Source organism: Apus apus, chromosome 25 (assembly GCF_020740795.1).
Source record: "Apus apus isolate bApuApu2 chromosome 25, bApuApu2.pri.cur, whole genome shotgun sequence".
In the NCBI taxonomy this organism is placed as follows: Eukaryota; Metazoa; Chordata; class Aves; order Apodiformes; family Apodidae; genus Apus; species Apus apus.
This window is the reverse complement of record NC_067306.1, coordinates 5673353-5741595: the sequence shown is the minus strand read 5'-3', so window position 1 is coordinate 5741595 and position 68243 is coordinate 5673353. Positions and strand designations below refer to the sequence as shown.

The window sequence follows — 68243 nt, the reverse complement described above, 5'->3', positions numbered from 1 at the left end:
TCCTTATTTGGCCTCACTGCCTCTTTATTGAAGGCACCTTTTCAGTGCTGAGATGGGATGCCCAAGTTTTCCTCAGACAAGAGCTCATTTGTGCCAGCAGAAGATGAGTCCCAAGTGCCAGAGGGGTCGCGTGCAAGCATGGAGGCCCAGGGCACTCCCTTCTAGCATTGCTCTGGGCAAGCCTTTGCTTGTCAGTTGCATGTCCTCCACTCTCTGGCTTCTGAGTGGTGGTGCCCTACCAACAGCTGCTCCATCAGTGTGTCCTGCCCCAGGCTTCTCTAGCCCTGCCTTGCCAAAGCACTGAAAAAAAAGTCTACCCAGCCGTTCAGTCGGTACTTTTATTCACTGCGCCGAATGCACAGGCAATAGCTCCTCTAAAAATGTGCACCTCACAGGGTAAGGTGAGAGATATATATACAGCTGATTCCTAATTGTGTGTAGTATTTCTGAGAAACAGTTTACATATTCATCAGTTTCCTGATAAATCATTTACATAAGTGTCTGCCCATTATTGCATGCATGTTAAGTCCATTAGGGTCTTCTGGGGGTTGTTTTCTTCATCCTTGAGTCTTCCTCACAGGAACCTTTGGCCAATTCTTTCTCTTCTCCCATTTATCTCTGCTGACTCCGCACCAGCATTGGTTACAGCAGCATCCCTAATCGCAGTTGAATGGCTTCTTTCTTCTTCAAGGACCTTTGCATTTTTTTCTAATGTTGCAGATAAGCTCACAGAAAAGCCTTTTACAACTCACTAGCAGTAGGCCCAAATGAAAGACTTACAACTTACAAGCAGTTAAGTATGTGAAGTCAGAGTTATACTAAAGAAGTATGTCCTCTTGTTGCAGCGGAACTTCTAGCTTAAAGCTCTGTCAATCAACTCCACAATCTCTTGCGCAAAGACTCCTCCCTTTGAGAAAGGTGGCTCCCATGAGGTACCTGCAAGCCTGTTCCTGTAAGGTTTAGACTGCAGTCAGTGGCACCACTTGGAGAGCAAAGTCCACCCCAATAGAAAGGACAGCTCACAAGATAAAAGTGCTGTGGGCAAGTTGCTCAGCTGCACAATAGGAGGTGAAACCCAAGCTTCTCCACGCCACATTCCTTGCTCCAGAAAGGAATTTTCTGCAGCTGAAAATTCCCAGTTCTTTCAATTTGCTTACTCAACCAAAAGCCCCTTCCCCCTCCCCCTCCGCCTATTTCTTAAGCCTTCCCTCACATTCTGCTTCTTTGTGACGTAGACCAGTGGAATAAGAAAGAGCCAGGTCCAGCACACTGCTCCAGTATGCACAGTAGGGTAAGTAAGCATGCACCCCTGTCTACACAGGAGCAACTGTGGACTTTGCTGAGGACATATGTGGAAGCCACTTGGCAGAGCAGGGCTGGAGAAGCCCAGGGCAGGACGAGACGCCAGACACACTGATGGTGTAGGTGTTGGTAAGGGACTACCAGGCAGAGTCCAGAGAGTTGAGGAGACCCATCAACACACAAAGACCTGCCCAGAGCAGTGTAAGGAGGAAGAGAGTCAAAAGTAGCAGCACTGACCACTCTCCTTTGTAGACAGTGCCCAGTGAACATCAGAGGCAGCTTGGAATGTGGGAGAAAGGGAATGCAGCATATTGTCCCACTCTAAATAGGCAGCCCAGAGAAGTTGTGGATTCTCCTTCTCTGGAGACTGTCAAGACCCACCTGGATGTGTTTCTGTGTGATCTGCCCTAGGTGATCATGTTCTGGTAGGGGGGGTGTCGTGAGCTGGTATTGGGGGGCTACCGGCTGTCAGGATGTTTTCGTGACTCCCCCCCGCTATGTGGAGGGGTTTTTGAATAAGACCGAGGGTCACACGCGGCGCTGCCTCTCACGGAGAAACGGCCACTGTGGGACCGTATTTCTGGGTGGTAGTTAGAATGCACCCCCACCCCACCATGCTCAGAAATTGCCTCTAAAATCAAGGTTTACTCCACTAATTAATCGATTTATTAAGGGTCAACACAAACTGAGGGATCATGTTTAGGGAAAATGTAAATGTAAATGGCTACCAGGTATATATATATATATATATGTATATATATATAATCTATCTATCTATCTAGTAGTAAAGTGTCCTTTAGGGAGGTAATGCAAAAGGTCCTGTGCTTTTAAGGGAGAGCGTTAAGGACCAAAGAGAGGAGGGAAGGATGGAAGGAAGCCCGACATCAGTCCTCCTTAAGAGGTTGTGCTGTGTGTGTGAGTATGAGGAAAGGAGTGAGTGTGTGTGTGTGTGAGGTGATGTTCCCCTCTGGCTTGTCCCTGACGGCTCCGTTGGTGGCCCAGTCTTGGAAGGCAGGACGGCAGGTCCGTGGTGTCGGAGGGGCAGCCTCTCGGCAGCGGGTGCAGCGGCCGCTGGTTTCCCCTCCAGCAGCAGCAACACGGGGAGGGGGCTCCGGCCCTGACCCCAGGGCTCGGGACCCCGGGACACTCGGCGCTGAGGCTCAGGCTGGACCCGGGGCAGGCAGGCAGGCAGGGTCCCAGCACCAGTGTCCGCAGCAGGGGGGTGTCCCACGCAGAAAGCATCAGAACGGGCCTCAGGGTGGAGGGAAGGGCCCACCTGCTGCCCTCGCCCCTTTGATACCCCCTGACCCACCTGTCCAGTCAGTGTCACTGTCCAGAGCCAACGAGCGTCCGTGATCCCACGTTAGGGCGGTGACTGCCAGGGGCACAGGATGGCTTGTCGCCCATCCTTTCTGTCCCGGACCACAGCTGTTGTTTTGGGTTCAGTTGTCCTTGAGAAGCAAGTCTGTTTTAGTTTGTTAGCTGGGAATAATCAGGAGAGGCCTTTGCTGGGTTAAAAGGCATTTTGTTTAGACTTATGTGGGGAAGAAAAGAACAGTTTCCCACAGGGGGGTTGGACCTGAGGATCTCCAGAGGTCCCTTCCAACCCCCACCACTTGATGATCCTATGAGGTGCCCACAGAAACTCACCACCAAGAACCAAGCCCACAGAAGCACAAGCTGGGTTTAACTACCTAACACCTTAAGACTTGCCACCTCTTCACCACAGAAGGCATGTACACTGATGTCAAGGCAATCACACATACTTCCTGCGAATTATCTGTTTGTCACTAATTCCACATACGGCTGTTACACATGGGCCTTGTGTCAAGAAAAGCTAAGGGATTGCTGAGGATAATGAAAAACTCATGAAAGACACAAGTCAAGGGGAGCTCTATAACTGTGCTTCCACTGCATTAGTTTTGTTTTGCAGTCCTTGCCATGCCCTTGCCTTTTCCCCTTTGCAGGTTTCCCATCTACTGTGTGGATCCTTCTCCACTCTCCTTGCGACCCTTCTTTCTTTACCCCACCTCCTGTGATCACGAAAGACACTTGCCCCACTTTGATGCTCTCAGGCCTCCTACAAGCCTTGCACGTTCTGTTAAATAACAACTCCCTTTCCAACTACACTGGAGCTCAACAAAGCCAGACTGCACACCCAGGAATCAGTGGCACTGTTGGAGACAAGGAGCACACCAATCCAGCAGCTCTCAACACATGACGGCATGGGTGCTACCTCCCAGAAGTAGTCAATGACCTTGGGGCTGCAGTCAGGCAAACATTGTGTGAGTGCTACTGGAGTCAACAAGGGGAGAGCCTGGCCCCAGCCCTCAGGTTTGCCACCGCAAAGGCACAGACCTTCCCTCGCATGACACCAGAGACCCCTGGGGCTGACACAGGATCACAGGTGAATCCTAGGCCATGACAAGAGCTGCTCACACAGCTGCCAAAGAAGCTTGATCTCTCCAATAACAATAAGAATGAGCATCTTGAGTCACATGACCAGTGAGTGGATGAGCACTGAGGCACAAAATCAATGAATCATTGAGTTTGGAAAGTGTTTCTGGAGATGATCAAGTGCAATCATCCATCTCACATCAAGAGCTGTCTGGTCCTGAATATCTTGAGAGATGGTGGTAGATGGCAGAGCAACTGACATCATCTGCCTGGATTTCTGCAAAGCATTTCATACTGTTCCCATGACATCCTGGTCTCCAAACTGACAAGACATAGCTATGACAGATGGACCACTTGATGCATGAGTAATTGGCTGGATGGCCGCACTCAGAGAGTTGTGGTCAATGATTCAGTGCCCAGGTGGAGGCAAATGATGAGTGGCATTCCTCAGGGGTCAATATTGGGACCAGCACTGATTAACATCTCTTTTGGAGGCATGGACAGTGGGACTGAGTGTATCCTCAGCAAGTGTGCTGACAGTACCAAGCTGTGTGGAGTAGTGGACACCCTAGAGTGAAGTGAAACCATACACCAGGATCTTGAAAAGCTGGAGAGGTGGGCCCATGCCAACCTCATGAAGTTCAATGAGGCCAAGTGCAAGGTCCTGCACCTTGGTTGGCGCAGCTCCAGGCTGAGGGGAGAATGGCTGGAGACCAGTGCCAATGAAAAGGACTTGCTGGTGGTAGTAGATGAGAAGCTTCATGTGAGCTGCATGTGTGCACTCAGAGCCCAGAAGGCTAATTGTGTCCTGGGCTGCATCAAAAGTGTGGCCAGCAGGGTGAGGGAGGGGATTCTGCCCCTCTACTCTGTTGAGGCCACATCTGGAGTACTGCGTACATCTGGAGCCCTCATGACAGGAAGGACATGGAACTGTTGGAAAGGGTCCAGAGAAGGGCAGTGAAAATGATCACAGAATCACAGAATGATAGAATCGCCAAGGCTGGAAAAGACCTTTGAGATCAAGTCCTGTCTATGACCTAACACCATGACAGCTAGATCATTTACCCTCGACGCTTAACCTTAGATCTCTACAGTAGGCCCTTAACCCTGGATCCTTAACCCTAGACCATTTCATCTAAATGCTTATGCCTAGACCCTTCATAGGGCTTATTCTCCAGACCTTTCACCAGCTTGGTATCTCTTCTCTGAACTAGCTCCAGCAGCTTGACATCCTTCCTGAAGTGAGTGACTCAGAACTGGACACAGTACTCAAGGTGTGGCCTCACCAGTGCTGAGTACAGGGGCATGATTACCTCTCTACTCTGGCTGACCACACTATTACTAATGCAGGCCAGATGCTGTGGGCCTTCCTGACAACCTGGGCACACTGCAGCCTCATCTTGAGTCGACTGTCAACCAGCACCCCCAGGTCCTTCTCCACCATGGAGCTTTCCAACCACTCATCCCCATGCCTGTAGCTTTGCATGGAGCTCTTGTGACCGAACTGCAAGACTCAGCACTTGGTCTTGTTAAACCTCTTACCGCTGGCCTCGGCTCATCGATTCAGTCAGTTCAGGTCTCTCTGCAGAACATTCCTACCCTCAAGCAAGTTGACACTTCCTCCCAGCTTATTGTCTTCTGCAAACTTACTTAGGAAGCACTCAATCTCCTCATCTAGGTCATTAATAAAGATATTGACCCAAACCTGAGCCCTGGGGGACACCACTGGTGACCAGCCGCCAGTTGGATCCAATCCCATTCACTACAATTCTCTGGACTTGGCCAGCCAGCCAATTTTTAACCCAGCAGAAAGTGTACCTATCTATGCCATGTGCCATCAGTTTCTCCAGGAGAATGCTCTGGGAGACTGTGTTGAAGGCCTTCCCAAAGTCCAGACAGACAATGTCCATAACTCTTCCTTCATCCACCAGCTGGGTCACCTGATCATAGAAGGAGATCAGGTTGGTCAAGCAGGACCTGCCTTGCCTGAACCCATGCTGGCTGAGCTGGATCCTGTGTGTGGGGAACGGTCCATCTTCTCTCCCCCCACATAAGACTAAACAAAATGCCTTTCAAGCCAGCAAAGCCAGAGCGGCGTCATTTTGCTGATTTAGACAAGGACAGCCTGGAATAGGGCCCTTGCTCTACCAGATAAGTCCACAGCAAGAAAAGAGCATAATGGTTATGATAACTAGCTGAAGAATGGACAATAGGTTAAAGACTGCCTCTGACAGAGTATGTACCTGGCCAATGCTGACTGAGTAATTTGAACAGAGGTACTTTACTCAAACAGTGATTTCTGATCTATAAAAGAGGGCAAGACCTGTGGGCCCAGGGCTCTCTGCCTGCACAGGAGGAGACCCTGCTGCAGCACCAGAAGCCCCTGGAATGCCAGCACCACTGTCTGGAGGAGCTGAGAGGGAAGAGGGGGCTGCCCCATGACCACTGCAGGGAGAAGCCAAAGAGGGGGCCGCCTGTGCCCGCTCCACAGGGACCCAGCTCCTGAGGGACTGTTGCCCACCTGACCCTGCTTGTTTGGAGCCTGCCCGGCTTGCCTGCCTGAGCCTAACACCAGAGCCAAACTGGACCGGAGCCCGCAACTATGTGCCCTGGGATTGGAGCCTGCTGCAACTCACAGAGGAACTGTGTCTTCCTGCTGCCTGCTGGGGGGTCGCCCCTGGTACCAGGAAGCCGGCTCCCCTACAGACCTCCTGCCAAGCCCTGCCAGCCGCATTCCAGGAACCACGTACTATGGAAGGGTAAACACACGCACACACAGACACTTTCTAACTTTCCTACTCATTTACTCCATTGTTTCCACACCTCTCCCTCAGAGTGTACATTTAATAAGACCATAGTACCTTTGAATTATTTTCCTGGTATATACCTAGTCTACCTCTCCTGAACCTTGGTCCCTCAGTTTGTATTAACCATTAATAAACTGGTTGATTAGTAAACTAAATTTTGGTCTCAGTGACAATTTGTGAGTGTGGTGAGGAAGGGTATTCTAAAATACTCTAAAATATGATCCTGCAGTGGCCGTTCCTCTGTGAGAGGCAAACACCATGTGTGAGCCCTCGGTTTCATTCACAAAGCCCTCCACACTGGGGGCAGGGGAGTGGCAGAAGCATCCTGACAGCCGGTAGCCCCTGGCATGGGCTGACAAAATTCTGTTGTCAGAAGTGGGATGTTGAGGGTCTTTTAGAGTCCACCACACCACACTCTCAATTGCTAAATTGCTAAATTAAAAACAAACAAACAAACAAACAAACAAATCAAGCAATCGGTGTACCAATGCTGAAACTGCTTGCGCAGAAAATGCTAATCATGCAGAAAGTGCCATTAGTGTAGAAAATACTAAGGTTCAGGAAAGGTCATCTTCATCATCCACTCAGATTGAGAAGACACTGCATGATTGTAACTTTGTGCGCCCCTTCTGGGAACACCTTAAAAATCTTAAGTACATTCCAACCAGCGATCAATATGTGTGGATTTATGATGCCTATAGGAAAGGAAACTTCTATAGCATCGCAGACAACCTCATGGCCTTGCATAAAGGTACCTTTTCAGTTAAAGATATTAAGAGCTAGATTTAAAATTATGGAGTTGATCATATTAATGCCTGCTGTTTCTTTATCCTGGCCACTGTTGCATGACAGGATGGAGAAGAACTACAGCAAGAGAATACGAGGCTGCAGCGAAAGATTGAAGGCCTGCAGCAAGAAAATAAAGGGCTGCAGAAAGAGAATAAAAGGCTGCAGCAGGAGAATGAAAAGTTGAAAAAGCAGTTAAAACCGGAAAATACTCCTCCTTCGAGGGAGGAGGATTTTGAGGATTCCTGGGACTCCTCAAATTCCTCAGATTCCAGTAGCCCAGACAATGAGCTCCAGGACTACCCTACAACAACAAAAAAATGCAAGCCTGCAAGCTCGAAGTAGGTGCCCTTCCCCAAGCAGTCAGTTAAGAAGCGTGTGTCTTTTAATAACAAAACAGAAAAAACTCCATCCTTCCATTTCAAAATCAAAGCAGCAATCATCTGCCCCTGCACAGCCACTTTCTCCCTCCTCTCCAGCCGATAGTAAGCTGAAGAGCTCAGCAGCTGAGATAAGGGAGCTGTGTGAGTTAGATCACTTAATAATTATATAAAAACCCTGGAAAAGAAATTAAACTAGCTCTCTGCAAGTGTGGAAAGTACTTCAGCCATCTCATCTTCTTACTGTAATTCTGAGGATGGGGAGGAGGGGAGAATGGAACATAAAAGCCTGCGCCGGGTTGTGAAAACTGATTTTTTCCATGATAAAGATACTAGTAAAAGAACAGTGACATATAAAGAAACACCTTACACACCAATGGAATTGACAAAGCTTAGAAAGAAATTCAGCAGGCTTCTGTCTGAGATAGACACTGAATATGTTCTTAGAGTGTCCATCTCGGGGGGAGACAAAATCATGTTAAGTGAAGATGAAGCCACAGGGTACTGGGGACCCAGAATTATTTTAACAACTGAATATCCAACCTACCCATGGACACTAACTCAGCATGCAGCTTATAATATTGGCTCAGTTGACCACATTTCTAGGGGGGAACTGAGCGTCCTGCGAGGGGACCACTCTAATCTTTTGGAAAGTATCCACAAAGCTGCCTCAATTCAAATGATTTATGAACATGATTGGTGCTGAATCAGGATAGTCCTATGACTCTCTGAGTGAACCCAGATAGAATGAATGCTTTAATCAGGGGACTCCCTGAGTCACTGAGAAATGCGTCCTTCCAAATTAAAGATAAAATTCGAAAGGGAGATAGCAGAGGATACACCTGGTCTGATTTGGCCAGGGAATTGACAGATTACAGCAGGACTTATGGTCCACCTGAACCTGAATATTCTTGCAAGCCCCACATGGTCAGACAAGTCACTCAGCCCACATATGCTGATGTGGCTGCTATGCCACCCCAGAATTCTCCTCCTACTCAGCAGCAAAAGGAATCATGGGTGACTGGACAGTCATGAACTGAGGCAAATGGAACAGAAAGCCAAACAGCACATGTGAAAGCCAATACCCTGAAAACAGAAGTGCTTCATCTCGAGATGATGACATGGGGTCATACGCTAAGCTTAAGAGGAAGCCAAGTGTATAGGCATCCCACCTGAGATTTTGACTCAGAATTATTCCTACAATCTCCTAAAAACACTGGTAGAGAAATGTCTTAGAAGGCCCAATTCAAAATCTAATTCAAGAGAGAGCTCAAGAGAAAGATCCAGTAGTTCGGAAAACAAAATAACGCTCCTCCTGCTAAGAAAAGAAAGTAAAAAAGACAGCTGAGGATGGGAAAAGGACAGGATTCCAATACAGAAAATAAAAATGATTGGCAAACAAATAATAGCCAATCAGGCCCATTTCTAGTCCTCCAAAAGACTGGCAAAATGTGTTACGGTTAGTTCAAAATAAAGATGGAGGCTTGGAACTTATCTGTGCTGTTGGGCCAAGATGTTGTCCTGTAACATTTGTGGTAGACACAGGAGTAAAAATTTCCATGCTGAAAGCTGATGTAGCTGAACAATGTGGTATTAAACCAGCTCTAAAGCCAATATATGTAAGTGGAGCATTCGGTAACTCTGCTTTACAAAAAACAGCTAAAGTGACTTTAAAATTACCAGGAGAGGAAGAACCAATTTGGACATTCCTTACAATTTGTTCTCATGGGCCGAGCTTGGAGAGATGAAGAAGGCTATTGCTGGAATTTTGGTACACCCACACCAAAGATAAAATTATTACAGTGTGCTCTGTGCCTGCCACAAAGCAGGACAACAACTGTGAGACAATATTCCATCCCTATTGCTGCTAAAGAAGGCATTGCAGAAGTAAATTCTGAATTAAAACAAAAGGGCATTATTGTGCCCTGTCATTCACCATTTAACTCTCTGATCTGGCCTGTAAGAAAACCAAATGGTAAATGGAGAATGACAGTTGATTACAGAAAATTGAATGCTGACAGCTGGTAGCCCCCTGGCATCAGCTCATGACACCTTGTGTGTCACTTGCCATGTGAGTTCACTCAAGATGAGCCTCTCCATGATTTTCCCGGGTACTGAGGCCAGACTAACTAGCCTGTAGTTCCCAGGATCTTCCTTCGGGCCCTTCTTGTAGTTGGGTGTCACACTGGCAAGCCTCCAGTCATCTGGGACCTCCCCTGTTATCCAGGACTGTTGATATATGATAGAGATGGGTTTGGTGATCTCCTCTGCCAGCTCTCTCAGTGTTCTCAGGTGAATTGCATCTGGCCCCATAGACTTTTGAGTGTCTAGGTGCTGCAACAGCTCTCTGACTGCATCTTCATGGATTATGGGGGGTTTCTTCTGCTCTCCAATCTTATCTTCCTTCTCAGGAGGTTGAACACCCTGATGGCAGCTGATCTGACTAATAAAGATGGAGAAAAAGAAGACATTAAGTATTTCAGCCTTTTCTTCATCCTTGGTTGCCATGTTCCCCCTCTCATCCAATAAGGGATGGAGAATCACCTTGGTTCTCATTTTGCTGTTGATGTACTTGTAAAATGGAAAATAAAGAGCTGATTGGTGACAGCCAACATGGCTTCTCTAAGGGCAAGTCATACCTGACCAATTTGATGGCCTTTGACAACAAGGCTACAGAGATGGTGGATGGTGGCGGAGCAACTGATGCCATTTACCTGGATTTTTGCAAGGCATTTGACAATGTCCCACATGACATCCTGGTCTCCAAACTGACAAGGCATGGATTTGACAGATGGACCACTCAGTGGATAAAACATTGGCTGGATGTCTGCACCCAGAGAGTTGCGGTCAATGGTTCAATGTCCAAATGGAGGCAGGTGATAAGTGGTATCCCTCAGGGGTCAGTATTGAGACCAGTGCTGTTTGACATCTTTGTTGGAGATGTGGACAGTGAGATTGAGTGTATCCTCAGCAAATTTGCTGATGATACCAAGCTGTGTGGTGTGATTGACATCCAAGAGGGAAGGGACACCATTCAGAGGAACCTTAACAGGCTGGAGAGGTGGGACAATGCCAACCTCATGAAGTTCAACAAGGACAAGTGCAGGGTCCTGTACCTGGGTTGGCACAACCCCAGGCACAAATAAAGGCTGGGGGAAGAATGACTGGAGAGCAGTCCTGAGGAGAAGGACTTGGGGGTGGTAGTAGATGAGAAGCTCAATATGAGCCTGCAGTGTGCACTGGAGCACAGAAAGCCAATTGTGTCCTGGGCTGCATCAAAAGAAGTGTGGCCAGCAAGGCCAGGGAGATGATTCTCCCCCTCTACTCTGCTCTGGTGAGATCCCACCTGGAATACTGTGTACAGTTCTGGAGCCCTCAGCACAAAAAATATATAGACCTGTTGGAGAGGGTCCATAGAAGGGCCACCAAAATGATCAAAGGCCTGGAGCACCTCTGCTATGAAGACAGGCTAAGAAAATTGGGGCTGTTCAGCCTAGAGAAGAGAAGGCTCTGGGGAGACCTTATAGCGCCCTTCTAGTACTTGAAAGGGACCTACAGGAAAGCTGGAAAGGGGCTTTTCATCAGAGAAGATAGTGATAGGACAAGGGGTAATGGTTTTAAACTGAGAGAGGGGAGATTTAGGTTAGATATTATGAAGAAAGTCTTCACTCTAAGGGTGGTGAGGAACTGGAATGGGTTGCCCAGGGAGGTTGTTGATCCCTGGAGGTTTTTAAGGCCAGGTTGGATGAAGTTTTGTGCAGCCTGGTCTAGTGGGAAGGTGGCTCATGACAGGGGGATTGGAACTTGATGATCTTTGAGGTCCCTTCCAACCTTAATGATTCTATGATTCTAAAAATCTCTTTTTATTGTCCTTGATGGTAGTGGCTAGGTTGAGTTCCAGCTGGGCTTTTGGCTTTCTGATTTTTTCTCTGTATGTCCTCACAATCTCTCTGTACTCATCTTGGGTTGCCACCCTTCCTTCCAGAGGTGGTAAACTCTCTTTTTCTCCCTGAGTCCCAACAAAAATTCCCTGTTCAGCCAGGCTGGTCATCTTCCCTGACAGTTTATTTTACGACACATGGGGACAGCCCGCTCCTGCACTTTTAAAACTTCCTTCTTGAAGAGCATCCAGCCTTCATGGACCCGTTTGCCCCTCAGAAGTCACACTCTCTTAACCAGTGTTCTAAACAGGTTGAAGTCTGCCCTCCAGAAGTCCATAGTGGAGGTTTTGGTGACCTCTCTCCTAATTTCACTAAGTATTGAGAATTTAACTATTTCATGGTCAGTAAGCCCAAGACAGCCTCCGACATCCACATCCCCCACCACTCCCTCCCTGTCAGTGAACAGCAGATCCAGTAAGGTACCTCCCCTGGTAGGCTCGCTTACCAGCTTTGTCAGGAAGTTATCTTCCACACACTCGAGGAACCTCCTAGCCTGCCTGCTTGTGGCTGAGCTATTGTCTGGTAGGTTAAAGTCCCCCACCAGAACCAGGGCTGGTGATTTTGAGACTTCTGCCAACCACCTGAAAAAAGTCTCATCTGCCTCCTCATCCTGGTTGGGCAGCCTGTAGCAGATTTCCAACAGGATATCCACCTTATTTACCTTCCCCCTCACCTTTGCCCATAAACACTCCACATTGCCATCACTATCATTGAGCTCTATACAATCAAAGCACTCCTTGATGTATAGAGCCACCCCACCTCCTCTCTTTCCTTGCCTATCCCTTCTGAAGAGCTTGTAGCCATCTACTGAAGCATTCCAGTCCTGGGTTACATCCCACCATGTTTCTGTAATGTCAATTAGATCATAGTTATCTTGTTGGACAAGAGCTTCCAGCTCTTAATGTTTGTTTCCCATGCTGCATGCATTAGTGTAAATGTACTTGAACCGGATTATCAACTTACTCCTTGACATGGGCACACCACCCCTAAGCTCATTTCTAATAGGCCTAGCTTTATCCCCCACCCTCTTCCAACCTAGTTTAAAGCCCAATCAATGAGCCCTGCCAACTCCCGTGCAAGAATCTTTCTCCCTTTTGGAGACAATTGAACTCTGTCTGTTCTCAGTAGGTGTCACCGTTTGACTCAGGATCAACAACAATGCTCTCGATCCCCTCCCCCTCCCACTCAGGTAGGGAAGGAGAGAGAGAAAAAGAGACTTGGCTGGATTGAAAACTAAACTACACAGCTTGAATTAAACACTAATGATATGAGAAAATATATACAATTATATACAGATATGTTCAGGTATGTACAAGAGCCTCTTGCCTTCCCCCACCCCCAGCAACTCCCACAGCATCTCCTGAGCTGTGAACCAAAAAATCCTGGAGCTGCTGGAGAAAGCAGAGAGTGATGAGGGTCAGGAGAGCTGGACCCTGGGGGTCCACGGTGCTGGGTGGACGGAGTCCTCCCTGGACACCGGCCATGGACGGAAGAGAAGGAAGTTGTCTTCTGTGATCTCTGACCTTCCTCTGAGCTTACGTAGATATATGGAATGGAATATGTCTGGCCAGTTTTGCTGTCTCTCTAATTCAGCCTCCTACGGGGGGGGGGGGGGGGCATAGATCTCCCTGTAGTGTCTGAGCTGGCAGAGTGAAGATGCGACCTTGAAGACCCAGCAGTTAGAAAAACATTCCAGCGTTATCAGCATTAGTTAGAACACACTGTGACTAGCTAAAAGAAAGCTTGCTGAAGAAAAAAATATCAGTGCAAGGAAAACTGGCTTCACCTGGCTTAAACCAGGACAGTAGGCCTCATCACTTGCTTCCACTTGGACAATGAAGCATTGACCACAACTCTCTGGGTGCAGCCGTCCAGGCAATTACTTATCCAGCAGGTGGTTCATCTGTCAGATCTATGTCTTGTCAGTTTGGAGACCAGGATGTAATGTGGAACAGTGTGAAATGCTTTACACAAATCCAGGTAGATGATGTCAGTTGCTCTGTCATTTACCACCATCTCACTTCAGATATTCAGGACCACACAGCTCCTGATGTGAGCTGGATGATTGGAGATGACAGAAGGGCTGGAACACGTCTGCTATGAAAATGGGATGAGACAATTATGGCTATTCAGCCTGGAGAACAGAAAGGTGCCAGCCTCAGGAGGGTCAATAAGGCCAAGGGCAAGGTACTTTGCATGGGTCAGGACAACCCTATGCACAGTTGCAGACTGGGCAAGGAATGGATTGAGAACAGACCTGAGGAGAAGGACTTGGGTGTGTTGGCAGGTGACAAGCTCACTGTGAGCAAAAAAGGTGTGCTTGTAGCACAAAAAGCCAACTGTGTCATAGGCTGCATCAAAAAAACTGTGGCCAGCAGGTTCAGAGAGGTGATTCTCCCACTTAACTCGGCTCTTGTGAGACCCCACCAGGTGTACTGTGCCCAGTTCTGGAGCTCCCAACACAGAGAGGACACGAAGATGTTTGTGAAACTGCCAGAGCATGGTCACAAAGATGATGAGCACCTGAAGTGCCTCTGCTCTGGAGACAGGATGAGAGAGATGGAACTGTTCAGGCTGAAGAACTTAGGGCTCTGAGGAGCCTTTAGATCATCTTCAGATACCTGAAGGGGCTACAGGAATCTCGGAAGGAACATTTTACAGGGGAAGGGAGTGATTGACAAGGGGTAATAGTTTGAAACTGGAAAAAAGGAGATTTTGCTTAGTCATTAATAAGAAGTTCTTTAGTGTGAGGTTGGTTAGACACTGTAACAGGTAGCACAGGCAGGTTGTGGCTGCCCCATCCCTGGAAGTATTCAAGGCCATGTTGGATGAGGTGCTGAGCAACCTGATCTAGTGGGAGGTGTCATTAATGATGATCTTTAGGTCCCTTTCCACCCGGGCCATTCTCAAATGTCAGGTGTCAGGCTGGAGAAGAGCAGGGGAGAGAATGAGTGGGGCTGTGAGCGCTGGCTGGCAGAGAAAATGAGGAGTTGCAATCCTGTGGCTATGAATTTAGGAGAGAGGATACGGCATGTGGCAAAGATTAGGAGATGTGATCTGAGCACTGGATGTGAAAGGGGGATCAAGGCTCTCCACATCCCTGTGGGAGATCACAAAAAAACTCAAATGTGCCCAAGTACATAGAGAGGGACAGAAGGAGAAAGTGAGCAGTCTGGAAAGAGAACACATGTGCAATTCAAAATGCAGCATGGCAGGCCGTGAGAGATGCAGGCTCTGCCGGAGCCACGGACATCTTCCTCAGCTGTGAGGGACAGTGTCTTGAAAGGAGCCCAGTGCCAGTGTCTTACACTCCCCTTCCCATGGGAATGCAAAGAACAATCCTTTAGGCCTGCAAGATCTCCCCAGACTAACACCTTTCTCTCTGGCAGCTGGGGAAAACACCTGGAGAAAGAAGGACCACGCGGAGGCCTAGGCTGGGATGCAGCAGAACTTTAATGAACTGGAAGAGGAAAAGGAGGTCCTCTGAGTGAGCACCAGGGTGCAAGGAGCACCAAGCGTAGCGCAGGAGTCTTTGCCCCTTGGGCAGGGTGGAGTTGGCACTGGCCTTTTGCCTGCCTGCCTGCACCCTGACAGGGAAAGCAGCAGCAGGTCCTTCCTCGGATGGGGCTTAGCAGGTGCTGGCAGACCGGGGAGCAGAAGGTGAGACAAAAGAGAGAGAGAAACAGGCAAGTCAGACAAGGGCCACAGCATCAGAGGGCCCAGGCGCGTCTCTTCCTGCCTTCCTTTGCAGGGGGATTCGAGAGTGTTCAGCCCCTCTGAAGGCAACAGCTAGGATCTCCGTGCTCAGTCCATTTCCATCTTCTGGGTTCCTGGGGGTCCTTCTGTGGAGCTGCCTGCAGCAGCTTTAGCAAATTCTGCCACAGTAGCGGCTGCCAATGCCCGAGAGGCTAAAGCCCCCGGAGCTGATGGGCACTCCCTGAGAGCTGAGGATGCTGCCAACGGCAGCGGAGGTGGAGGAGCCCACCACGGTGTTCTGTGGGAAGGAGCTGAGGATGGGGCCGGGCAGGGTCACCACCACGGGGGAGGGCTCGATGACAACGGTGGAGTCCTGGCACTGCCTGACACAGGGCTCATTGCAGCTGTTGGCCAGCGGGGTGGGGCCGCAGGGCTGGCATGGCAGGCAGGGCTGGCAGCAGGGCTGGCAGGACATGTTGTGGGGCTGGAGCTGCACCTGGGAGAGAAGGCAGAGAGGACGCATGGAGGCGTGTGAGGAGCAGCCTGTCCACCCACCACCAGGCAGCCAAGGCACGAGCTGCACCAGCAGCAGGAGGCAGTGCAGGGAGCCCTCTTGCCTGTCTCCCCAGGAGCCATGCAATGAAAGCCAGGAGCAGGAAATCTCCTTCCTAGCAGCAAGCCCAAGCGTCCCCTCAGCCCACACCCAGACCCTCTCCGTGCCGGACCTTCTCCCCGCTTCCCCTCCCAGCACAGGCAGCCCCAAGCCCCAGCGTACAACACAGCTTCCAACTCACTTGCTTCTGAAGGAGAAGAAAGGGAAGTGAAGTGGATGAGACCGGGAAGAGCTGGGGTGGCTTTTATACTGGTGCTGCACTGCCCCAGGTCCAGAGGAAGCCTCTGTGGCAGTAATAATTTTCTGAGAAGCTCATCTGAGATGCAAAACATCCCAGCTAATGACATGGGCTCTGCTTTGGTTTTCTGCACGGCTGCCTTCTCATTTCCTTATTTGGCCTCCCTGCCTCTTCTTTGAAGGCACCTTTTCAGTGCTGGGGTGGGATGCCCAAGGATTCCTGGGACAGGAGCTCATGGGTGCCAGCAGAAGATGAGTCCCAAGTGCCAGAGGGGTCGCGTGCAGGCGTGCAGGCCTGGGGCACTCAGGTGTGCTTCTTTGCAACCTCATTGGCAGGAAGGGCCTTGCTGCTCCTTGTCCTGCAACTCTCGCCTGGAAGCAAAAGTGATTATGTCCCTCTTTCAGTTTAAAACCCTTACCCTCTGTCCTGACATTACCCTGTCTGGTGAAAAGCCCCTTGCCAGCTTTATGTAGGCTCCCTTCAGGTATCAGAAGGCCACTATAAGGTCTCCTCTGAGCCTTCTCTTCTGCAGGCTGAATAGCCACAATTGTCTCACCCTGTTCTCTGTTATTTCCTTTGTTCTCTTTTACTTCCTTTGTTAGAATTAATTGAACCTTATTGAACCTCATACAATTGGCCTTGGCTCATTGGCTCAGGCTGTCCAGGTCCCCCTGAAGAGCCTTCCTACCTCCAAGCAGATCAACACTCCCACCCAACTTGGTATCTTATGCAGACTTTCTAAGGAGGCACTCAATCTCCCTCATCCGGATCATTCATAAAGTTTTTGAAGAGGACTGGCCCCAAACCTGAGCCCCGAGGAACACCACTGGTAACTGGTCGCCAATTAGATTTGACCCTGTTTTTCACAACTCTGTGTTGACCCACAACATCTCACATGGTCATAGAAAGAGATCAGGTTGGTCAAGTAAGACCTCCCTTTTGTAAACCCATGCTGCATAGCCCTGATCACCTGGCTGCCCTGCTGTGGGTAAGCCAGAGGCTCGCTCAAGATGAGCCTCTCCATGTCCTTTCCTGGTACTGAGGTCAGGCTGAAAGGCCTGTCATTCCCCAGATTTTCCTTCCAGATTTTCTTGTAGATGGGTATCACATTAGCCAACCTCCATTCACCTGGGACCTCTCCTGGTGACCAGGATTCTTGATAATTTATGTAGAGAGATTTAGCGAGCTCCTCTGCCAGCTCCCTCTGTACTCTAGGGTGGATCCCATCAGACTCCGCAGACTTGTGAGTGTCCAGGTGCAGAAGCAGATCATTAAATGCTTCCTCCTGGATTACGGGAAGGTTGTTCTGCTCTCTATCCTTATCTTCCAGCTCGGGAGGCTGAAGATGACCCTGGGGGAATCTAGTCTGAATATTAAAGACGGAGGCAAGGAAGGCCTGAAGTATCTCAGCCTTTTCTTCATCCTTGGTTGCAACATTCCCCCCACATCCAGTAAGGGGCAGAGATTCTCCCTGGCTCTTTTTCTATTGCTGATGTATTAAAGATAGCCTTTTTTTGCTGTCACTTATGCCAGTGGCCAGGCTGAGCATCAGCTGGGCTTTTGCCTTCCTAATGTTCTCCCTGTATGATCTAGTGAGATCTCTGTACTCCTCTTGAGTTGCCTGTCCCTTCTTCCAAATGTGGTAAGCCCTCATTTTTTTCCTAAGTCCCACAAAAAGCTTCCTGTTCAAACAGGCCGAAGTGTGGGAGAAAGGGGATGCAGCATATTGTCCTGCTTTGGAATAGGCTGTCCAGAGACATTGTGGAGTCGCCTTCTCCGGAGACTTTTAAGACCCACCTGGATAAGTGAAGTGTAATCTGCCCTAGGTGATCCTGTTCTGGCAAGGAGGGGTTGAACTTGATGACCTGCAGAAGTCCCTCCCATCTGCTACCATTTGATAATCCTATGAGATGCCCATAGAACCTCACCACCAAAAACCAAGCCCACAGAAGCACAAGCTGGGTTTAACCACCTCGTACCTCCAGACTTGCCACTTCTTCACCACTGACGGCATACACACTGATGTCAAGGCATTCACACATACTTCCTGCAAATTATTCTTTTCTCAGCAATTCCACGTATTGCTGTTACCTGTGGGCCTGGTGTCAAGAAAAGCTAAGGGATTGCTGAGGATGAAGAAAAACTCATGGAAGACACCAGTCAAGAAGTGCTCTATACCTGTCCTTCTCCTTCATTAGTTTTGTAGTCCCTGCCCTGCCCTTCCTTTTCTCCTTTGCAGGTTTCCCATCTACTGTACGGATCCTTCTCCTTGCAACCCCACCTCTCCTGATCCCGAAAGACACTTGCCCCAGTTGGGTGCTCCCAGGCCTCTCACCATCCTTGAACATCCTGGTGCACCTGGTTTGCTGATGATACCAAGCAGTGTGGTGTAACTGACACCCAAGAGGGAAGGGTCGCCATCCAGAGGGACCTTGACAGGCTGGAGAGGTGGGCCAGTGCCAGCCTCATGAAGATCAACAAGGCCACGTGCAAGGTCCTGTACCTGGGTCGGCACAACACATGGCACAAATACAGGCTGGGGAAGAACGGTTGGAGAGCAGTCCCAAGGAAAAGGACTTGGGGGCGGTAGCAGATGAGAAGCTCAACATGAGCCGCCAGTGTGTGCTCGCAGCCCAGAGGACCAGTTGTGTCCTGGACTGCATCAAAAGAAGTGTGGCCAGCAGGGTGAGGGAGTGGATTCTGCTCCTCTGCTCTGCTCTGACGAGGGTGCATCTGGAGTACTGCATACGTTCCTGGAGCCCTCGTCATAGGAAAGACATGGAGCTGTTTGAGAGGGTCCAGAGAAGGGGCACAAAGATGACCAAATGGCTAGAGCACCTCTGTTATGAAGACAGGATGAGAAAGTTGAGGCTATTCAGTCTGGAGAAGGCACGAGGGACACGATATAGTGGCCTTTCAGTACTTGAAGTGGACCTACAGAAAAGCTGGGGACGGGCTTTTCAACAGAGAGGGCAGTGACAGGACAAGGGGTATTGGCTTAAACTGAAAGAGGGGAAAGTTGGGTTAGACATCAGGAAGAAATTCTGCACCATGAGGGTAGTGAGGTGCTGGAATACGATGCCTAGGGAGGTTGTGGAAGCATCCTCCCAGGATGTGTTTAAGGCCAGGATGGATGAGGCTTTGTGCAGCCTGGTCTAGTGTGAGGTGTCCCTGCTCAGTGAAGGGAGGTTGGAACCTGATGATCTTTAAGGTCCCTTCCAACCTTAACCATTCCTTAATTCTGTGGAAGACATGCAACTCACATTCAAAGGCCTGCCCAGAGCACTGTTACCAGGAAGAGAGGCAAAAGCAGCAGCCCTGACCACCCTCCTGTAGAGACAATGGCCAGTGACAATTAGAGAGAGCTTGGAGAGTGGGAGAAGGGGGACATGACACATCGTACGGCTCATGATGCCCCTGGCTTCCAAGTGAGAGTTGCAGGACAAAGAGCAGCAAGGCCCTTCCTGCCAATGAGGTTGCAAAGAAGCACACCTGAGTGCCCCAGGCCTGCACGCCTGCACGCGACCCCTCTGGCACTTGGGACTCATCTTCTGCTGGCACCCATGAGCTCCTGTCCCAGGAATCCTTGGGCATCCCACCCCAGCACTGAAAAGGTGCCTTCAAAGAAGAGGCAGGGAGGCCAAATAAGGAAATGAGAAGGCAGCCGTGCAGAAAACCAAAGCAGAGCCCATGTCATTAGCTGGGATGTTTTGCATCTCAGATGAGCTTCTCAGAAAATTATTACTGCCACAGAGGCTTCCTCTGGACCTGGGGCAGTGCAGCACCAGTATAAAAGCCACCCCAGCTCTTCCCGGTCTCATCCACTTCACTTCCCTTTCTTCTCCTTCAGAAGCAAGTGAGTTGGAAGCTGTGTTGTACGCTGGGGCTTGGGGCTGCCTGTGCTGGGAGGGGAAGCGGGGAGAAGGTCCGGCACGGAGAGGGTCTGGGTGTGGGCTGAGGGGACGCTTGGGCTTGCTGCTAGGAAGGAGATTTCCTGCTCCTGGCTTTCATTGCATGGCTCCTGGGGAGACAGGCAAGAGGGCTCCCTGCACTGCCTCCTGCTGCCGGTGCAGCTCGTGCCTTGGCTGCCTGGTGGTGGGTGGACAGGCTGCTCCTCACACGCCTCCATGCGTCCTCTCTGCCTTCTCTCCCAGGTGCAGCTCCAGCCCCACAACATGTCCTGCCAGCCCTGCTGCCAGCCCTGCCTGCCATGCCAGCCCTGCGGCCCCACCCCGCTGGCCAACAGCTGCAATGAGCCCTGTGTCAGGCAGTGCCAGGACTCCACCGTTGTCATCGAGCCCTCCCCCGTGGTGGTGACCCTGCCCGGCCCCATCCTCAGCTCCTTCCCACAGAACACCGTGGTGGGCTCCTCCACCTCCGCTGCCGTTGGCAGCATCCTCAGCTCTCAGGGAGTGCCCATCAGCTCCGGGGGCTTTAGCCTCTCGGGCATTGGCAGCCGCTACTGTGGCAGAATTTGCTAAAGCTGCTGCAGGCAGCTCCACAGAAGGACCCCCAGGAACCCAGAAGATGGAAATGGACTGAGCACGGAGATCCTAGCTGTTGCCTTCAGAGGGGCTGAACACTCTCGAATCCCCCTGCAAAGGAAGGCAGGAAGAGACGCGCCTGGGCCCTCTGATGCTGTGGCCCTTGTCTGACTTGCCTGTTTCTCTCTCTCTTTTGTCTCACCTTCTGCTCCCCGGTCTGCCAGCACCTGCTAAGCCCCATCCGAGGAAGGACCTGCTGCTGCTTTCCCTGTCAGGGTGCAGGCAGGCAGGCAAAAGGCCGGTGCCAACTCCACCCTGCCCAAGGGGCAAAGACTCCTGCGCTACGCTTGGTGCTCCTTGCACCCTGGTGCTCACTCAGAGGACCTCCTTTTCCTCTTCCAGTTCATTAAAGTTCTGCTGCATCCCAGCCTAGGCCTCCGCGTGGTCCTTCTTTCTCCAGGTGTTTTCCCCAGCTGCCAGAGAGAAAGGTGTTAGTATGGGGAGATCTTGCAGGCCTAAAGGAGATCTATCAGCATTTGCAGAGTGTCGTGGTTTGGGCCCAAGAGGCCAACAAAGGAACAGCCACATGGCCACTCACTCAAGTTCCTCCGGCCCCTCCCCCCCCACGCACACGCTCTGGGATGAGGAGGACAAAGCTCATGGGTTGAGCCAAAGACAAGGAGGGTTCTTCACCAGTTAAGGTCCCAGGCAAAACAGACCAACTTGGGGAAAATATAAGAATTTAATTTCATGCTCAGCAAACACACACAGGACACAGACAACACAAAGAGCAGTGCTTTCATATGTTACCCCAGCCCTCCCTTCTTCCCAGGCCAAATTACTTTATTCTCGGTTTCTTTCCCTCCTTCCCCCCAGCGGCACACAGGAACAGAGGATGGGGTTGAGAGTCAATTCACAGGCTGGTGATTCTTGCCACGCCATCCTCCTCGGGAAGAAGGATTCCTTACAGTGTTTCCCTGCTCCTCCTTGGGATCCCTCCCATGGGAGAGAGTCCTCCATGAACCTCTCATTCATGAGCCCTTCCCATTAGGTCTGAAGCTGCTTCAGCCCGGGCTTCCCACAAAACCATGGGTGTTTTGGGAACAGCCAGCTCCCCTGGCACCGGGGTCTTCCAAAGATGCATAATCAGAGTCCACTGGCAGCAAATCCACTGGCCACAAAATCCAAGTCCACTGGCGAAGTTCACCCCTCCTGGCACCTTCAGGGAATGTTCCACCACATTCCTCCATGAGTGCAAGGGGACAGCCTGCCATTTGCCATGGGTTGCAGGGAAACTTCTGCTCGGGCATCTTCTTCCCCTTCTTCCTCACCAACCACCAGCATTGCTCTCTTCCTCCAGCCCAGCTCTTCTCCCTTAAGTGCTTCTCTGCTTAGGTGTTGTATCAGTTCTTTTGTATGTTAATCACTGAGGCACAACTATTGTGCCTCTAATGGCTCCTTGGCTGCCTTTAGAGCAGGGGGAGTTTCTCAGCTTCTTACCAGAGCCACTCCTGGAGCCCTTCCCCCACTACCAAAAATCCCACCAAACCAAACCAGAACACCAGAGGAAGGGGAGGGTGAGACACTGGCACTGGGCTCCCTTCAAGACACTGTCCCTCACAGCTGAGGAAGATATCCATGGTTCCAGCAGAGCCTGCAGCTCCCAGCGCTTGCCTTGCGGCACTTTGAAGTGCACATCAGTTCTCTTTCCAGTCTGCTCACTCTTCCTCTCTCTAGATGGATGTGAACAAAGCACATGGGAGGGTTTGTATGGTCTCCAACAGGGATGTGGAGAGCCTTGCTCCCACTGTCATGCCCGTTCCTCACAACACGTCTCCTAATCTTTGCCAAACTCCATCTACAGCCTCCCCTCTCCCAGTGGAAATTGTGCTCGTGGCCCTGAGGGTCCTGGGGCCCAGCAGAGGTAGTGACCTAATTTCCTTAGTTTGGCCAAGCAAGTGATTTTACCACTAGGTGATGTGAGCAGAAAGGCTCCCTGGGGCAGATGTGTGGGATGTCAGGCTTCCCTCAGAGTGTTTTCCTCCACCCTTTGGGCTGAGGATTGGAAGTGACTTTGAGCTGGCAGAGGAAGGAGAACACAGGAACTGGCAAGATACAGTTCCCACTTCCTGGGAGCTCACTGGGACCCTTGTGGAGTCGCGAGCATGACACCCTTCAGCTTTTCCTGACAGCCTCGGTGGTGCTGGTCACTTGGTGAGACCAACAGCTCCGGTGCATATCTGCTTTGCGGAACAAATCAGTGAAACAGAGGGGCTTTTACTGAGCTTCCTTGAGCCAGTGAACCCACGGTGTATGGTCACACAGTCTATAACTTTCCCACCAGCACACACGGGAAGGAGGGAAGAAAAAAATTAGAGGAATGGGAGATATGAAAAGCAAAATCCAACAGGAGGAACAGGCTTCCCTCAAAGCCTGAGGTGCCCCTGCAGAACCACTTCACAGTACGGCAGACTGAGCAAAACCAGCCATGCTGCACCAGGTAAGTGGCTGGAGCTGAGCAAGGCAGCCCAGTCAGCTCACCGTCTATCTACAAGGAGAAACAAGGAGAACTGAAAAGTGAAAGTAGTGGGAGACTCTCTTCTGAGAGGTACCGAGGCACCAATTTTCCCACTCGGCCACTCACTAGAGAAAGCTGCTGCTTACCAGGGACTCGTATCAAGGATGTCACTAAAAGGCTACCAAAACTTGTATGTCCATCACTGCTGCTGCTTCATGTGGGTGCCAGTAATACAGCTGGGAGCAATCTGAAGACCGTGAAGAAGGAATACAGAGCCCTGGGAGCAGTGGTGAAGGACTCCGGAGGGCAGATAATCTTGTGAAAATCAATACATTGTTACAGGAGTGGTGTCACAGCCAGGGCTTTGCCTTCTTAGAGCGTGGGACTCACTTCAAGAAACCTGGTCTGAGGGACTGGTGGGGTTGATCTTTCAGAGAAAGGGGAGAGCATCTTTGGCCATGGGTTTGCCAATCTAGTAAAGAGGGCTTTAAAACTAGCGTTGCTGGGGGAGGGGATTCTCAATCCCCTCCCCTGCCAACACACTGAGGCCAATGCCACCAGTAGGTGCCCAGAGCCTGGACAAAGATCACAGACCAGCAGGAGAGGACCTGAAATGAAGGAGAATGCAATCCCATCCAGTGAGACAGCTTCAATGGGGGCCCAGCTTAAATGACTCTATGCAAATGCAGGTAACAGGGGAAACCGGCAGGAGGAGTTACAGACATGTGCATGCCTGCAGGGCTACGATGCTGTCAGCATCACTGAGATGTGGTGGGATGACTTCTATGACTGGAGCATGGGCATGGTTGGGATCCAGCTGTTTAGGAAGAACAGGCAGGGCAGAAGAGGAGGGGGTGCTGCCCTCTACATCAATGGCCAGCAGGAGTCCATGGAGCTCTGCCTGGGGATGGAGGAGCCTTATGCAAGCCTGACCTTATGCAAGTGGTAGATAAACCAGCTGGAAAGGGGCTACGATAGGTGTTGGTTTCACCGGTAAGGATGTGCTGGTGGACTATCTGAAGGTTAAGAGCAGCTTTGGCTGCAGTGACCACAAAATGGTTTAATTCAAGATCCTTAACGTAACAAGCTGGGAACGAAGCAAGACCATAGGCTTGAGGAGAGCAGACTTTGACCTCTTCAGGGGTTTGCTTGGTTAGGTAACATGAGATTAAATCCTGGAGGCAAGAGGAGCCCAAGAGAGTGGGTCAATATTCAAGGATGACCTCCTCCAAGCCCAGGAACAATGTTTGCCAACAAAGAAGAAGGCAGTCAAGAATGCCAGGGAACCTGCATGGATGAACAAGGAGCTCCTGGACATTCTCGGATGTAAAAATAAAGTCTTCAGAGGGTGGAAGCAAGGACAGGTAGCCTGGAAGGAGTGTGAAGAAGTTGTCTGAGAAGCCAGGGGTCAGATTAGGAAAGCTAAAGCCCAGATAGAATTAATTCTGGCCAGAGACATCAAGGGCAACAAGAACACGTTCTACAGCTACTTCAGAGGCAAAAGGAAACGAAGGAAAAATGTGGGCCCTCTCCAGAAGGAAACAGGGGCTTGGTCATGTAGGACACAAGGATGATCAGAGGACTGGAGGACCGGCTGTGTGAGGAATGGCTGGGAGACCCGGGTTTGTTCAGCTTTGAGAGAGAAGACTTAAGGGAGACCTTATTACCTTTATGTACCAATACATAAAGGACGGCTACCAAGAAGATGGATACCCCCCTTTTTACGAGGAGTCATATGGAAAAGACAAGGGCTAATGGTTACGAGTTATTCCTGGGAAGATTCTGATTGGACTTTAGAAGAAAATTTTTCACTGTGAGAAGATTTAGACATTGAAATAATCTCCCAGGGGAAGTGATGGATTTCCCTACCTTGGACAGTGTAAAGACTCAGCTTGGTAGGGTGCTGGGCCACCTCATTTAAACCATATTATTACCTAGAAAGTTTGGATCAGATGATCCTTGATGTCCCTTCCAACCTGGCTTTCTATGATTCTATGACTGTGCCACCCTCAAGAAGGTCAATTTCACAGTCTGATCATGTTAGTAATGGACTGCTGGAGGTCAGAATGCTTTCATGATGTTCCTCCATTTCTCTCATATAGAGAGGGCTTTCTAAAGGGACCAAGGGTACATGCAGTGCTTGCGTCACACAGAGGACCGATCGCTGCTGGACCAATTCTTAGAGCGGAGACTAGCAACACCACCTTCACCGTGGCCACAAATTGTCACGGAGACCAACATTTAGTTTACGAATTAACCGGTTTATTAAGGGTTAACACAAACTGAGGGACCAAGGTTCAGGAGAGGTAGGCTAGGGATATGTCAGGGAAATAATTCAAAAATACTATGCTCTTATTAAATGCATACTATGAGGGGAAAATGTTTAATCAATGGAGTAAAAGGGTAGGAGTTGAGCCAGGCAGGGACTTTAAGGGAGAGGTTGTGCGGCTTTGTTTACCCTCCCGTGGCTTGTGGCTCTTGGGATGTGGCTTATTTTCCAGCTGGTAGGGCTTGGTAGCAGGTTCGTGGGGGGTCTGGATTCCTGGCAGCAGTGTCCTGGTAAACAGGTAGGTAGTCGGGCACGGCTCCTCAGGGAGTAGCAGTGGGCTCTCATCCAGTTTGGCACCAGCGGGAAGCTCAGGCAGGCTCAAGCCAGGCAAGCTCGAGTGAGTGGCGATCCCTCGGGGAGCGGGATGGCTCCCCACGGAGTGGATATGGGTGACCCCCCCATGGCTTCTCAGGGCAGCAGTGGTGGCGTTCCAGGCAGCTTCTGGTACCACAGCAGGGTTCCCTCCAGGTTCCAGGCAGAGTGCAGTACAACCTGCAAAACTTGCCCTCTTTTTATAGATGAGAGATCACCGTTCAAATTAGGCACCACTGTTCAAATTAGCCAATTAGCATTGGCCAGGCACGTACCCTTTCAGAGGCAGTCTTTAACCTTTTGTCCATTTTGCTGCCAGTTTTCATAACCCTTATGCTCTTCTCTTGTTTTGGATTTATCTGGTAGAACAGGGGGGCCTGTTTAAGTCCGCCGTTGACTAAATCAGCAAAAAGGTGCCACTCTTGTTTTGCTGGCTTGAAAGACATTTTGTTTAGTCTTATGTGGGGGGAGAGAAGATGTACCATTCCCCACAGCCAATAAGGCCAAGCGCAAGGTCCTGTGCATGGCTCAGGGCAATCCCATGCACAGTTGCAGGTTGGGCAAGGAATGGAACGAGAACAGACCTGAGGAGAAGGACTTGGGGTTGTTAGCAGATGAGAAGCTCACCATGAGCCAACAAGGTGTGCTTGCAGCACAAAAACCCAACTGTGTCATGGGCTGTGTCAAAATAAGCAGGTTGAGGGAGGTGATTCTCCCCCATTTACTCATCTCGTGAGACCCCACAAGGAGCACTGTGTCCAGTTCTGGAGCTCCCAACACAGAGAGGACATGAAGATGTTGGGGAAGCATCACAAAGATGATGAGGGTCTGCAGCTCCTCTGCTCTGGAGACAGGCTGAGAGACTTGGAGCTCTTTAGGCTGAAGAAGTAACGGCTGAAGTAAAGACTGAAGAGACCTTAGAGCATCTTCAAGTACCTGAAGGGGCTACAGGAAAGCTGGGGAGGAATTTATCACAGGGGAATGGAGTGATAGGACAGGGGCTAATGGAAGGCTGAGAGAGATGTAGGTGCCAGGTACATTTTCCTCAGCTGTGAGGGACAGTGTCTTGAAAGGAGCCCAGTGCCAGTGTCTCACACTTACCTTCCCATGGGAATTCTGAGAGATCTTCATTAGGCCTGCAAGATCTCCCCAGACTAACACCTTTCTCTCTGGCAGCTGGGGAAAACACCTGGAGAAAGAAGGACCACGCGGAGGCCTAGGCTGGGATGCAGCAGAACTTTAATGAACTGGAAGAGGAAAAGGAGGTCCTCTGAGTGAGCACCAGGGTGCAAGGAGCACCAAGCGTAGCGCAGGAGTCTTTGCCCCTTGGGCAGGGTGGAGTTGGCACCGGCCTTTTGCCTGCCTGCCTGCACCCTGACAGGGAAAGCAGCAGCAGGTCCTTCCTCGGATGGGGCTTAGCAGGTGCTGGCAGACCGGGGAGCAGAAGGTGAGACAAAAGAGAGAGAGAAACAGGCAAGTCAGACAAGGGCCACAGCATCAGAGGGCCCAGGCGCGTCTCTTCCTGCCTTCCTTTGCAGGGGGATTCGAGAGTGTTCAGCCCCTCTGAAGGCAACAGCTAGGATCTCCGTGCTCAGTCCATTTCCATCTTCTGGGTTCCTGGGGGTCCTTCTGTGGAGCTGCCTGCAGCAGCTTTAGCAAATTCTGCCACAGTAGCGGCTGCCAATGCCCGAGAGGCTAAAGCCCCCGGAGCTGATGGGCACTCCCTGAGAGCTGAGGATGCTGCCAACGGCAGCGGAGGTGGAGGAGCCCACCACGGTGTTCTGTGGGAAGGAGCTGAGGATGGGGCCGGGCAGGGTCACCACCACGGGGGAGGGCTCGATGACAACGGTGGAGTCCTGGCACTGCCTGACACAGGGCTCATTGCAGCTGTTGGCCAGCGGGGTGGGGCCGCAGGGCTGGCATGGCAGGCAGGGCTGGCAGCAGGGCTGGCAGGACATGTTGTGGGGCTGGAGCTGCACCTGGGAGAGAAGGCAGAGAGGACGCATGGAGGCGTGTGAGGAGCAGCCTGTCCACCCACCACCAGGCAGCCAAGGCACGAGCTGCACCGGCAGCAGGAGGCAGTGCAGGGAGCCCTCTTGCCTGTCTCCCCAGGAGCCATGCAATGAAAGCCAGGAGCAGGAAATCTCCTTCCTAGCAGCAAGCCCAAGCGTCCCCTCAGCCCACACCCAGACCCTCTCCGTGCCGGACCTTCTCCCCGCTTCCCCTCCCAGCACAGGCAGCCCCAAGCCCCAGCGTACAACACAGCTTCCAACTCACTTGCTTCTGAAGGAGAAGAAAGGGAAGTGAAGTGGATGAGACCGGGAAGAGCTGGGGTGGCTTTTATACTGGTGCTGCACTGCCCCAGGTCCAGAGGAAGCCTCTGTGGCAGTAATAATTTTCTGAGAAGCTCATCTGAGATGCAAAACATCCCAGCTAATGACATGGGCTCTGCTTTGGTTTTCTGCACGGCTGCCTTCTCATTTCCTTATTTGGCCTCCCTGCCTCTTCTTTGAAGGCACCTTTTCAGTGCTGGGGTGGGATGCCCAAGGATTCCTGGGACAGGAGCTCATGGGTGCCAGCAGAAGATGAGTCCCAAGTGCCAGAGGGGTCGCGTGCAGGCGTGCAGGCCTGGGGCACTCAGGTGTGCTTCTTTGCAACCTCATTGGCAGGAAGGGCCTTGCTGCTCTTTGTCCTGCAACTCTCACTTGGAAGCCAGGGGCATCATGAGCCGTACGATGTGTCATGTCCCCCTTCTCCCACTCTCCAAGCTCTCTCTAATTGTCACTGGCCATTGTCTCTACAGGAGGGTGGTCAGGGCTGCTGCTTTTGCCTCTCTTCCTGGTAACAGTGCTCTGGGCAGGCCTTTGAATGTGAGTTGCATGTCTTCCACAGAATTAAGGAATGGTTAAGGTTGGAAGGGACCTTAAAGATCATCAGGTTCCAACCTCCCTTCACTGAGCAGGGACACCTCACACTAGACCAGGCTGCACAAAGCCTCATCCATCCTGGCCTTAAACACATCCTGGGAGGATGCTTCCACAACCTCCCTAGGCATCGTATTCCAGCACCTCACTACCCTCATGGTGCAGAATTTCTTCCTGATGTCTAACCCAACTTTCCCCTCTTTCAGTTTAAGCCAATACCCCTTGTCCTGTCACTGCCCTCTCTGTTGAAAAGCCCGTCCCCAGCTTTTCTGTAGGTCCACTTCAAGTACTGAAAGGCCACTATATCGTGTCCCTCGTGCCTTCTCCAGACTGAATAGCCTCAACTTTCTCATCCTGTCTTCATAACAGAGGTGCTCTAGCCATTTGGTCATCTTTGTGCCCCTTCTCTGGACCCTCTCAAACAGCTCCATGTCTTTCCTATGACGAGGGCTCCAGGAACGTATGCAGTACTCCAGATGCACCCTCGTCAGAGCAGAGCAGAGGAGCAGAATCCACTCCCTCACCCTGCTGGCCACACTTCTTTTGATGCAGTCCAGGACACAACTGGTCCTCTGGGCTGCGAGCACACACTGGCGGCTCATGTTGAGCTTCTCATCTGCTACCGCCCCCAAGTCCTTTTCCTTGGGACTGCTCTCCAACCGTTCTTCCCCAGCCTGTATTTGTGCCATGTGTTGTGCCGACCCAGGTACAGGACCTTGCACGTGGCCTTGTTGAACTTCATGAGGCTGGCACTGGCCCACCTCTCCAGCCTGTCAAGGTCCCTCTGGATGGCGACCCTTCCCTCTTGGGTGTCAGTTACACCACACTGCTTGGTATCATCAGCAAACCAGGTGCACCAGGATGTTCAAGGATGGTGAGAGGCCTGGGAGCACCCAACTGGGGCAAGTGTCTTTCGGGATCAGGAGAGGTGGGGTTGCAAGGAGAAGGATCCGTACAGTAGATGGGAAACCTGCAAAGGAGAAAAGGAAGGGCAGGGCAGGGACTACAAAACTAATGAAGGAGAAGGACAGGTATAGAGCACTTCTTGACTGGTGTCTTCCATGAGTTTTTCTTCATCCTCAGCAATCCCTTAGCTTTTCTTGACACCAGGCCCACAGGTAACAGCAATACGTGGAATTGCTGAGAAAAGAATAATTTGCAGGAAGTATGTGTGAATGCCTTGACATCAGTGTGTATGCCGTCAGTGGTGAAGAAGTGGCAAGTCTGGAGGTACGAGGTGGTTAAACCCAGCTTGTGCTTCTGTGGGCTTGGTTTTTGGTGGTGAGGTTCTATGGGCATCTCATAGGATTATCAAATGGTAGCAGATGGGAGGGACTTCTGCAGGTCATCAAGTTCAACCCCTCCTTGCCAGAACAGGATCACCTAGGGCAGATTACACTTCACTTATCCAGGTGGGTCTTAAAAGTCTCCGGAGAAGGCGACTCCACAATGTCTCTGGACAGCCTATTCCAAAGCAGGACAATATGCTGCATCCCCTTTCTCCCACACTTCGGCCTGTTTGAACAGGAAGCTTTTTGTGGGACTTAGGAAAAAAATGAGGGCTTACCACATTTGGAAGAAGGGACAGGCAACTCAAGAGGAGTACAGAGATCTCACTAGATCATACAGGGAGAACATTAGGAAGGCAAAAGCCCAGCTGATGCTCAGCCTGGCCACTGGCATAAGTGACAGCAAAAAAAGGCTATCTTTAATACATCAGCAATAGAAAAAGAGCCAGGGAGAATCTCTGCCCCTTACTGGATGTGGGGGGAATGTTGCAACCAAGGATGAAGAAAAGGCTGAGATACTTCAGGCCTTCCTTGCCTCCGTCTTTAATATTCAGACTAGATTCCCCCAGGGTCATCTTCAGCCTCCCGAGCTGGAAGATAAGGATAGAGAGCAGAACAACCTTCCCGTAATCCAGGAGGAAGCATTTAATGATCTGCTTCTGCACCTGGACACTCACAAGTCTGCGGAGTCTGATGGGATCCACCCTAGAGTACAGAGGGAGCTGGCAGAGGAGCTCGCTAAATCTCTCTACATAAATTATCAAGAATCCTGGTCACCAGGAGAGGTCCCAGGTGAATGGAGGTTGGCTAATGTGATACCCATCTACAAGAAAATCTGGAAGGAAAATCTGGGGAATGACAGGCCTTTCAGCCTGACCTCAGTACCAGGAAAGGACATGGAGAGGCTCATCTTGAGCGAGCCTCTGGCTTACCCACAGCAGGGCAGCCAGGTGATCAGGGCTATGCAGCATGGGTTTACAAAAGGGAGGTCTTACTTGACCAACCTGATCTCTTTCTATGACCATGTGAGATGTTGTGGGTCAACACAGAGTTGTGAAAAACAGGGTCAAATCTAATTGGCGACCAGTTACCAGTGGTGTTCCTCGGGGCTCAGGTTTGGGGCCAGTCCTCTTCAAAAACTTTATGAATGATCCGGATGAGGGAGATTGAGTGCCTCCTTAGAAAGTCTGCATAAGATACCAAGTTGGGTGGGAGTGTTGATCTGCTTGGAGGTAGGAAGGCTCTTCAGGGGGACCTGGACAGCCTGAGCCAATGAGCCAAGGCCAATTGTATGAGGTTCAATAAGGTTCAATTAATTCTAACAAAGGAAGTAAAAGAGAACAAAGGAAATAACAGAGAACAGGGTGAGACAATTGTGGCTATTCAGCCTGCAGAAGAGAAGGCTCAGAGGAGACCTTATAGTGGCCTTCTGATACCTGAAGGGAGCCTACATAAAGCTGGCAAGGGGCTTTTCACCAGACAGGGTAATGTCAGGACAGAGGGTAAGGGTTTTAAACTGAAAGAGGGACATAATCACTTTTGCTTCCAGGCGAGAGTTGCAGGACAAGGAGCAGCAAGGCCCTTCCTGCCAATGAGGTTGCAAAGAAGCACACCTGAGTGCCCCAGGCCTGCACGCCTGCACGCGACCCCTCTGGCACTTGGGACTCATCTTCTGCTGGCACCCATGAGCTCCTGTCCCAGGAATCCTTGGGCATCCCACCCCAGCACTGAAAAGGTGCCTTCAAAGAAGAGGCAGGGAGGCCAAATAAGGAAATGAGAAGGCAGCCGTGCAGAAAACCAAAGCAGAGCCCATGTCATTAGCTGGGATGTTTTGCATCTCAGATGAGCTTCTCAGAAAATTATTACTGCCACAGAGGCTTCCTCTGGACCTGGGGCAGTGCAGCACCAGTATAAAAGCCACCCCAGCTCTTCCCGGTCTCATCCACTTCACTTCCCTTTCTTCTCCTTCAGAAGCAAGTGAGTTGGAAGCTGTGTTGTACGCTGGGGCTTGGGGCTGCCTGTGCTGGGAGGGGAAGCGGGGAGAAGGTCCGGCACGGAGAGGGTCTGGGTGTGGGCTGAGGGGACGCTTGGGCTTGCTGCTAGGAAGGAGATTTCCTGCTCCTGGCTTTCATTGCATGGCTCCTGGGGAGACAGGCAAGAGGGCTCCCTGCACTGCCTCCTGCTGCCGGTGCAGCTCGTGCCTTGGCTGCCTGGTGGTGGGTGGACAGGCTGCTCCTCACACGCCTCCATGCGTCCTCTCTGCCTTCTCTCCCAGGTGCAGCTCCAGCCCCACAACATGTCCTGCCAGCCCTGCTGCCAGCCCTGCCTGCCATGCCAGCCCTGCGGCCCCACCCCGCTGGCCAACAGCTGCAATGAGCCCTGTGTCAGGCAGTGCCAGGACTCCACCGTTGTCATCGAGCCCTCCCCCGTGGTGGTGACCCTGCCCGGCCCCATCCTCAGCTCCTTCCCACAGAACACCGTGGTGGGCTCCTCCACCTCCGCTGCCGTTGGCAGCATCCTCAGCTCTCAGGGAGTGCCCATCAGCTCCGGGGGCTTTAGCCTCTCGGGCATTGGCAGCCGCTACTGTGGCAGAATTTGCTAAAGCTGCTGCAGGCAGCTCCACAGAAGGACCCCCAGGAACCCAGAAGATGGAAATGGACTGAGCACGGAGATCCTAGCTGTTGCCTTCAGAGGGGCTGAACACTCTCGAATCCCCCTGCAAAGGAAGGCAGGAAGAGACGCGCCTGGGCCCTCTGATGCTGTGGCCCTTGTCTGACTTGCCTGTTTCTCTCTCTCTTTTGTCTCACCTTCTGCTCCCCGGTCTGCCAGCACCTGCTAAGCCCCATCCGAGGAAGGACCTGCTGCTGCTTTCCCTGTCAGGGTGCAGGCAGGCAGGCAAAAGGCCAGTGCCAACTCCACCCTGCCCAAGGGGCAAAGACTCCTGCGCTACGCTTGGTGCTCCTTGCACCCTGGTGCTCACTCAGAGGACCTCCTTTTCCTCTTCCAGTTCATTAAAGTTCTGCTGCATCCCAGCCTAGGCCTCCGCGTGGTCCTTCTTTCTCCAGGTGTTTTCCCCAGCTGCCAGAGAGAAAGGTGTTAGTCTGGGGAGATCTTGCAGGCCTAAAGGATTGTTCTTTGCATTCCCATGGGAAGGGGAGTGTAAGACACTGGCACTGGGCTCCTTTCAAGACACTGTCCCTCACAGCTGAGGAAGATGTCCGTGGCTCCGGCAGAGCCTGCATCTCCCAGGGCCTGCCTTGCTGCATCCCTGCACAGAAATGCTCTGCTGAGCCTTTGAGCATGTTCTGCAGATGCTGGGTATCCCAGGTACTTCACAAGTGAGGAGTCTGTTGCCCCAGCCACACTGGCTAGTTGTATTGATACTGGAAGGTGGTTCTCTACCCAGCAGCCCCTGTGAACCCTCCCTCATTTGTAGCTCTTGCTTCAGGAGCGGTTTTCTCCTTGTGGCTGTGGTTCATAGTCCTCAGCACATCATAGTCATTTTGCACGGAAAAGTCTTTTATGTAGGATACAGCTGATTGTATTTGCAGCTTTCTAAATATATTTCCCCCGCTTGGGTAATTGGGTAATTCCTAAGTTCCGTCAGGTTGTTTGAATCTGCTTCCACAGCAGAAGGAATATTTGCAGCTATTTGAGTCTGGCTGGTAGAAAGCTCCTTCTCTTGACCTTCCTGATGATATGTTCTTAGGTTGAGGTCCCAACTACAGCCTTGGAGTCTGGTCCCACTCAAACACTGTAGAATTGGTGGAATTTTAGGAGGAAGAACAGGAGAATGGTTACAATTATCACAGAGTTTGCCAGCAGTATGGTGAAGAGACCCTTCAGATGTAATCACAAAGCTATGCAGCTTTTCAGGTAACACAGCTTGAATCATAGAGTTACCCAAACAGTTTAGAATCAGTTAATTGATGGGAAATAACCTTAGGCTCTTCCATTTATGTTCTGGTGGAGAGCCACCATGCCTCTTCATCATTGCAGGTACTGGGTACATGCCCAATTGTCCAGACTTCACTTCCTACCAAGAACTGCAGCACCAAAACCTGGGTTAGTCATTAGTGCACATGTAGCTCCCGCTCTTCACCTGCCCATGTTCCCAAGGTGTCCTCTCATCTCTTGAACTGTATGCAAATGTTTATATGATGTGGAGAATGGCCTGTCTTCTCCTCTAGACATGTGGATTTTCAAATACACTAGAAAACTTACTCTGTGTGCAGTTGCAGAGGAACTTGTAAGAATCCCGGAGACATGGTCCAATGGCTTGCTTGACTGCAGTGTTGCACTAGAGGGATACAGACCAGGACGACAAGGTAGAGTTGCCTTTTCTGAGAGATAGCAGCTGGAGTGCATGGAGCTCTGCCTAGGGATGGATGAAGAACAAACGTAGTGCTTAAGGGTAAGGATTACAGAACAGACCAGTACAGGTGACTTGTCATGTGTGTCTGCTATAGGCTACCTGAACAGCCAGAACAAGTGGATGAGGCCCACTACAGACAGCTCAAACTAGCCTCACAATCACAGGTTGTAGCCCTTATGTGTTCTTTCAACTACTCCAATATCTGCTGAGGGGACAACACAACAGGGCACAAGGAATCCAGGAGGTTCATGGAGGGCACCAATGACAACTTCCAAGTGACAGAAAAGTCAGTGAGGACAGGTGGTCTTCTAGACCTCATACTCACTCATAAGAAAGGCTTTTTTAGGGATGTAAAAATCAAAAGCAGCCTTGGATGCAGTGAGCCTGAAATGGCAACATTCAGGATCCTGATAAGAGAGAGCAGGGAAAAAAAGAAGAAAGCTCTGGACTTCAGAAGAGCAGATCTTGGCATTTCAAAGGTCTACTCAGAAAAGACCCATGGGATAAGGTCCTGGAGGGAAGAGGATGACAGAAAAGCCAGTTAATGTTTAAGGATCACCTCTTCCAAGATGAAAAACAGTCCATCCCCAGTAAGTAAGGAGCAAAAGAAAGACTAGGGAAAACATGAACCTGCTGCAGAATGGGACAGAGGCCCTGGTGACACAGGACATTAATTTATTCTTTGCCTCCATCTTTCCTTGCAAGATCAGCCTTCAGGAAACCCAGGCTATACAGACCAGAGGAAGTCTGGAGCATGGAATATATTCTTGCTAGAAGAGGATTAGGCAACACTCGGAAAGTGGACATACCTACATCCATGGGCCCTGACAGGATGTACACAGGAGTGCTGAGGGAACCAGCTTATGTAATTGTGAGGCCACTCTTAGTAACCTTTGAATAATTATAATGACTGAGAGAGGTGCCTGAGGGTTGGAGGAAAGCATATTCTCATATTGAAAAAGGCCAAGAAGTGGACTGGGGGGGGAGTGGCTCTACAATGCGCACGGAAGGAAAGGGCTGTTCCTGGCATGGTGTCCCAGTGGAGCCCTCAGCTGCCTCACTAGAAACACCTGCTCTTCTACATGTACCCTCTTGTCCATTGGGGATTTCACAGGGTTTGCACCACCAGAGTTTTATACCTTCCCCTGGGGTCCACAGGTTTCTAGAGACAGTATTATTTCTTTCTGGGAATGGAAGTCCTCACTATTTCTGCCAGTTTTTCCCTTCCAGTGGTATCTACAAATACTGTTCTGCATCATCCAATGGACCCTGGCTGTTACCTGTTCTGGTAGGACAACTTTCAAACACAGCAAGAAACCATCCTTCAGCAGGGTCTTTAGGATTGCCACAAACCAAGAGGTGACAAGGACATTTTATTCCATGTGTGAAAGATGCAGGGTTGGCAGAAGGAGGATGACAGATATCTCACACACAACAGGGAGCACATGGGGTACTCACTGGTGTGCTAAACTGGATGGTGTGGTTGGCAGAGTCCTGTGTCCTGGATCAGGAAGGGAACACGAAGCAATGGGTTGATGGGGAATTGAGGACCAAATCCAGGATGACCGCATGTACCAGCCACTGCAATTATAAGCTCTGACCATTTCAGTTCATTCTAAATTCAGGTTTTCTCTGAATAAACTCAAAAAAATCAAAATCACAATTGCAATCTTTCTTTCCCTTCCACACAATTATGTCAGGACTTCACAACTGATCTGAATAAGGCATCAAGATTTCTTAGACACCCCTACTCCACATACATTCAGCACCTCTTCATCATTCAAATACTATCCACTCTAGATGCCACTCTTGCTTTGCTGGCTTGAAAGGCATTTTGTTTAGTCTTATATGGGGGGAGAGAAGATGGACCGTTCCCCACACAAAAATAGATCATAATTGCTCCTGAGGGAAGCTCACCTAAGAGGAAAGAGACAACTGGCCACCAGCTGGCCACAACTGAATCAATGCCACTAACTGAATGCCACCAGTTGGCTGCCAGGCACTTACACACCTTCAGTGGCTTCTGGGACAACTGGCAGCTAATCAGCAGGTGGTGTTTATTCAGCACCATGAGCAAAACTGCTTTGAGCACCACGAACACACTTTCAGGGAGCAACAGCTCTGCTCACAGTGATCTCATTTTTGCAAGATAACTGTATCTATACAGGAGAGTTCAAGTCATAGAGTCACACAAATTGTAACACTAAAAACCATCAATGAGATACAGGCAACTCAGTCAAACGTGAGATAATTCCTGAAAGTAATGTGAAACAAATGCAATTTAAAAAAAATCTCAAAGAAAACCCATGTTCAGAAATATGTAACTGTAATATTAATTTTCTATTTCTGTCTCAATACAGCTATATTATTTGGGTACCATTTCAGTGAAGGTTGTTACAATGGATAACAGCGTGTATTTCTTTTGTTGTACTTTTCCATGTAATTGATCTATTTTTACCTAAGTTTTTATTAATATTCTTCTTTAGTAACAGAATCCAGACTCCCAGCTGCTTTGATGGCTAACAACTTACCTAATTGAACCTCCTAAATAACACAAGGACCAGAAACTCCAATGAATTTTATTCCTAGTACAATCTAAGCAGGTCTTCAAAAATGAACACAAAATTTTGCAGTTTGCTGGGGAAAAATTCTAAAAGAATGGTATATTTTTCACTGTAATTGATAAATACTCAGGTATTCATTTTTCCTATTGAAATTGCTTGCTTTGTATCCAGTCCTGACTCACAGAGAAGGTGTGGTACTTCTAAACCACCTAAAAGTTTTCTGCTATACCTGGACAGACTTCAGAGATTTTGAACAAATCATTCTTATCCATTTTCATGGAGAATGCTATAGATTGATTTTCTTCATTTTTACTAACAAGAATGTCTCACAAAAAGAAAGCACTTCATAAGACATTTAATTATTTGTTTTATATGTTCTGTTCTTTTATGAGGAGAGGATTAAAAGGTATGTTTTAGTAGGACAGAACAGAAAAGAACAGGTCAATCTGAAAGATTTTCCTTTCCTTTCTTTTTTCTGTAGAGCAAAGGAATTCAATATTATATGACAGCTCCAAGACTAAAAATGTACCAGTTACCAGGTAGACTTGATAATCTCTAGGGTGAAGGGGAATTAAAAGACTGAACATTCAAGCTAAATACAAATTCCCCAGATACCCAATATGGTAAATATATTATATCATTGATGATTTGTCTGTTTTTCAGACACTGAGTTGAGAGTAAGATCTGAATTGGGAAACTGAATGCTTTATATCCTACTACTTCAGTTGGTCCTAATGTCATCAGCAAGCAGATGAACAAAAAATATCCTAATTTTTTTTTTAAATCATTAAAAATAATATACTAATTTTCTAAGCAAAATTTCCCCTTCCCTTTGAGAATGAAAAAGTTTGAGAAAGAGACATTGATTCAGACCACAGTGAAAAAGCTCATCCTTCTGGGATTTTTCTCAATTCCACAAACATCAGAGCTCCCCTCTGGAGTTCCTGTACCTACATACCATGCACTCTCATTGTACTTAATTGCATTCTCCTTACACACTATTTGCAGCTTCTTTACAGTAGTGTCTGTTGCCCACAAAAGATGCCTACACTTGAGGCCTGGGCCTGCAGAACTGAGAGACAAAAAGAAGTTGAATCATAGAGGGGAACTGAGGCAGGCATATTGAGAGATGGAATGTTTTGCTTTGTGGGATTTTTTTTGTTTGTTTTTCAGTTGGTTGGTTTTTGTTTGTTTGCTTGAGGGTTTTGGTTTTTTTCTTTGTGGTTTGTTTTGTTGTTTGTTTGTTTTTACCAGAAAACACCAATATTTCCACTTAGCTCCAAAACCTGGAGCATGGAAAAGTTTTATCCTTGCCTCTCCAGAGGCATCCTGGGATAAGAAAAGACACTTGTTCTATGGGCAGCTTGCTTCACAAGCTTTATTTTGTCCTGTTGGTCATCTGTGGAACCATCTTTTCCATGCCCAGAACAAAGTGCCAGAGAAAAAGAGCTTGGACCTCAGCTCCAGACTGCCCAAACCCTTTCCAAAAAGAAGCTGCTCCCTAGGGCAGCACAGCTGTCAGACTGGACTCTGTGCATCTTCTGAACATGTGTACTATGATGATTTACAGAATGGTGACCTCTCCAAATAATGTACAGAAAAAGGTGCCAGCAGAGGGGTGGAAATACAGTGGTAAGAGAGATGGAACCATGCATTAGGCCTGAGGATGGGTTCAACCTATAGGATGGGACATTCATACAAAGTTGGAATGTGTCATCTGTGAGTTACTGTGGATAACATTTGTCCTTATACTGACAGTCCACTCTCGTGTTGTATTCCTTTGTATTAAAGAGAATGTGGTGTGGTGGTGGAGGCACCCACCCTGGAGGCATTCAAAAAACTGGTAGACATGGTCCTTCAGAAAATGGTTTAGTGGTTAGGGGTTCTAGGGCGGAAGGTTGGACTTGATAATCTTCAAGGTCTTTCCAACCTTGACGATTCTATGATTCTGTGACTGGAAGCTGCCCAGTGAAAATAGAAAAGCCATCCAAATTCTCCAAGAGACAGGCAAACACTCTGTGGCAGACTTTCCTACAGATGCACATGGACACTTGGTACAGGTGTTTGCAGGGAGCTGCTACTGAATAACAGGAAAATGCTGTGAAATGTTGCATCACATGTGGGTTTCTGACTGTTTTCTCAGGTGCTCTTGCTGCTGGAGAAAAAAACAAAAGAGAAGGCAGAGAAGAAAAAACCTTTTCCTTCCCAATCCTGAAAAATCCCCTTTGCTTTTTCCTTTCTCCATCCATCTCTCTCTGTCTCTTATTATCTCTTCTGATAGACCAGGAACCAGTGTTTATAGATGTTGCACTGGGTTTATGTGGAAAGGTTTTGGTAGTGAGAGGGAAAGATAGGGAGTAGGAGGTTGGGGCCTTATGGAAGAAGACACCAGAAGCTACCCCCATGTTGGGCAGAGCCAGTTTCAGACAGGTCCACAGCTGGGTCAATCAGTGACATCAGTAGCATCTCTGCCATAAGTTGAATGGGTAAAAAACATTTGTCGCGAGCCGGTACCGGGGGCTCCCGGCTGTCAGGATACTTTTGCGACTGCCCCTCCCGATGTGGAGGGGTTTGTGAATGAGCCCGAGGGTCACACGCGGCGCTGCCTCTCACGGAGGAACGGCCACCGTGGGACCGTATGTCAGGGTGGTAGTTAGAAAGCCCCCCCACCCCACCACGCTCAGAAATTGCCTCTAAAGCCAAGATTTACTCCACAAACTAACTGGTTTATTAAGGATTAACACAAACCGAGGGATGATTTTTAGGGACAATGCAAACGTAAATGGCTACCAGGGATATCAATATGTGTGTAGTAAGAAAGTGTCCTTTAGGGAGGCAATGCAAAGGTGCTTTTAAGGGAGAGGATTAAGGACCAAAGGGAGGAGCGGAGGAGGGAAGGCAACCCGACGTCAGTCCTCCTTAAGAGGTCGCCTGAGCCTCAGCGCCGAGCGTGCCGGGGTCCCGAGCCCTGGGGTCGGGGCCGGAGCCCCCTCCCCGTGTTGCTGCCGCTGGAGGGGAAACCAGCGGCTGCTGCACCCGCTGCCGAGAGGCTGCCCCTCCGACACCACGGGCTGTGGACCTGCTGTCCTGCCTGGCGAGAAGGGGCCACCGACCAACCCTGCCGCTGGGAACGGAGCCTGGGGACAAGGCGGAGGGGAACATCGCCCCATACACACACACACACACACACACATATTCCTTTCCTCATATTCGCCCCCCAGTACTGGCTTGTGACACACGTTTTTCAGGTTTCCTGGGAAAGGCCACTGACAGTCAGCAGAAGGAACTAATCATAGTGGAGGAAACAGGCAAATTCCAGACCACCTGCTCTTATCAGATATGCTACTTTGGTGCCATGCCCCGGTATCAGCAGAGAGGTGAAACCCCACATCTGCTCTAATATCACACAGCAGCTGGCCACAAACAGAGGAGGCAACTGACCACATGGCTGAACATTATGGGGAAATATAACTCCAGTGGCTGGAGGAATTTGAGGTCTTTGACCACTTTGTGCCTCTTAGGTATCCCTGACACCTGGTGCAGTAAGCTTCCAGCATTGGACAAAAACCTGGGAAAGGGAGGGCGTGTTCCTGTACAAGGCTGAGCTCTGGGACCAGCTCTCCCCTGGCTCTGTTATTTCACCTCCAAAACAAGGCAGGTCCAATCAATGACCCTCTTTCTGAATGTGACCACTCTTCAGAGGATGGAAAAAGTAATGAGAAAGCCTCTGAAGTGGAAATTTCTGTCTCCATACTCCAGGTCAGGTTCACACTCACTATAGGCTAAAAGTGTCTTTTTTGACCTGGTCTCAGTTCCCAGGGCTGAAAGAAAGAGTTAAAGGTTCCTCCAAGTCCAGCAGCCCTGTGTAAAAACTATTTTGATCTCTTAAAGGACTTCTCCCCACCACACAGAAAGGAGAGATTGTTCCCAGATGGAAAATTTATGCAGAACAAAATGAGATTCTGGCATGCAACTTCCATGGGAAGTGAATGGTCCACAAGACAGTGGACATTTCAAGGCAAGGGAGGGACTTCCAGATGTGGATAGACTTGACCTGTCATACTGCAAGAACAAAATAGAAATATCTACACTTTCCCTCTACATGGTTTAACCTTGTTTATGGGTGTCACAAAGAGTAAAATACCTAATGCAGGTGAAATGCTATCAGTCTCCTGTTTTTGGAAAAGGCAGAAAAGTTTGGAAATCAGACAGTAACCCAATACATGACTAAACACAATCTACACAAGCAAGTATTAACAGACACTGCAAAACCATCCCCTCAAAAAACTATAAATCATGAAGCTGGAGCAAACTCTCTCTCCTTGGAATCTTGTGAGAGAGTCTTCAGGACAAAGGATGAGCCAGAGGCATTGGTTCGAATGCAACAGAATTTAATACAGATTAGAAAGATGAAAATGAGGTCACTCTGAATTGACGTCTGAAAACAGGGACAATCAGTGACACAAAGGAGTCTGCCTCCAAAAGACATAGCAGAGATCCTGCCAGGTGTCCATCTGCCTGCCTCACAGAGGGAACAGGGCCAGCAGGTCCCTAACAGACTGCCTTTGAGTTGCTCACAGGCCAGCAGAGCACAAGAGATCAAGGACGTGAAAGGGAAAGGAGCGAGTGGAAGAGGGGAAAGGCAGGCATGAGTAGGCACCCAGGAGAGGACTGCATTGTTGGGAAGACATGGGCACCTGCCTGAATGGTGAGTTGTGAGCAACCTCCCCACATTTCCCTAGACTAGTTCACTGACTGTACAGACATCTTCAGCACTTGAGGGGAATATCTGCCTGTGCTAACAAGTTGTTTGTTACCATGAAATGCTTGTGCCTCTAATTGTGGTACTTGAAAGGAGCCTCTGTGGACTAGTGAGCACATCAGAAAGGAGGAAATGAAATGGCAGCACTGACAAACGAAAACACAACCTGAGCCAGTAGGTAGGGTATTTATGCTTTGGAGATGACTCTGCTGGAAAATGGCTGCCTGTGTGCAGTGACTGTGGGGCTGTGGCTGTGCAGGACCAGCATAAAAATGGGCCCTTCTCCTCCCTCTGTGATCCATTCTTCTCACATCCACCTCCTTGGGAAAAAAAATGAGCCTGAAACCCTTTCTCTCCTTTTACTCCTCCAACTCCTCCAGCTTATGTTAATTCCAAGAATCTGTTTTATACTATTCTCATTCTTTACAACAAACCCGGTCTATGCTAAAAAATAACTTAAAGATGTTTGCCCAGTGTCTGCTACATAATACAAAAATCTCATGCAATGCAAGCAGAAGATACAAATTTTGTTACACTATACAAAAGCAGGCAGCACAAGCAAAGATACTATATACGAAGGATTATTCTTCATTCTATGACTCTAACATTGTTCCATAAAAGATTATTTTTCACCCTGCGATTTTTCATTTTAACACAAATCAGGTGAACACATTTTCCATTTTAACAAGAATCAGGTGAACACATCTCACACTCACCACCCTTGGTAACTCTGCTCTGGCCTTTATCTCCCCTCCCCCCCCTCTTCTGCCGTGAGGTCTCACAACTTGATTCCCCTTCCTGAAGACGTTCCTCACAGAGGCGCATCCACTGTCTCTGACAGGCTCGGCCTTGGCCCGAGGTGGCTCTGGATTTTGGAGGCGGGGGAGCTTCCAGCAGCTTCTCACAGGACTCAGGCCCCACCTGCTACCCAAACCCCACCACACAGGGGCGCACAGCAACTCAGGGGAACTTGCGCATAAAATCTGGAAGAGGGAAGACATTGACTGCCCTCAGCCTGCTCTCTGTCCACTCTTCAGAAACCAGCCACCCCAGCCAGCAGTGGGCCCACCTTGTCCTCTGTCAGTCTTAGGTTACTCTTCTAGGGGTGCATCTTGCTCTTGATGCTTGTTCCCTGTTGCTCCTCACGCCCCTTGGAAGACTCGAGGCAGGCTGACCTTTGGCTTTCCTAAGAGCATCCCAAGATGCCTAGGAATTACTTGCAAATTCCTCCCTTGCAGCTCATCCCTCCTTCCACCTGCAGGATGTTGCCTTTTGACACCTTTGCTCTGCAGTGCTGACCCAAGCAGAGGAATGGCCTTCTGTGATCTCACTGCAAACCTAACGCAGCCCAGGCTGCTTTCAGACCCCATTTCCACAAAGGTGCAGTAGCTGCCTCATGGGGTCCCCCGGGACCCGTGGCCACAGCTGCAAAGTGCTTTGGAGCGAGGCTGTAGAGGTTTGTCTTCCTCCATCGCAAGAGGACTTTGCATGCAGGGATAAAACTCTAATGGCCACCGTCCAGGCCCCTGAGGGGCACCGGGAGTGAGTGGCCACCAGCTGGACTTGGTGCCACTCATCACAACCCTTGGAGACCAGCAGCCACGACAGATCTCCATCCCTTGGCTGCCCTCTTCCCCAGCCCGTGTTCGATCCGTTAGTCTCTGAGGACTGTTAGAGCAGACAGGGTCAAAAGCCTTGCTCAGATGAGATTAACAACGTTTGCTGAACTCCCTTCACCCACTGCAGCCAGGCACCTCGTCAAACGAGGCCATGTGCTTTCTCTCTTTCGCTGCCAGATGGGCTTTGGCTTTCCTAGCCCCAAACCTCCTGTCTCCCATAGGCTGGTGTCATGGTTTAGGACAACACGACAACAAAAGGAACAGCCACATGGCCGCTCACTCACCTTCCCCACACACACACGCGCTCTGGGATGAGGAGGACAAAGCTCATGGGTCGAGGCAAAGGAAAAGGACAGTTCTTCACCGATTAACGTCCCAGGCAAAACAGACTCAACTTGGGGGAAAAAAAAAATATTAATTTAATTTCACACTAATCAAATACACAGAGGACAAAGACAACACAAACAGCAGTGCTTGCATATGTTACCCCCCAGAGCACAGGGCTGCAAGAGGAAGACAGCTGAAGCCATGCTTCCAAGATATCTTTTGGCTTCTCATCCCACCACTTGAAAGGATCCAGCATGGCACACCAAGCATGTCAGAAATGAGGAAATGAAGTGACATCGGTGACAGAAACCAAAACAGAACCTAGGCCAGTAGGCAGGATATTTTGCTGTGGAGGTGAGTCTGCTGGAAAATTACTGCCTGCGTGCGACGACTGTGGGCCTGGGGCAGTGCAGAAGCCGTATAAAAGTGGGCCCTTCTCCCGCCTCTCTCATCCACTCCTCTCGCCTCCGTCTCCTTGGGAACAAGGTGAGCATGAAGACCTTTCTCCTCCTTCTCATCTTCTAGGCTGCTTAAAGCCCATACATTCCCTGCAGGAAATTGCTTTTCTTCAGACAGAGAATGATGTCAAAGGTTTGGGATGGAGATAGGCTGGCAAATGACTGAGGTGTCTCAGGAGCTAGGGGCTAGGTGGGCACCTCCCTGCCTTGGTTACTAATGGCAGGGCTCCTTTGAGTGGAGGGGAAGCTGAAGCTTCTGAACTTCCCTACACACCCTCAGGCTCTCACCTCCGAGTGATTGCTTGGCTCTCTCATGGTGGGCTGACAGGCTTCTCCTCACCCACCCCTTGTGCTCAGCTTCCCTCTCTGCTCCCTCTCCCAGGTGCAGCTCCAGCCCCACAACATGTCCTGCCAGCCCTGCTGCCTGCCCTGCCTGCCATGCCAGCCCTGCGGCCCCACCCCGCTGGCCAACAGCTGCAATGAGCCCTGTGTCAGGCAGTGCCAGGACTCCACCGTCGCCATCCAGCCCTCCCCCGTGGTGGTGACCCTGCCCGGCCCCATCCTCAGCTCCTTCCCGCAGAGCACCGCCGTGGGCTCCTCCACCTCCGCTGCCGTTGGCAGCATCCTCAGCTCTCAGGGAGTGCCCATCAACTCCGGGGGCTTTAGCCTCTCGGGCATTGGCAGCCGCTACTGCGGCAGCAGGTGCCTGCCCTGCTAAAGCTGCTGGAGATGGCCCTGGGGAAGGCCCCCAGGGACCCACAGGATGGTTCTGCCCTGGGGACGCAGCCTTGGGTTGTTTCTTTCCGAGGGGGCTGAGCAAGCCCAGCAGCGCTCGCACAACGACGGGCCCAGCCTGGGCTCTTGGAAAGCTCGGCCCGTGCCTGCCTTTCCCCTCTTCCACTCGCTCTTTTCTGTCCCGTCTCCTTGTTCTCTTGTGCTCCCTGGGGCTCTGAGCAGCACAAAGGCAGCCTGTTGAGGACCTGCTGGCCCTGCTCCCCCTGTGGGGCAGGCAGATGGACACCTGGCAGGATCTCTGTTGCAGCCGTGGGGCACAGGTTCCTTCCATTCCCTGCTGCTCCCGGCCCTGTGACTTCCACTCGGTGCAGTCTCATTTTCTTCTTTGCACTCATTAAAATTCTGCTGCATCCCAGCCCAAGTCTGTGTGTCATCTTTCTCTCTGCAGAGCCAACACAAAGATACCCAGGGAAAGATACTGCTCAGGGCCGGTTCTGAGAGGGTTCTTTGTGAGGTTATGCGATGACTGTTAACGCAGAGTTGCTTTTTCTCCTGTTTGTCATGCATACAGTGACTAAATATTCTCTCCAGTTTTTGGGTCTGGTTAGAATTATCTGTCACAGTTCAGTCATTACCATCCACCTGGTCTTGCACACCTTTTCTTTTTCCTTGGGAAGCTCAACACTGTGTTACAAGTAGTCAGGATGGAAAGTGGCATTGACAAGAGGTAGGCACTAGCATCCAGGAGAGAGCAGGAGAACCCATCCGAACCACACTTTTCTCACAGGGAGGAACAGAGTGCAGTGAGATGCCTTCTCATGGAACCGTATTACCATGCAACGAGAGAAGTGCTTGGAATGGACGAGACGGTTAAAGATCATCCAGTCCAACCTCCTGCCGTGAGCAGGGAAATGTGTCGCTACATCAGTGTTACTCCAAGCTCCGTGGAACCCCACCTTGAAGACTTCCAATGATGGGATATCCCATCATTCTTTGGGCAGCCTTTTCAGGATCTCACCACCTGCATCACAATGCATTGTTTTGTTTGTGCAATCTACATCTAGAGCCCAAACCGTTGCTCCTTTTTCGATCTCTGCAGGCCGTGATAAACATCTCTCCAACTTCCTTAGATGTCCCCTTTATGCATTAAAAGGCTGCAATAAGGTCTCCAGAGAGCCTTCTCTTCTCAAGGCTGCAGAACCCCAACTCACCCATCACTTCTTTCCTGGAGAGCTGTTGCAGCCCTTGTGTGCCTTCTGTGGAGCTGCTTCAGCTGTTCATGCCTGTTTGCTACTGGGTCCCCAGACTGGACGTAGTACTCCAAATACGGCCTGACAAGAGCAGAGTAGAAGGGGAGAGTCACCTCCCTTGACCTGCTGGTCACGCTTCTTTCCTTGCAGGCCTGGGCAGGACCGGCTTTGCAGGCTGCGAGCGGACATTGCCGACTCTTGCGCGACCTTTTCAATCTCCAGTGGCCCCAAGTCCTTCCCTGCAGCTCTGCTCTCAACCATTTGTCCTCCAGTGTTGGCTGATATAGGGGATTGCCCTGAGCGGGGTGCAGGCCTTTCCACTTGGCCATGTTGGTGTTCCTGACTTTCACAGGGGACCGACCATTCCTCAAGCCTGTCAAGATCCCTCGGGATTACCTCCCTTCCCTCAAGTGCAGCAGTTGAGTCTCTAGGCTTGGAATCATGCACCAAATTGCTGAGGTTGCAGTCAAACCCACGCTCTATGTCAGTGATGAAGAAGTCACTTTGCAAGCCTGGGCTGTGGATGGCTCTTAAGGGAATGAAGACCCATCAAGCTCGTTTGGAGAGGACAGGATGCGAGAGGAAGAGAGAGGAGAGGAGGGGCGGCAGTTCCTCTTCTCCTGGCTGCTGCTGTTCTGAAGTAATTTTACAGTGCTGTGCTTCCAATGTGTATCTGAAACAGTGCAGATCTCACTACAAAGCTTCAGAGATTGTTGCCCAGTGCTCGCACAGTGTCAAGCCCGGCTCTCTTTCACATTCTGCACGCTCTGAATTGGATGCTAAGGGTGGGCGAGCAGTGGAGGGGACACAGCCAGGATGGCTGACCTGAATTGACCAATGGCCTCTTCCATGCCATCGGACATCTTGCTCAGCAATAAAACTGTGGGCAGTCTTTCCCAAGTAGCTGTCCTTTGGAGAATGGCAGTGCAACGGTCTGCTGGTGCGAGGGGGTGGGTGTTTGCCTTTGCAGCACTTGTTGGTTTTCTCTTGCGTCCCTTCCCTTCTTTGAGTGTCCTGATCTTGGCGCGAGGGTATTTCACTCTCTTGCTCTTCCAATTCTCCTCTCGAACGAATGGGACAGTGGATTGAAAGAACAGCTGGTGGGTGCTTAGTGCTGGTCAACACACACCACAGGGCTAGCAGCAGTGAATGTTCATGCTCTTGTCTTACTGCTTCCCTGTCTGTGCGCAGGGTTTCCTGGGAATGTTTCTGGAGAGAGGGAGGCAGGCAGAGCCTGAGGGCAGGAAAAGAGGCAGTGCCTGTGGGCTCTGTGTCCCAAAGCACTGTCCAGGAGCTCTCCAAAGCCATGTGGAGACCAGCAGCAAAGGCAGCAGCAAGACTTGCAGCCAAGGAAGGGGAGCGGCTGAACTGATGAAGAACACAGCTGGGCGTGATGACACCTTTGCACGCAGAGCATAGCTGGCTTGGTAGTAACCAGCCCTGTCTCTCCGCAGGTTATTCTACTCCTGACAAGCAGCAGCCCCAAAACAGGGCTTGCTGAGCGTGGAGCAGAGAATGCTTTGGTGGGAGACCTGTAACCAACACGGAGTAGCTACAGTCATTGAACTGCATCAGGGCATTCTATCCAGACGCAGATAGGCAGGGAATTTCAGAAAGCAGAGGGTTCAAACGCTCAAAACAGGCCTGTGTTAACAGTCACTGCAGGACCACCCCCCAAAACACCCTCCAGGAACCATCCTTGTGCAACACCTCTCTCCCTGGGCACCTTGGGAGAGAGTGTGCAGGTGAAAGGATGACACAGAGACATGGGCTGGGATGCAGCAGAATTTTAATGAGTGCAAAGAAGAAAATGAGACTGCACCGAGTGGAAGTCACAGGGCCGGGAGCAGCAGGGAATGGAAGGAACCTGTGCCCCACGGCTGCAACAGAGATCCTGCCAGGTGTCCATCTGCCTGCCCCACAGGGGGAGCAGGGCCAGCAGGTCCTCAACAGGCTGCCTTTGTGCTGCTCAGAGCCCCAGGGAGCACAAGAGAACAAGGAGACGGGACAGAAAAGAGCGAGTGGAAGAGGGGAAAGGCAGGCACGGGCCGAGCTTTCCAAGAGCCCAGGCTGGGCCCGTCGTTGTGCGAGCGCTGCTGGGCTTGCTCAGCCCCCTCGGAAAGAAACAACCCAAGGCTGCGTCCCCAGGGCAGAACCATCCTGTGGGTCCCTGGGGGCCTTCCCCAGGGCCATCTCCAGCAGCTTTAGCAGGGCAGGCACCTGCTGCCGCAGTAGCGGCTGCCAATGCCCGAGAGGCTAAAGCCCCCGGAGTTGATGGGCACTCCCTGAGAGCTGAGGATGCTGCCAACGGCAGCGGAGGTGGAGGAGCCCACGGCGGTGCTCTGCGGGAAGGAGCTGAGGATGGGGCCGGGCAGGGTCACCACCACGGGGGAGGGCTGGATGGCGACGGTGGAGTCCTGGCACTGCCTGACACAGGGCTCATTGCAGCTGTTGGCCAGCGGGGTGGGGCCGCAGGGCTGGCATGGCAGGCAGGGCAGGCACTGGTTGTAGCAGGACATGTCTTGGGGCTGGAGCTGCACCTGGGAGAGGGAGCAGAGGGGGAAGCTGAGCACAAGGGGTGGGTGAGGAGCAGCCTGTCACTCTACTGTGTGGAAAACCAGCCATGAGCTGGAGACAAGGGCTGGAGGCTGTGTAGCCCACAGCTTTCCTCTTCCCTCAGCCCAAACATTCTCCTCCAAAAGCCAGCAAGCACAGGGAGAACACAATCTAGCCCATACCTCACTTCAGCCAAGTCCCAGCCTCTTTCCATGCCACACTGTCCGCCCCCTTCCCTCTGCCGTGCTAAGCAGCCCCATCACCCGGTGTAGGACAAAGCAGCAGGAATGCTCTGAGAAAATCTGAGAGGCAAGAGGAGAACAGAGAGGAAAATGGGCTTGAGACTCACCTGGGTCCCAAGGAGATGGAGGAGAGAGGAGTGGATGAGAGAGGGAGGAGAAGGGCCTGCTTTTATACTGCTCCTGCACCGCCCCAGCCCCACAGTCACTGCACACAGGCAGTAATTTTCCAGGCCACTCACCTCCACAGCAACATGTCCTGCCTCATGGCACCCGTTGTGTTTTGGTTTCCGTCAAAACTGTCATTTGATTTCCTCATTTCTGACATCACCTTTGGGCCTCACAGGCTCCTTTCAAGTTCTGAGATGAAAGGCCCAAGGATTTCCCGCTTAGCAACACATCAGCACAGCCAGATGACGTGCTCCAAGTGATGGAGGGCTCTGTGCAGACAGAGAATATGGGTTGGGGGAAATCTGGAGGGGCTTGTTCACACCCCGTGGCAGGAAGGTGCCCAGAATCTCCCACCAATGCAGGCCTCTCCTGCCTGTGTCAGTCGGTTTGGCAAAGCGTCCCCTGCTCACTACTGCATGAGGGGTGTATTCTGGCTCGAGACAGTGCCTTGTTCCTCCCACTCTCCTCACACCGCCATGCACTTTGGTCAGACATGTTTGGACACAGACCTGTGGGACAAGCAATGGCCTGGCCTGGAGCTGTGTACTCGGGTACAGCCCAGTGCTCAGAGCTTGATTTCCCAGGGCAGGGATGGAGCTGCCCTGGCCGCAGGGCAATTCAGCCCTGTGTGGGACACGGGCCTGCAGACAGCACGCACTGCTGGCTTGGCCTCACGCCAGAAGGGTGACACACAGCCAATCCAGAATTAGAGGGTGACTCGCCGTGCATAGGGAGAGTCTGTCCCAGAAGCTTGCCTACTGAAGGCATTCCCTTGCCCTCCTGGGACGTGTCCCAGCTGCCTCCATGCCTGCAGGACAGGGAAGTGCAGCACCTCTGTCATGTAGTGTGAGAGCTGCCCTTGTACCCAGGGCCCTTCTGAGCACATTCCTTCTCTGAGTGTTCCTGGGCACGTGGCACTGCAGGTGCTGCCAGCCCTCACTCCTTGGGGAGCTGCAGAACTTTTCTTGCCTCCCCAGTGGTGCTGCGTTTTGCTCCAGGCTGGGGAAGCCTCTGGGTCATGGGAGGCGAGGCATGCTTGAGCCCTAGTACCAGGTGAAGATCAATGGCCTGGAACCCACGGACGAGTCTGAAGATCAATGGCCTGGGACCTGGTGAGGGGAGATGTTTTCTGCAAGTCTTTCTTTGCCTCCACTGAGCATTCCGGAGAGGTTCTCACCACAACCTGGGCTCTTTGGCCAGGAAGATGAGGCCTGTGTGTCCATTCCCCTTCAATCACCAAAGTCTCTCCACAACGGTGACCCTGACCCCGTTGGCAGATCTACCTGGAGGAGGTCTGTGGGCTCTAAGATCATTGCATAGTTCAGCACCCGGAATGTACTGGTGCAAGAGGTGCCTCCTTTGCAGGTGCAGGACTCGCCATTTGACTTTCTGGAATGCCAGGAGGCTTCTTCCTCCAGCTCTTTCAGAGGTGTCCTTGTTTAGGCCCAGCCAGCAACGAAGAACCAGGTGTCCGCTGGCTCGCCCCTGCCCCTACCGTGGGAAGGGAAGATCTTCTGGTCCGAGTTCAACCCAGGCATGGAAAACTCGAGTTGCATCACGGATCGCCCCTTCTCTTCTCCTCCTCCATTCGAGGAGGAATAGCCCCAAATTGGCTGGTTTTACTTTCCCAGTGGGTCCGTCTCTAGCTTGGGACCAGCCTGCTCCACCAGGTGTGTCTCTAGGAACACAAACACCGCCCAGATGTGTGCGCACCGGCACAAAGATTATGTGTTCAAAATGCCACTTAAGTGTAACAGCTTTTAAAAAGGGGGTGTGTGGGGGGGGAACTGGATAGGCAAATGTACGTAGTCGGTAAAGAGAAAGAAAGACTGGGGGGGAGCAAGAGCTCGAAGCCTTCCCTGTGTAGGGACGACGAGGTGCGTGTGACTCCAGCAAGCAGGGACTCCAGCTTTTTTAGTGTGCTCCAGCTCCCTTCTTCCCTTTCTTCAGCTCCCTTTGTGTAGTTCCTCGGCAAGCAGGCTCCACCAGAAAAAGCAGGAACAAGCTCCTTCCCCAGCCAGAGAAGGCTCCCTTTAATCAGGCCTCCTATTCTTCTTTCTTCTATCCTCACCCATAACGGCCCTCAAGGACCGTTTGATCCGTCTGTTTTGTCTGCTCAGCTCCCAGCCCCAAGATGTGCTTCCCACAAGGGCTGGGTCCTGGCTGCAAACACAGCAAGGTGGGGCTGGCTGTCTCTGTCCTTAATTGTGCAAGCCCCCCACCCACAGCCCCCTCCCCGCAGTGTTGCCGCCATTTCCCTTCTTTTATTTTTTCTTCCCTTCTGTTTAAGTCTCTCTATTGATGTCAAATTAAATGAGAGACATACATCTTGTGGAGGCCCATTCTCCACGGGAGAAGAAAATCCCGCTGAAAGCTCATGGCTTGAGACAAGGACAGAGAGGGTTCACTCAAAAATTACTGTTGCAGGCAAAACAGATTCAACTTGGGAAAGAATCAGATGAATTTGTAACTAACAGGAGAAAGACAAAATGAAAAACAGAGCACAAAGCCCTCACCCACCGACTGCCTTCTTCCCAGGCTGAAACTGCTTTGTTCCTTATTTCTCTACCTCCTTTTCCGGGTGGCACAGGGGGACAGAGAATGGGGTTTAGAGCCACTTTGCCAGACATTGTTTTGTGCTGCTCCTTCCTCCTCAGGGAGAAGGATTCATCACGGTCTTCCCCTACTCCACCGTGGGGTCCCTCCCACGGGAGAGAGTCTTTCATGAAGCCCTCTAACATGACTCCCTCCCACCAGGAGCAGTCCTGCAGGAACAGACTGCTCCAGTGTGGGCTGCCCACAGAGCCACGGCCTGCTTCATGCACAGCCACCTCACCTGCTGCGGGGTCCTCCATGGCTGCAGGTCCACATGTGTTCCCCGGTGCTCCTTCAGGGGATGCTCCACTGTTCTCTGTGGGTTGCAGGGGGACAGCTGCCATCTCGCCACGGCCTGCAGGGGAACCTCTGCTCGGGCACCTCCTCCCCCTCCCAAGTGGGATCTTTATTCAAATTAGTAATTTATTAATCGAACGGAAGCAAGCAAACAGCGCTGGGCACGCCGGGAGTCTCCGCTCCACCAAGACGTGCGCCAAACAGTTTCATCTCTCAGTTTTTATCCTTTTTGACTAATACATATGCATTATTATTTCGAGAAAAGGGTCGGCTTATGTTAATTATTTCCAAGAATCTGTTTTATACTATTCTCATGTTTGCCCACTGTCTGCTACATAATACAAAAATCTCATGCAATGCAAGCAGAAGATACAAATTTTGTTACACTATACAAAAGCAGGCAGCACAAGCAAAGATACTATATACGAAGGATTATTCTTCATTCTATGACTCTAACATTGTTCCATAAAAGATTATTTTTCACCCTGCGATTTTTCATTTTAACACAAATCAGGTGAACACATTTTCCATTTTAACAAGAATCAGGTGAACACATCTCACACTCACCACCCTTGGTAACTCTGCTCTGGCCTTTATCTCCCCTCCCCCCCTCTTCTGCCCTGAGGTCTCACAACTTGATTCCCCTTCCTGAAGACGTTCCTCACAGAGGCGCATCCACTGTCTCTGACAGGCTCGGCCTTGGCCCGAGGTGGCTCTGGATTTTGGAGGCGGGGGAGCTTCCAGCAGCTTCTCACAGGACTCAGGCCCCACCTGCTACCCAAACCCCACCACACAGGGGCGCACAGCAACTCAGGGGAACTTGCGCATAAAATCTGGAAGAGGGAAGACATTGACTGCCCTCAGCCTGCTCTCTGTCCACTCTTCAGAAACCAGCCACCCCAGCCAGCAGTGGGCCCACCTTGTCCTCTGTCAGTCTTAGGTTACTCTTCCAGGGGTGCATCTTGCTCTTGATGCTTGTTCCCTGTTGCTCCTCACGCCCCTTGGAAGACTCGAGGCAGGCTGACCTTTGGCTTTCCTAAGAGCATCCCAAGATGCCTAGGAATTACTTGCAAATTCCTCCCTTGCAGCTCATCCCTCCTTCCACCTGCAGGATGTTGCCTTTTGACACCTTTGCTCTGCAGTGCTGACCCAAGCAGAGGAATGGCCTTCTGTGATCTCACTGCAAACCTAACGCAGCCCAGGCTGCTTTCAGACCCCATTTCCACAAAGGTGCAGTAGCTGCCTCATGGGGTCCCCCGGGACCCGTGGCCACAGCTGCAAAGTGCTTTGGAGCGAGGCTGTAGAGGTTTGTCTTCCTCCATCGCAAGAGGACTTTGCGTGCAGGGATAAAACTCTAATGGCCACCGTCCAGGCCCCTGAGGGGCACCGGGAGTGAGTGGCCACCAGCTGGACTTGGTGCCACTCATCACAACCCTTGGAGACCAGCAGCCACGACAGATCTCCATCCCTTGGCTGCCCTCTTCCCCAGCCCGTGTTCGATCCGTTGGTCTCTGAGGACTGTTAGAGCAGACAGGGTCAAAAGCCTTGCTCAGATGAGATTAACAACATTTGCTGAACTCCCTTCACCCACTGCAGCCAGGCACCTCGTCAAACGAGGCCATGTGCTTTCTCTCGTTCGCTGCCAGATGGGCTTTGGCTTTCCTAGCCCCAAACCTCCTGTCTCCCATAGGCTGGTGTCATGGTTTAGGACAACACGACAACAAAAGGAACAGCCACATGGCCGCTCACTCACCTTCCCCACACACACACGCGCTCTGGGATGAGGAGGACAAAGCTCATGGGTCGAGGCAAAGGAAAAGGACAGTTCTTCACCGATTAACGTCCCAGGCAAAACAGACTCAACTTGGGGGAAAAAAAAATATTAATTTAATTTCACACTAATCAAATACACAGAGGACAAAGACAACACAAACAGCAGTGCTTGCATATGTTACCCCCCAGAGCACAGGGCTGCAAGAGGAAGACAGCTGAAGCCATGCTTCCAAGATATCTTTTGGCTTCTCATCCCACCACTTGAAAGGATCCAGCATGGCACACCAAGCATGTCAGAAATGAGGAAATGAAGTGACATCGGTGACAGAAACCAAAACAGAACCTAGGCCAGTAGGCAGGATATTTTGCTGTGGAGGTGAGTCTGCTGGAAAATTACTGCCTGCGTGCGACGACTGTGGGCCTGGGGCAGTGCAGGAGCCGTATAAAAGTGGGCCCTTCTCCCGCCTCTCTCATCCACTCCTCTCGCCTCCGTCTCCTTGGGAACAAGGTGAGCATGAAGACCTTTCTCCTCCTTCTCATCTTCTAGGCTGCTTAAAGCCCATACATTCCCTGCAGGAAATTGCTTTTCTTCAGACAGAGAATGATGTCAAAGGTTTGGGATGGAGATAGGCTGGCAAATGACTGAGGTGTCTCAGGAGCTAGGGGCTAGGTGGGCACCTCCCTGCCTTGGTTACTAATGGCAGGGCTCCTTTGAGTGGAGGGGAAGCTGAAGCTTCTGAACTTCCCTACACACCCTCAGGCTCTCACCTCCGAGTGATTGCTTGGCTCTCTCATGGTGGGCTGACAGGCTTCTCCTCACCCACCCCTTGTGCTCAGCTTCCCTCTCTGCTCCCTCTCCCAGGTGCAGCTCCAGCCCCACAACATGTCCTGCCAGCCCTGCTGCCAGCCCTGCCTGCCATGCCAGCCCTGCGGCCCCACCCCGCTGGCCAACAGCTGCAATGAGCCCTGTGTCAGGCAGTGCCAGGACTCCACCGTCGTCATCCAGCCCTCCCCCGTGGTGGTGACCCTGCCCGGCCCCATCCTCAGCTCCTTCCCGCAGAGCACCGCCGTGGGCTCCTCCACCTCCGCTGCCGTTGGCAGCATCCTCAGCTCTCAGGGAGTGCCCATCAACTCCGGGGGCTTTAGCCTCTCGGGCATTGGCAGCCGCTACTGCGGCAGCAGGTGCCTGCCCTGCTAAAGCTGCTGGAGATGGCCCTGGGGAAGGCCCCCAGGGACCCACAGGATGGTTCTGCCCTGGGGACGCAGCCTTGGGTTGTTTCTTTCCGAGGGGGCTGAGCAAGCCCAGCAGCGCTCGCACAACGACGGGCCCAGCCTGGGCTCTTGGAAAGCTCGGCCCGTGCCTGCCTTTCCCCTCTTCCACTCGCTCTTTTCTGTCCCGTCTCCTTGTTCTCTTGTGCTCCCTGGGGCTCTGAGCAGCACAAAGGCAGCCTGTTGAGGACCTGCTGGCCCTGCTCCCCCTGTGGGGCAGGCAGATGGACACCTGGCAGGATCTCTGTTGCAGCCGTGGGGCACAGGTTCCTTCCATTCCCTGCTGCTCCCGGCCCTGTGACTTCCACTCGGTGCAGTCTCATTTTCTTCTTTGCACTCATTAAAATTCTGCTGCATCCCAGCCCATGTCTCTGTGTCATCCTTTCACCTGCACACTCTCTCCCAAGGTGCCCAGGGAGAGAGGTGTTGCACAAGGATGGTTCCTGGAGGGTGTTTTGGGGGGTGTTCCTGCAGTGACTGTTAACACAGGCCTGTTTTGAGCGTTTGAACCCTCTGCTTTCTGAAATTCCCTGCCTATCTGCGTCTGGATAGAATGCCCTGATGCAGTTCAATGACTGTAGCTACTCCGTGTTGGTTACAGGTCTCCCACCAAAGCATTCTCTGCTCCACGCTCAGCAAGCCCTGTTTTGGGGCTGCTGCTTGTCAGGAGTAGAATAACCTGCGGAGAGACAGGGCTGGTTACTACCAAGCCAGCTATGCTCTGCGTGCAAAGGTGTCATCACGCCCAGCTGTGTTCTTCATCAGTTCAGCCGCTCCCCTTCCTTGGCTGCAAGTCTTGCTGCTGCCTTTGCTGCTGGTCTCCACATGGCTTTGGAGAGCTCCTGGACAGTGCTTTGGGACACAGAGCCCACAGGCACTGCCTCTTTTCCTGCCCTCAGGCTCTGCCTGCCTCCCTCTCTCCAGAAACATTCCCAGGAAACCCTGCGCACAGACAGGGAAGCAGTAAGACAAGAGCATGAACATTCACTGCTGCTAGCCCTGTGGTGTGTGTTGACCAGCACTAAGCACCCACCAGCTGTTCTTTCAATCCACTGTCCCATTCGTTCGAGAGGAGAATTGGAAGAGCAAGAGAGTGAAATACCCTCGCGCCAAGATCAGGACACTCAAAGAAGGGAAGGGACGCAAGAGAAAACCAACAAGTGCTGCAAAGGCAAACACCCACCCCCTCGCACCAGCAGACCGTTGCACTGCCATTCTCCAAAGGACAGCTACTTGGGAAAGACTGCCCACAGTTTTATTGCTGAGCAAGATGTCCGATGGCATGGAAGAGGCCATTGGTCAATTCAGGTCAGCCATCCTGGCTGTGTCCCCTCCACTGCTCGCCCACCCTTAGCATCCAATTCAGAGCGTGCAGAATGTGAAAGAGAGCCGGGCTTGACACTGTGCGAGCACTGGGCAACAATCTCTGAAGCTTTGTAGTGAGATCTGCACTGTTTCAGATACACATTGGAAGCACAGCACTGTAAAATTACTTCAGAACAGCAGCAGCCAGGAGAAGAGGAACTGCCGCCCCTCCTCTCCTCTCTCTTCCTCTCGCATCCTGTCCTCTCCAAACGAGCTTGATGGGTCTTCATTCCCTTAAGAGCCATCCACAGCCCAGGCTTGCAAAGTGACTTCTTCATCACTGACATAGAGCGTGGGTTTGACTGCAACCTCAGCAATTTGGTGCATGATTCCAAGCCTAGAGACTCAACTGCTGCACTTGAGGGAAGGGAGGTAATCCCGAGGGATCTTGACAGGCTTGAGGAATGGTCGGTCCCCTGTGAAAGTCAGGAACACCAACATGGCCAAGTGGAAAGGCCTGCACCCCGCTCAGGGCAATCCCCTATATCAGCCAACACTGGAGGACAAATGGTTGAGAGCAGAGCTGCAGGGAAGGACTTGGGGCCACTGGAGATTGAAAAGGTCGCGCAAGAGTCGGCAATGTCCGCTCGCAGCCTGCAAAGCCGGTCCTGCCCAGGCCTGCAAGGAAAGAAGCGTGACCAGCAGGTCAAGGGAGGTGACTCTCCCCTTCTACTCTGCTCTTGTCAGGCCGTATTTGGAGTACTACGTCCAGTCTGGGGACCCAGTAGCAAACAGGCATGAACAGCTGAAGCAGCTCCACAGAAGGCACACAAGGGCTGCAACAGCTCTCCAGGAAAGAAGTGATGGGTGAGTTGGGGTTCTGCAGCCTTGAGAAGAGAAGGCTCTCTGGAGACCTTATTGCAGCCTTTTAATGCATAAAGGGGACATCTAAGGAAGTTGGAGAGATGTTTATCACGGCCTGCAGAGATCGAAAAAGGAGCAACGGTTTGGGCTCTAGATGTAGATTGCACAAACAAAACAATGCATTGTGATGCAGGTGGTGAGATCCTGAAAAGGCTGCCCAAAGAATGATGGGATATCCCATCATTGGAAGTCTTCAAGGTGGGGTTCCACGGAGCTTGGAGTAACACTGATGTAGCGACACATTTCCCTGCTCACGGCAGGAGGTTGGACTGGATGATCTTTAACCGTCTCGTCCATTCCAAGCACTTCTCTCGTTGCATGGTAATACGGTTCCATGAGAAGGCATCTCACTGCACTCTGTTCCTCCCTGTGAGAAAAGTGTGGTTCGGATGGGTTCTCCTGCTCTCTCCTGGATGCTAGTGCCTACCTCTTGTCAATGCCACTTTCCATCCTGACTACTTGTAACACAGTGTTGAGCTTCCCAAGGAAAAAGAAAAGGTGTGCAAGACCAGGTGGATGGTAATGACTGAACTGTGACAGATAATTCTAACCAGACCCAAAAACTGGAGAGAATATTTAGTCACTGTATGCATGACAAACAGGAGAAAAAGCAACTCTGCGTTAACAGTCATCGCATAACCTCACAAAGAACCCTCTCAGAACCGGCCCTGAGCAGTATCTTTCCCTGGGTATCTTTGTGTTGGCTCTGCAGAGAGAAAGATGACACACAGACTTGGGCTGGGATGCAGCAGAATTTTAATGAGTGCAAAGAAGAAAATGAGACTGCACCGAGTGGAAGTCACAGGGCCGGGAGCAGCAGGGAATGGAAGGAACCTGTGCCCCACGGCTGCAACAGAGATCCTGCCAGGTGTCCATCTGCCTGCCCCACAGGGGGAGCAGGGCCAGCAGGTCCTCAACAGGCTGCCTTTGTGCTGCTCAGAGCCCCAGGGAGCACAAGAGAACAAGGAGACGGGACAGAAAAGAGCGAGTGGAAGAGGGGAAAGGCAGGCACGGGCCGAGCTTTCCAAGAGCCCAGGCTGGGCCCGTCGTTGTGCGAGCGCTGCTGGGCTTGCTCAGCCCCCTCGGAAAGAAACAACCCAAGGCTGCGTCCCCAGGGCAGAACCATCCTGTGGGTCCCTGGGGGCCTTCCCCAGGGCCATCTCCAGCAGCTTTAGCAGGGCAGGCACCTGCTGCCGCAGTAGCGGCTGCCAATGCCCGAGAGGCTAAAGCCCCCGGAGTTGATGGGCACTCCCTGAGAGCTGAGGATGCTGCCAACGGCAGCGGAGGTGGAGGAGCCCACGGCGGTGCTCTGCGGGAAGGAGCTGAGGATGGGGCCGGGCAGGGTCACCACCACGGGGGAGGGCTGGATGGCGACGGTGGAGTCCTGGCACTGCCTGACACAGGGCTCATTGCAGCTGTTGGCCAGCGGGGTGGGGCCGCAGGGCTGGCATGGCAGGCAGGGCAGGCACTGGTTGTAGCAGGACATGTCTTGGGGCTGGAGCTGCACCTGGGAGAGGGAGCAGAGGGGGAAGCTGAGCACAAGGGGTGGGTGAGGAGCAGCCTGTCACTCTACTGTGTGGAAAACCAGCCATGAGCTGGAGACAAGGGCTGGAGGCTGTGTAGCCCACAGCTTTCCTCTTCCCTCAGCCCAAACATTCTCCTCCAAAAGCCAGCAAGCACAGGGAGAACACAATCTAGCCCATACCTCACTTCAGCCAAGTCCCAGCCTCTTTCCATGCCACACTGTCCGCCCCCTTCCCTCTGCCGTGCTAAGCAGCCCCATCACCCGGTGTAGGACAAAGCAGCAGGAATGCTCTGAGAAAATCTGAGAGGCAAGAGGAGAACAGAGAGGAAAATGGGCTTGAGACTCACCTGGGTCCCAAGGAGATGGAGGAGAGAGGAGTGGATGAGAGAGGGAGGAGAAGGGCCTGCTTTTATACTGCTCCTGCACCGCCCCAGCCCCACAGTCACTGCACACAGGCAGTAATTTTCCAGGCCACTCACCTCCACAGCAACATGTCCTGCCTCATGGCACCCGTTGTGTTTTGGTTTCCGTCAAAACTGTCATTTGATTTCCTCATTTCTGACATCACCTTTGGGCCTCACAGGCTCCTTTCAAGTTCTGAGATGAAAGGCCCAAGGATTTCCCGCTTAGCAACACATCAGCACAGCCAGATGACGTGCTCCAAGTGATGGAGGGCTCTGTGCAGACAGAGAATATGGGTTGGGGGAAATCTGGAGGGGCTTGTTCACACCCCGTGGCAGGAAGGTGCCCAGAATCTCCCACCAATGCAGGCCTCTCCTGCCTGTGTCAGTCGGTTTGGCAAAGCGTCCCCTGCTCACTACTGCATGAGGGGTGTATTCTGGCTCGAGACAGTGCCTTGTTCCTCCCACTCTCCTCACACCGCCATGCACTTTGGTCAGACATGTTTGGACACAGACCTGTGGGACAAGCAATGGCCTGGCCTGGAGCTGTGTACTCGGGTACAGCCCAGTGCTCAGAGCTTGATTTCCCAGGGCAGGGATGGAGCTGCCCTGGCCGCAGGGCAATTCAGCCCTGTGTGGGACACGGGCCTGCAGACAGCACGCACTGCTGGCTTGGCCTCACGCCAGAAGGGTGACACACAGCCAATCCAGAATTAGAGGGTGACTCGCCGTGCATAGGGAGAGTCTGTCCCAGAAGCTTGCCTACTGAAGGCATTCCCTTGCCCTCCTGGGACGTGTCCCAGCTGCCTCCATGCCTGCAGGACAGGGAAGTGCAGCACCTCTGTCATGTAGTGTGAGAGCTGCCCTTGTACCCAGGGCCCTTCTGAGCACATTCCTTCTCTGAGTGTTCCTGGGCACGTGGCACTGCAGGTGCTGCCAGCCCTCACTCCTTGGGGAGCTGCAGAACTTTTCTTGCCTCCCCAGTGGTGCTGCGTTTTGCTCCAGGCTGGGGAAGCCTCTGGGTCATGGGAGGCGAGGCATGCTTGAGCCCTAGTACCAGGTGAAGATCAATGGCCTGGAACCCACGGACGAGTCTGAAGATCAATGGCCTGGGACCTGGTGAGGGGAGATGTTTTCTGCAAGTCTTTCTTTGCCTCCACTGAGCATTCCGGAGAGGTTCTCACCACAACCTGGGCTCTTTGGCCAGGAAGATGAGGCCTGTGTGTCCATTCCCCTTCAATCACCAAAGTCTCTCCACAACGGTGACCCTGACCCCGTTGGCAGATCTACCTGGAGGAGGTCTGTGGGCTCTAAGATCATTGCATAGTTCAGCACCCGGAATGTACTGGTGCAAGAGGTGCCTCCTTTGCAGGTGCAGGACTCGCCATTTGACTTTCTGGAATGCCAGGAGGCTTCTTCCTCCAGCTCTTTCAGAGGTGTCCTTGTTTAGGCCCAGCCAGCAACGAAGAACCAGGTGTCCGCTGGCTCGCCCCTGCCCCTACCGTGGGAAGGGAAGATCTTCTGGTCCGAGTTCAACCCAGGCATGGAAAACTCGAGTTGCATCACGGATCGCCCCTTCTCTTCTCCTCCTCCATTCGAGGAGGAATAGCCCCAAATTGGCTGGTTTTACTTTCCCAGTGGGTCCGTCTCTAGCTTGGGACCAGCCTGCTCCACCAGGTGTGTCTCTAGGAACACAAACACCGCCCAGATGTGTGCGCACCGGCACAAAGATTATGTGTTCAAAATGCCACTTAAGTGTAACAGCTTTTAAAAAGGGGGTGTGTGGGGGGGGAACTGGATAGGCAAATGTACGTAGTCGGTAAAGAGAAAGAAAGACTGGGGGGGAGCAAGAGCTCGAAGCCTTCCCTGTGTAGGGACGACGAGGTGCGTGTGACTCCAGCAAGCAGGGACTCCAGCTTTTTTAGTGTGCTCCAGCTCCCTTCTTCCCTTTCTTCAGCTCCCTTTGTGTAGTTCCTCGGCAAGCAGGCTCCACCAGAAAAAGCAGGAACAAGCTCCTTCCCCAGCCAGAGAAGGCTCCCTTTAATCAGGCCTCCTATTCTTCTTTCTTCTATCCTCACCCATAACGGCCCTCAAGGACCGTTTGATCCGTCTGTTTTGTCTGCTCAGCTCCCAGCCCCAAGATGTGCTTCCCACAAGGGCTGGGTCCTGGCTGCAAACACAGCAAGGTGGGGCTGGCTGTCTCTGTCCTTAATTGTGCAAGCCCCCCACCCACAGCCCCCTCCCCGCAGTGTTGCCGCCATTTCCCTTCTTTTATTTTTTCTTCCCTTCTGTTTAAGTCTCTCTATTGATGTCAAATTAAATGAGAGACATACATCTTGTGGAGGCCCATTCTCCACGGGAGAAGAAAATCCCGCTGAAAGCTCATGGCTTGAGACAAGGACAGAGAGGGTTCACTCAAAAATTACTGTTGCAGGCAAAACAGATTCAACTTGGGAAAGAATCAGATGAATTTGTAACTAACAGGAGAAAGACAAAATGAAAAACAGAGCACAAAGCCCTCACCCACCGACTGCCTTCTTCCCAGGCTGAAACTGCTTTGTTCCTTATTTCTCTACCTCCTTTTCCGGGTGGCACAGGGGGACAGAGAATGGGGTTTAGAGCCACTTTGCCAGACATTGTTTTGTGCTGCTCCTTCCTCCTCAGGGAGAAGGATTCATCACGGTCTTCCCCTACTCCACCGTGGGGTCCCTCCCACGGGAGAGAGTCTTTCATGAAGCCCTCTAACATGACTCCCTCCCACCAGGAGCAGTCCTGCAGGAACAGACTGCTCCAGTGTGGGCTGCCCACAGAGCCACGGCCTGCTTCATGCACAGCCACCTCACCTGCTGCGGGGTCCTCCATGGCTGCAGGTCCACATGTGTTCCCCGGTGCTCCTTCAGGGGATGCTCCACTGTTCTCTGTGGGTTGCAGGGGGACAGCTGCCATCTCGCCACGGCCTGCAGGGGAACCTCTGCTCGGGCACCTCCTCCCCCTCCCAAGTGGGATCTTTATTCAAATTAGTAATTTATTAATCGAACGGAAGCAAGCAAACAGCGCTGGGCACGCCGGGAGTCTCCGCTCCACCAAGACGTGCGCCAAACAGTTTCATCTCTCAGTTTTTATCCTTTTTGACTAATACATATGCATTATTATTTCGAGAAAAGGGTCGGCTTATGTTAATTATTTCCAAGAATCTGTTTTATACTATTCTCATGTTTGCCCACTGTCTGCTACATAATACAAAAATCTCATGCAATGCAAGCAGAAGATACAAATTTTGTTACACTATACAAAAGCAGGCAGCACAAGCAAAGATACTATATACGAAGGATTATTCTTCATTCTATGACTCTAACATTGTTCCATAAAAGATTATTTTTCACCCTGCGATTTTTCATTTTAACACAAATCAGGTGAACACATTTTCCATTTTAACAAGAATCAGGTGAACACATCTCACACTCACCACCCTTGGTAACTCTGCTCTGGCCTTTATCTCCCCTCCCCCCCTCTTCTGCCCTGAGGTCTCACAACTTGATTCCCCTTCCTGAAGACGTTCCTCACAGAGGCGCATCCACTGTCTCTGACAGGCTCGGCCTTGGCCCGAGGTGGCTCTGGATTTTGGAGGCGGGGGAGCTTCCAGCAGCTTCTCACAGGACTCAGGCCCCACCTGCTACCCAAACCCCACCACACAGGGGCGCACAGCAACTCAGGGGAACTTGCGCATAAAATCTGGAAGAGGGAAGACATTGACTGCCCTCAGCCTGCTCTCTGTCCACTCTTCAGAAACCAGCCACCCCAGCCAGCAGTGGGCCCACCTTGTCCTCTGTCAGTCTTAGGTTACTCTTCCAGGGGTGCATCTTGCTCTTGATGCTTGTTCCCTGTTGCTCCTCACGCCCCTTGGAAGACTCGAGGCAGGCTGACCTTTGGCTTTCCTAAGAGCATCCCAAGATGCCTAGGAATTACTTGCAAATTCCTCCCTTGCAGCTCATCCCTCCTTCCACCTGCAGGATGTTGCCTTTTGACACCTTTGCTCTGCAGTGCTGACCCAAGCAGAGGAATGGCCTTCTGTGATCTCACTGCAAACCTAACGCAGCCCAGGCTGCTTTCAGACCCCATTTCCACAAAGGTGCAGTAGCTGCCTCATGGGGTCCCCCGGGACCCGTGGCCACAGCTGCAAAGTGCTTTGGAGCGAGGCTGTAGAGGTTTGTCTTCCTCCATCGCAAGAGGACTTTGCGTGCAGGGATAAAACTCTAATGGCCACCGTCCAGGCCCCTGAGGGGCACCGGGAGTGAGTGGCCACCAGCTGGACTTGGTGCCACTCATCACAACCCTTGGAGACCAGCAGCCACGACAGATCTCCATCCCTTGGCTGCCCTCTTCCCCAGCCCGTGTTCGATCCGTTGGTCTCTGAGGACTGTTAGAGCAGACAGGGTCAAAAGCCTTGCTCAGATGAGATTAACAACATTTGCTGAACTCCCTTCACCCACTGCAGCCAGGCACCTCGTCAAACGAGGCCATGTGCTTTCTCTCGTTCGCTGCCAGATGGGCTTTGGCTTTCCTAGCCCCAAACCTCCTGTCTCCCATAGGCTGGTGTCATGGTTTAGGACAACACGACAACAAAAGGAACAGCCACATGGCCGCTCACTCACCTTCCCCACACACACACGCGCTCTGGGATGAGGAGGACAAAGCTCATGGGTCGAGGCAAAGGAAAAGGACAGTTCTTCACCGATTAACGTCCCAGGCAAAACAGACTCAACTTGGGGGAAAAAAAAATATTAATTTAATTTCACACTAATCAAATACACAGAGGACAAAGACAACACAAACAGCAGTGCTTGCATATGTTACCCCCCAGAGCACAGGGCTGCAAGAGGAAGACAGCTGAAGCCATGCTTCCAAGATATCTTTTGGCTTCTCATCCCACCACTTGAAAGGATCCAGCATGGCACACCAAGCATGTCAGAAATGAGGAAATGAAGTGACATCGGTGACAGAAACCAAAACAGAACCTAGGCCAGTAGGCAGGATATTTTGCTGTGGAGGTGAGTCTGCTGGAAAATTACTGCCTGCGTGCGACGACTGTGGGCCTGGGGCAGTGCAGGAGCCGTATAAAAGTGGGCCCTTCTCCCGCCTCTCTCATCCACTCCTCTCGCCTCCGTCTCCTTGGGAACAAGGTGAGCATGAAGACCTTTCTCCTCCTTCTCATCTTCTAGGCTGCTTAAAGCCCATACATTCCCTGCAGGAAATTGCTTTTCTTCAGACAGAGAATGATGTCAAAGGTTTGGGATGGAGATAGGCTGGCAAATGACTGAGGTGTCTCAGGAGCTAGGGGCTAGGTGGGCACCTCCCTGCCTTGGTTACTAATGGCAGGGCTCCTTTGAGTGGAGGGGAAGCTGAAGCTTCTGAACTTCCCTACACACCCTCAGGCTCTCACCTCCGAGTGATTGCTTGGCTCTCTCATGGTGGGCTGACAGGCTTCTCCTCACCCACCCCTTGTGCTCAGCTTCCCTCTCTGCTCCCTCTCCCAGGTGCAGCTCCAGCCCCACAACATGTCCTGCCAGCCCTGCTGCCAGCCCTGCCTGCCATGCCAGCCCTGCGGCCCCACCCCGCTGGCCAACAGCTGCAATGAGCCCTGTGTCAGGCAGTGCCAGGACTCCACCGTCGTCATCCAGCCCTCCCCCGTGGTGGTGACCCTGCCCGGCCCCATCCTCAGCTCCTTCCCGCAGAGCACCGCCGTGGGCTCCTCCACCTCCGCTGCCGTTGGCAGCATCCTCAGCTCTCAGGGAGTGCCCATCAACTCCGGGGGCTTTAGCCTCTCGGGCATTGGCAGCCGCTACTGCGGCAGCAGGTGCCTGCCCTGCTAAAGCTGCTGGAGATGGCCCTGGGGAAGGCCCCCAGGGACCCACAGGATGGTTCTGCCCTGGGGACGCAGCCTTGGGTTGTTTCTTTCCGAGGGGGCTGAGCAAGCCCAGCAGCGCTCGCACAACGACGGGCCCAGCCTGGGCTCTTGGAAAGCTCGGCCCGTGCCTGCCTTTCCCCTCTTCCACTCGCTCTTTTCTGTCCCGTCTCCTTGTTCTCTTGTGCTCCCTGGGGCTCTGAGCAGCACAAAGGCAGCCTGTTGAGGACCTGCTGGCCCTGCTCCCCCTGTGGGGCAGGCAGATGGACACCTGGCAGGATCTCTGTTGCAGCCGTGGGGCACAGGTTCCTTCCATTCCCTGCTGCTCCCGGCCCTGTGACTTCCACTCGGTGCAGTCTCATTTTCTTCTTTGCACTCATTAAAATTCTGCTGCATCCCAGCCCATGTCTGTGTGTCATCTTTCTCTCTGCAGAGCCAACACAAAGATACCCAGGGAAAGATACTGCTCAGGGCCGGTTCTGAGAGGGTTCTTTGTGAGGTTATGCGATGACTGTTAACGCAGAGTTGCTTTTTCTCCTGTTTGTCATGCATACAGTGACTAAATATTCTCTCCAGTTTTTGGGTCTGGTTAGAATTATCTGTCACAGTTCAGTCATTACCATCCACCTGGTCTTGCACACCTTTTCTTTTTCCTTGGGAAGCTCAACACTGTGTTACAAGTAGTCAGGATGGAAAGTGGCATTGACAAGAGGTAGGCACTAGCATCCAGGAGAGAGCAGGAGAACCCATCCGAACCACACTTTTCTCACAGGGAGGAACAGAGTGCAGTGAGATGCCTTCTCATGGAACCGTATTACCATGCAACGAGAGAAGTGCTTGGAATGGACGAGACGGTTAAAGATCATCCAGTCCAACCTCCTGCCGTGAGCAGGGAAATGTGTCGCTACATCAGTGTTACTCCAAGCTCCGTGGAACCCCACCTTGAAGACTTCCAATGATGGGATATCCCATCATTCTTTGGGCAGCCTTTTCAGGATCTCACCACCTGCATCACAATGCATTGTTTTGTTTGTGCAATCTACATCTAGAGCCCAAACCGTTGCTCCTTTTTCGATCTCTGCAGGCCGTGATAAACATCTCTCCAACTTCCTTAGATGTCCCCTTTATGCATTAAAAGGCTGCAATAAGGTCTCCAGAGAGCCTTCTCTTCTCAAGGCTGCAGAACCCCAACTCACCCATCACTTCTTTCCTGGAGAGCTGTTGCAGCCCTTGTGTGCCTTCTGTGGAGCTGCTTCAGCTGTTCATGCCTGTTTGCTACTGGGTCCCCAGACTGGACGTAGTACTCCAAATACGGCCTGACAAGAGCAGAGTAGAAGGGGAGAGTCACCTCCCTTGACCTGCTGGTCACGCTTCTTTCCTTGCAGGCCTGGGCAGGACCGGCTTTGCAGGCTGCGAGCGGACATTGCCGACTCTTGCGCGACCTTTTCAATCTCCAGTGGCCCCAAGTCCTTCCCTGCAGCTCTGCTCTCAACCATTTGTCCTCCAGTGTTGGCTGATATAGGGGATTGCCCTGAGCGGGGTGCAGGCCTTTCCACTTGGCCATGTTGGTGTTCCTGACTTTCACAGGGGACCGACCATTCCTCAAGCCTGTCAAGATCCCTCGGGATTACCTCCCTTCCCTCAAGTGCAGCAGTTGAGTCTCTAGGCTTGGAATCATGCACCAAATTGCTGAGGTTGCAGTCAAACCCACGCTCTATGTCAGTGATGAAGAAGTCACTTTGCAAGCCTGGGCTGTGGATGGCTCTTAAGGGAATGAAGACCCATCAAGCTCGTTTGGAGAGGACAGGATGCGAGAGGAAGAGAGAGGAGAGGAGGGGCGGCAGTTCCTCTTCTCCTGGCTGCTGCTGTTCTGAAGTAATTTTACAGTGCTGTGCTTCCAATGTGTATCTGAAACAGTGCAGATCTCACTACAAAGCTTCAGAGATTGTTGCCCAGTGCTCGCACAGTGTCAAGCCCGGCTCTCTTTCACATTCTGCACGCTCTGAATTGGATGCTAAGGGTGGGCGAGCAGTGGAGGGGACACAGCCAGGATGGCTGACCTGAATTGACCAATGGCCTCTTCCATGCCATCGGACATCTTGCTCAGCAATAAAACTGTGGGCAGTCTTTCCCAAGTAGCTGTCCTTTGGAGAATGGCAGTGCAACGGTCTGCTGGTGCGAGGGGGTGGGTGTTTGCCTTTGCAGCACTTGTTGGTTTTCTCTTGCGTCCCTTCCCTTCTTTGAGTGTCCTGATCTTGGCGCGAGGGTATTTCACTCTCTTGCTCTTCCAATTCTCCTCTCGAACGAATGGGACAGTGGATTGAAAGAACAGCTGGTGGGTGCTTAGTGCTGGTCAACACACACCACAGGGCTAGCAGCAGTGAATGTTCATGCTCTTGTCTTACTGCTTCCCTGTCTGTGCGCAGGGTTTCCTGGGAATGTTTCTGGAGAGAGGGAGGCAGGCAGAGCCTGAGGGCAGGAAAAGAGGCAGTGCCTGTGGGCTCTGTGTCCCAAAGCACTGTCCAGGAGCTCTCCAAAGCCATGTGGAGACCAGCAGCAAAGGCAGCAGCAAGACTTGCAGCCAAGGAAGGGGAGCGGCTGAACTGATGAAGAACACAGCTGGGCGTGATGACACCTTTGCACGCAGAGCATAGCTGGCTTGGTAGTAACCAGCCCTGTCTCTCCGCAGGTTATTCTACTCCTGACAAGCAGCAGCCCCAAAACAGGGCTTGCTGAGCGTGGAGCAGAGAATGCTTTGGTGGGAGACCTGTAACCAACACGGAGTAGCTACAGTCATTGAACTGCATCAGGGCATTCTATCCAGACGCAGATAGGCAGGGAATTTCAGAAAGCAGAGGGTTCAAACGCTCAAAACAGGCCTGTGTTAACAGTCACTGCAGGACCACCCCCCAAAACACCCTCCAGGAACCATCCTTGTGCAACACCTCTCTCCCTGGGCACCTTGGGAGAGAGTGTGCAGGTGAAAGGATGACACAGAGACATGGGCTGGGATGCAGCAGAATTTTAATGAGTGCAAAGAAGAAAATGAGACTGCACCGAGTGGAAGTCACAGGGCCGGGAGCAGCAGGGAATGGAAGGAACCTGTGCCCCACGGCTGCAACAGAGATCCTGCCAGGTGTCCATCTGCCTGCCCCACAGGGGGAGCAGGGCCAGCAGGTC

General features: G+C 51.6%; 6 protein-coding genes across 6 annotated transcripts; 4 read left to right on the top strand and 2 right to left on the bottom strand.

The window, feature by feature from the left end:
• Positions 1 to 29894: 29894 nt before the first annotated feature.
• On the top strand, positions 29895 to 32618 carry LOC127394256 (feather keratin Cos1-1/Cos1-3/Cos2-1-like). Its single transcript, XM_051640100.1, has 3 exons — positions 29895 to 29957; positions 31891 to 31970; positions 32270 to 32618. The coding sequence occupies exons 1-3, from the start codon at positions 29895 to 29897 to the stop codon at positions 32616 to 32618; spliced, it is 492 nt and encodes a 163-aa protein (XP_051496060.1).
• Positions 32619 to 43224: 10606 nt separating this feature from the next.
• On the top strand, positions 43225 to 44839 carry LOC127394255 (feather keratin Cos1-2-like). The gene is made up of 3 exons (XM_051640099.1): positions 43225 to 43259; positions 44023 to 44149; positions 44504 to 44839. The coding sequence occupies exons 1-3, from the start codon at positions 43225 to 43227 to the stop codon at positions 44837 to 44839; spliced, it is 498 nt and encodes a 165-aa protein (XP_051496059.1).
• A 3471-nt stretch (positions 44840 to 48310) lies between these two features.
• On the bottom strand, positions 48311 to 49084 carry LOC127394483 (feather keratin Cos1-2-like). Its single transcript, XM_051640498.1, has 2 exons — positions 49012 to 49084; positions 48311 to 48627 (listed from the first exon to the last, which is right to left on the bottom strand). Exon 2 carries the CDS (start codon positions 48623 to 48625, stop codon positions 48311 to 48313), a length of 315 nt encoding a protein of 104 aa, XP_051496458.1. The 5' UTR covers positions 48626 to 48627; positions 49012 to 49084.
• A 464-nt stretch (positions 49085 to 49548) lies between these two features.
• LOC127394254 (feather keratin Cos1-2-like) lies at positions 49549 to 54935 on the top strand. The gene is made up of 3 exons (XM_051640098.1): positions 49549 to 49623; positions 54114 to 54245; positions 54600 to 54935. Exons 1-3 carry the CDS (start codon positions 49549 to 49551, stop codon positions 54933 to 54935), a joined length of 543 nt encoding a protein of 180 aa, XP_051496058.1.
• A 3471-nt stretch (positions 54936 to 58406) lies between these two features.
• Positions 58407 to 59180, bottom strand: LOC127394484 (feather keratin Cos1-2-like). The gene is made up of 2 exons (XM_051640500.1): positions 59108 to 59180; positions 58407 to 58723 (listed from the first exon to the last, which is right to left on the bottom strand). The coding sequence occupies exon 2, from the start codon at positions 58719 to 58721 to the stop codon at positions 58407 to 58409; it is 315 nt and encodes a 104-aa protein (XP_051496460.1). The 5' UTR covers positions 58722 to 58723; positions 59108 to 59180.
• Positions 59181 to 59644: 464 nt separating this feature from the next.
• LOC127394253 (feather keratin Cos1-2-like) lies at positions 59645 to 65031 on the top strand. The gene is made up of 3 exons (XM_051640097.1): positions 59645 to 59719; positions 64210 to 64341; positions 64696 to 65031. The coding sequence occupies exons 1-3, from the start codon at positions 59645 to 59647 to the stop codon at positions 65029 to 65031; spliced, it is 543 nt and encodes a 180-aa protein (XP_051496057.1).
• Positions 65032 to 68243: the final 3212 nt, after the last annotated feature.

What these genes read in the sequence shown, in the direction of transcription:
- LOC127394253 (XM_051640097.1), top strand. Translation starts at nt 59,645, where the DNA reads ATGCACTTTGGTCAGACATGTTTGGACACAGACCTGTGGGACAAGCAA. An exon ending in GCCTGGAGCTGTGTACTCGG is followed by an intron (nt 59,720 to 64,209) that starts GTACAGCCCAGT and finishes TTTGCTGTGGAG; the next exon opens with GTGAGTCTGCTGGAAAATTA. An exon ending in TCCGTCTCCTTGGGAACAAG is followed by an intron (nt 64,342 to 64,695) that starts GTGAGCATGAAG and finishes TCCCTCTCCCAG; the next exon opens with GTGCAGCTCCAGCCCCACAA.
- LOC127394255 (XM_051640099.1), top strand. Translation starts at nt 43,225, where the DNA reads ATGGCCACCGTCCAGGCCCCTGAGGGGCACCGGGA. An exon ending in GCCCCTGAGGGGCACCGGGA is followed by an intron (nt 43,260 to 44,022) that starts GTGAGTGGCCAC and finishes TGTGGAGGTGAG; the next exon opens with TCTGCTGGAAAATTACTGCC. An exon ending in TCCGTCTCCTTGGGAACAAG is followed by an intron (nt 44,150 to 44,503) that starts GTGAGCATGAAG and finishes TCCCTCTCCCAG; the next exon opens with GTGCAGCTCCAGCCCCACAA.
- LOC127394256 (XM_051640100.1), top strand. Translation starts at nt 29,895, where the DNA reads ATGTGTGAATGCCTTGACATCAGTGTGTATGCCGTCAGTGGTGAAGAA. An exon ending in AAGAAGTGGCAAGTCTGGAG is followed by an intron (nt 29,958 to 31,890) that starts GTACGAGGTGGT and finishes TTACTGCCACAG; the next exon opens with AGGCTTCCTCTGGACCTGGG. An exon ending in GGTCTCATCCACTTCACTTC is followed by an intron (nt 31,971 to 32,269) that starts CCTTTCTTCTCC and finishes CGCCTCCATGCG; the next exon opens with TCCTCTCTGCCTTCTCTCCC.
- LOC127394483 (XM_051640498.1), bottom strand. Translation starts at nt 48,625, where the DNA reads ATGTCCTGCTACAACCAGTGCCTGCCCTGCCTGCCATGCCAGCCCTGC.
- LOC127394484 (XM_051640500.1), bottom strand. Translation starts at nt 58,721, where the DNA reads ATGTCCTGCTACAACCAGTGCCTGCCCTGCCTGCCATGCCAGCCCTGC.
- LOC127394254 (XM_051640098.1), top strand. Translation starts at nt 49,549, where the DNA reads ATGCACTTTGGTCAGACATGTTTGGACACAGACCTGTGGGACAAGCAA. An exon ending in GCCTGGAGCTGTGTACTCGG is followed by an intron (nt 49,624 to 54,113) that starts GTACAGCCCAGT and finishes TTTGCTGTGGAG; the next exon opens with GTGAGTCTGCTGGAAAATTA. An exon ending in TCCGTCTCCTTGGGAACAAG is followed by an intron (nt 54,246 to 54,599) that starts GTGAGCATGAAG and finishes TCCCTCTCCCAG; the next exon opens with GTGCAGCTCCAGCCCCACAA.